This window comes from Nansenia antarctica (genome assembly GCF_963989245.1).
Source record: "Nansenia antarctica genome assembly, chromosome: 4".
In the NCBI taxonomy this organism is placed as follows: domain Eukaryota; kingdom Metazoa; phylum Chordata; class Actinopteri; order Argentiniformes; family Microstomatidae; genus Nansenia; species Nansenia antarctica.
The window spans coordinates 52,306,695-52,378,783 of NC_137689.1; the positions used below are offsets into that span (position 1 = coordinate 52,306,695).

Sequence of the window (72,089 nt, forward strand, 5' to 3'; positions counted from 1 at the left end):
TAGCCATATATTAGATCGTATATACGTATACGTGTTAGATCGTATCCTAGTGTACTTAATAACTGTACTCACTTGTATAGAGATGAAGGCTCCTGCAGTTGTCTTTTGTTCGTTGTGAAGAATAATGCAATATGTTTGTCTTTATAAGAGACAGCAGATGGACACAAAGTCAATGTAAGAGGCCATTTTTGTTTTACGTAAATACACCACGTTGACAGCGTTGTTGTCGTGGAAACCGAGTCTTTTTGAGACGCAAACGTAGTAGGCCTACGTGCAGACTGCAGACTGAATGGGCTACTTTTGATCACACTGGGCTGGAAAAAAAGCATTTGGGCGTTTGGGCTGGATAAATAACATTTTAGGCGGTATCAAAATGTCAGTGCAAAATGCGTTAAGTTAAAACACACACCCTAGTAGCTACAATATTCAGTTTTTATTTATTTATTTATTTTACAAACATCATTGGCAACAGACATACAGTTTATGGGCAGGAGATGGGCATCGTAATTTGCGGACAATATAGGTTTTGGTGGATTTTGCAGTTTTTAGACTGTGGTCAGGCTGGAAATGGTCAATCCCATCTGGCAACCCTGGTCAATCTTCAAGCTGCATGCAAGATAGACATGTAGCCTACTTCTCTGAATGCAAATCGTGTTTGAAGTTGATTTTGCAATCAATGTATTTGATACGGATTAACAATTGAAAATCAGATAAAAGTTATTGATTAATTATAAATCATGACATTTACTCATTTACTATCCTTGGAACATCCCTGATGACAGGGAGATGACGTATGACTGCTCTGATTAATCAACCCCTATTTCATTAACTTTCTCTATATAACGACGTCGATCATTGATCGGCAATGACACTATATAATAGTTTGCCTAACTGGCCATCGGATTTGGGCTCCTAATATCTAAAAAGCACTACGGTTTTCTTATTTTATCGGATTAAAGGAGCAAAGACCAGAAATTCCCATTGACCGCCAGTCAAACTTCTCCGCTTCTATCACCCAAAAAGGGGCGTGGACATTACGGGAGGGGAAAGTACCCGGATGCGTTGCTCTGATGAATTGAACCGGCAATTGTTTTTCTTTCAGTCAGCCAGTCTTCAACAAGCTGGCTGGACCAGAAAACACACCATAGGATACAGATACAGACAGAACACATAATGAAAGATTATTTATTGAAGAGTAATTTCCACCATGATTTTGTACATAAATATTTTGGCTACATCTCAATGAAGACAAGTTAAGCTTTATCCTGTGTTGACACTGTTTTAACACAGCAGGCTGGTCACATCTATTTCAAATCGCAAAAAAAGAAGTGAATACGTGTTCATACAAAGGGGAGTAGGAATCTGGGGGGAATCAGTATGTGGCCCAACACTGGAACATAGGTAAACGTCCTCTCAAGGATCGGTAGCAAATAAGAAAACATGAACAACAACCTGTTGTAAAGATGACAGTCCACGAACCTGTGGACGATAATGTTGCGCCGCCATTTCCCCATGTTTACTTTGTGGAGCGGGCATACAATAACTTATTGCTTCATTGTGTCTCTGCAGAAATATATCTTCCACCTGAGAAGAGGAGTATTCCTTTCACCACGCTGACTTGTTTCACTCTTTGAATTGACTGCAAAATCTTCCCTTCAAAGACTTTTTGGCCAACTGCTTTATTCTGTTCTTGTGCCATTTTAACATAGCGTTAAAGCCCAGCCATTTAGAGGCGATGTCCCAGAAGATTCCCTCTGATAGTGCTCAGAAGGGCTTTGCTGTGGGACGTGGGCTCCTGGCGGCCGCTGAGACCTTGAATTATAGCATGAACGAGCAGCGTTCTGACAGCCTCCATGGCACCTCGTCCAGACAGCTCAACAGCCTTGGCTCGGGTATGGGTGGTGGTGGGGAGGGACAAGATCGTGACACCCAGCTGTCCCGCCGTGGCGGCAGCCACATTGGCAACACTATGAAGCTGTTCGCCAGCTTGGGGCTGCCGCCCACAGACCTTGACGCGATGGCGCAGATCCCCGAAGACAACATCAGTGTGGAAACCTTGCCACATCTTATCATGCAGCTTAAGAACCGCAAGGTGGAGTCTGACCGACGCATGGCAGGCAACCCTAGGGACCTGTCATCGCTGTCCCCAGAGACTTCCTACAGAGCCAACAGAGAAGAAGACTGGGAGGACATGCGTGTCGGAAGGCTGGGTGGTTCCATGGGGCAAACTTCAGCCCGCGCTCAGCAAGGAGACTTTGGTTATAGTTCCATGCAAGACGCTCCAGTTAGAGGCTATGAGTTTGATTATGGCCACGACAATGGCAGCGGTGGCAGAGATCGGCAGTATTCCGAGCTTTCCCGTGATCCCTACAGTGGCCACGGCATGGATGGTTTTGGCCTGACAGCTCCACCGCCGTCAGACAGTATCTTTATGCAGAGACGGATGGGGTCTCCGTCCCAAGGCAAAGTACAGGACTTCTTGGGAGTCATGCCCCACATGTTTCCCCACGTGTGCTCACTTTGTGATTTTGATGTGCATTCCACAATGGTGAGTACTTCTTCTGACTTACCTCCTGTAACATTCATACACTGAACCCAGTTCATTGCTCTCATGCAAGCACGTCCACTTTCAAAAGACAGCTTTGGAGAATTTATGATCCACCAATCTTTGTTTATCATTATCAAAGCCAATTTACATTAAGTAATGGTTCAGCATCAGTCTTTTATTTTGTATTTGCATATCCTCACATATTCAGCTTCTGGAATTCTTTGAGAGCCATAGTTACCATTTGATTTAAAGTTGGTTTGGAATCCAATGAATGTCCTACGTTAGTAGGTAGTAAGTACTAAATAAGTCATTTGGAATGGAATGGAATGGACTTTATTTGTCATTGCTACAGTACAGGTACCAAACAACGAAATTTAGGAGGGGTGGCTCCCCTGGTGTTAGGAAAGGAAAAAGAAAACACATTTTAGAAAAAGCATAGATGCATAAAATCACAAGAAGGTAAGGAGCTGGTTTACATCAATAAAGGCTATGTACACAGTCCACTGTACTATACTGCACAGATAGTCAACTAGGGTTGTCATATTGCACAAAAAGTATTTTTTTCACATTATTTTAAAGTGTCACAGTTTGCAGGCTTGAAAATGTACATGTTTGTGCCTCAGCACTAGCTGCCATACATAGTCATACATACAATGTTTGTTTACGTCTGTAGGAGTGGAATCAACACATCAATGGCTTACGCCATGCAGAAAACCGGAGACTTCTCCTCCAAATGTAAGTAGTCCCACCTTTTGTCATGGTGTGTTTGTTCTGATGTTTGAATGTTCAATAACCACCCAACTGTTTTCCCAAACACTGTAGGTACCCAGACTGGGATCCTCATATGGCCTCAAACAGAAGGTCTGTGTCTCTGGCTTTTTATGGTACACACACACACACACACACACACACACACACACACACACACACACACACACACACACACACACACACACACGCACACACACACACACACACACACACACACACACACACACACACACACACACACACACACACACACACACACACACACACACACACATACGTTTTATGACTGTTATATTGGGACTCCCAAAAACATCAAGAACACAACCATCATTTTAGAATTGTTGGTGTTTTGAAAGTAGATATGTTGAGACACCCGTCTCTCGTCTTATTTATTAATGTTTAATGTTTGTCCCTTGCAGTTCGGGCTCACTTCTACAGGAGACAACCAACCGTTCTGCCGGGCTGCTGGGACCTATCCCAATGGCCACCGGACAGCAGACAGGGGGCATGAGCTCGAGCTGGGGTAATGTGTTTATATGAAAACAAATGCTTTTTTGAACGCAGTTTCTGTTATCTAGGTTGATAATCACTATGATTTGCTTTAGGCGGTGGTGCTGGATCCAATCTTTCAAACAAATCACAGGCTCACTCTGCTCCGCCTAATAAGGTAAATCTACTTGTCATTAGGGCTGCAACTAACGATTATTTTGGTAGTCGACTAATCTGTCGATTATTTTTTCGATTAGTCGTGTGGCTTTTCGCTGCGCGTAAATGGCGACGCAGAAGCATAAATCCGGCTTAACTAGCTATCTAACCTAACGTTACGCCAAGCTACAGCTGCTCACAGAGCTAGTTGATTGGCTAGCTAGCATTGCTGGCTAGACTACAGACAGCTCACGTTAGTAGGCTACGCTTGGCGCTGTTTATCTTACAGACAGCTCGCTGGTGGACTCAACATAATTGAAATAGCATTCACTTATCAAGCATCATTCATGATCATCCACCATGACTACCTGGTATTTTAATAGCGACCACCCCTCACTTCATTTCATCTCGCGTTCTCCTGGCTTCAACATGGAAAACCCCTGCTACGTAACGTTACATACAAGCGCCTCTGTCTGTCACACGCGTGCCACAGGGCAAATAAATTAATAGCACAAACGCTCATAGCATGTACAGCCCTGTCCATGAGACGTTGTTTTCCAACATGTAACAGTAAAGCTAACATAAACATTACGACCCTAACAATATAACGTTAGCCAGTTGGCTAACAACGTTAGCTAAAACTTACCCAGCTGATTCTTGCATGGCTCCCGTAAAAAATAAAAATAAAAAATAAAACGTTTTTTATTTTATTTAAATTATACGATTAGTCGACACTAACATTCCACGTCGACGAGTTTTTATAATCGACGTCGTCGACTAATCGTTGCAGCCCTACTTGTCATTTGTGAGTACCTGCTTGATCTTCTGGATTTATTTCTTGTTAAAAATATCTACTTAATCCAGTGTAGTCATCAAACACTTTCCTGATATCTCTGATGTAATAAATGTATTTTTGCTCCTCAGATAAGAAGCAGAGTTGTGCTGGCCAGATATGAGAGGAGGCCTCTCTCTAACAAAAGCCTGTTTGCCCTGGCTCAACCCTTTGGAACACTCTGTGAACATCTGGTGCTCAAGAAGAAGGTAAAGCTCCTGTCTTTGACAAGAGAGTCAACTGCTCAGGAAGAAAACTGTTAGGATTTCAAATGGGTTGAAACCCCGTCCCAATCAACTGTGCAACAGACTTTGTTTTGCATACACAATCATGTTGCCATGTTTAGTGTTGTTCCGATACCATTTTTTGATCCCGATCCCGATACCGATACCTGACCGTGCAGTACTTGCCGATACCGAGTACCGATCCGATACCACGGCGTTTGAAAAAACAAAACAAAAAAACATGTTTTTTGAGCCGCATACTAACCTCGATGTAAAATTATTGCTAACACTTAGTCTGGCACTGCTCAAAACCTTTGTAAAACTCGTAAAGTTTTTGTAAAACTTAAGTAAAAAAATAAAAAAATAAACTTGTGCGTATTGGTGGCCATGCCGATACTAGTATCGGTATCGGAACAACACTAGCCATGTTAGAACTCATCCTGGGCGATTATGTACTTTTGTACTCATGCACACGCCTACTCCACAGGCCTTTTTGGAAATGGAGACTCACAAGGAAGCTTTGGACATGGTGCATTACTACCAGCAGAAACCAGCAGTGTTGTATGGGAAAGAAATCACCTTTTATTTGTCCAAAGAACTTCTGGTGATCGAGGTACGGTTCAAACTTCTTTCTTTGTGTATGTCACGAGAGCACAGAAAAAAACTAAATAATTAAAGTCATGGAAGTCAGTGGTGAGATTATACGTATCAAGTGATATTTCCTTTTTGAATATAGAAAGACCGAGAGGTGAAAGGCAATGGAAGCCAAGTGGTCTTCTTCTCCAACATGCCACGGGAGACGCCGGAGAGGAAGATGGAACTTCTCACTATTGCACGACGTTTTGGCACCGTAGACAAACACCTGTTTTTAAACGATGAGGTAAAAAAATCGGACATTCTCCAAAAATGCACTTTCTATTTATAATGTAGTCTTTGGGTCGGTATTGAATTTCAAGATGGCGGCAGTACGTGTACACACGAGTGCCTTGCGTCTGACTAGAATCCGCTGTTTAGTGTTTATTTGCCTTCTTATTTCAAGTCTGTTTACTCAGTATAGTGTACATAGCTGCCATAACTGTACATAGCTCAGGGTTCGACAGTAACACCATTTTACTTGCCCGGAGCAAGTAAAACATTCACCGGGTTTGTTCACTGTTGTTCTTCCTGCACACCGGTAAAAATATCCGGGATCTAGCAGCGTCGCCGTGCTCGCGCAAACAAACCCGGTGAATGTTTTACTTGCTCCGGGCAAGTAAAACGGCGTTACTGTCGAACCCTGACATAGCTACTGCTATCCATCTCCTGTCTAACTACCATTACATATCACCATCATGCTTTACATCACTATTTGTACTTCTGGTTGGTTGTTAAACTGCATTTCATTGTCTGGTTGCTTGTACTCTGGATTGACAGCAAAAAAGTATTGCGGGTGCAATAATCATAGATTCGGTGGAATATAAGAAATCAGCACAAACCCGCTGAAAACGTATCCTCTGCTGATGTTTTCAAGGCATTTGTTCAACTGGGGACCCCAGAAGATGCCGCGATGCTGGTGAAGTACTACACTGTAAATCCATTAACCATCCGAGGCAGGAGTATCCGCTTGAACATCTGCACCAAATACAAGACCTTAAAGTAAGCAATCCCCATAGTGAATGAGGTCAGATATAGATCAGTGGAGATGCCCATACTCTTAGAGCTATGTTGAGGAAGATGGTATGCCACTTCCAACAATACTTAGCCCAGGTGCTGGATAGAAGTGACGAAAGTTGAGAAGTGAGAGATCTACACACTGGTTGCTGTTTCCAAAATGTGTTTTAGGTGTGTTAATGTGTTTAGTGTATTAGGGCGACATTTCAACCCCAGCCGGGTCTTCATCAGGAGGAAGGATCAGGAATGATGGGGCTGTTCTATGGGCGGCTGTGCCGCAGGAGGTAGAGCCGCCGTCTAATGATGAATGAATGGTCTTTATTGTCATTGATATAGTACAGGTACCAAACAACGAAATTTGGGAGGGGGGGCTCCCCTGGTGCTAGGAAAAAAAATACTAAAAACAAGAAGGGAAAAGAGCTGGTTTACATAAATAAAGGCTATGTACACTATCCACTATACTATACTGTACAGATAAAACACTGTGCTGTACTCTATGCTATACCTATTCTAACATTTCCTATTCTCTGAACCTTATGTACCCTAGGGTTGTCATATTGCACATAGTCAGGGGTGCACATAACTGGTGCGCCAGTGCGCATGCGTCGCCAAAATGCATGCTGCGCGGCAGATCAGCCGCATGAAGGCGCTTTTGCGCACCAAAAAAATAAATAAAAATTTGATCACAAAAAAAAACATCCTCTACCATGGTTGAAATTGAGGACAGTGATAATTTACAGCAGTCAAGAGAGCAGTGATGATGACGATTAAGCTTGTAGCATAAATAAATGCTTAGGCTGTAACTTTTTGTTGAAAAGTTGATTTCAGTGTTTACAGAACAGAGCAGTGCTTAAAGAGATGTCCGTTTATTTCAGTGTGTTTAAAGAACAGACATTCAGTTAGTGCTTAAAGAGATGTCAGTTGATTTCATTGTGTTTAAAGGAGTCTGACAGACTTTCATGCTTAAAGAGCAGTCATTTGATTTTGCATTTGTTTATTTAGTTTTGCACACAATCATTTGTTCGTTCATCTTTATTTATGAATAAATGTCGTTTTGCTAATATAAGTTATCCATGTATCCCTTTTTCATCCATCCTGTGGGACGGGTCGTGACTCGCGAGCTCGGGGAGCACCAAGCAGCATCCCTAGGTGCTCCTCTGAGCACTGGCCCCAAAAAGTTATGTGCACCCCTGCACATAGTGTTATTGCACATTCATTTAAAGTGTCACAGTTTGCAGGTTTGAAATGTACACAGTTGTGTTTCAGTATTACACTTGATTTCAATCTAGTAGCTGCCATCAATTTGTCTAGATTGTCCAGGGCCTAGAACCTAGGTCTTTGCTGTGTTCAGGGCCTGAATGGCCCTGGGGTAGAAGCTGAGCTTCAGTCTGTTTGTCCTTGCGAACATGGTCCTGAACCGCCTGTTCGAGGGCAGCCGAGCAAAGTGTTCGTACCCAGGGTGGGATGGGTCTCTGGAGATCTTGGAGGCCTTCCTGAGGCAGCGTGTGTTGTACAGCTCTTCCAGACAGGGGAGGGGATTCACACGGTTGGCAGATCAGCGGTTCACACGGTTGGCAGATCAGAGGTTTGAGCCCCAGCTGGCCACATGTCGAAGTGTCCTTGGGTAAGACACTGAACCCCAAAATTGCTCCCAGTGAGCGGGCCAGCGCCTTGCATGGCGCAAAAAAGGTGCTATACAAGTGCAGTCCATTTACCATTTACCATTGCAGTGTGAATCGCAGCCAGGGGCGGCTAGACGGCAGGGTGCGGAAGCAGAGCAGCACCACAGGGACCAAAGCCTCCAAGAGCATCAAGTCTGCCTCCGCCAGCACGAAGAGCAAAGAGGACAAGAAGGAAGAATCAAAGGCTGCGGAAGTTGATGTGGCGGTGGTTGAAGAGTCTGGCGAAGAGGTCGCTGGTGTTATGGATGGAGACGACAACGCTGAGGACTGCGGGATAGACGAGGGGTCATGTGATGTGGTCAAAGCTGAGGTCAAAGCTGAGGTCAAAGCTGCAGCAGCTGCCGAAGAAGTGTTTACAGATGCTCCTCTTGAACCCAAGGTGGAGGAGGCAGCAGCTCTGGACTCGGGTGATGTTTCAGAGGAGAAGGCTCCAAGCAACGATGCTGGTGTCACAGAGCATCCTGATGGAGAAGGAGCAGAGAAGGGGGCTGTGTCAGAGGAGCGGGCGGAGACGGAGGCTGAGACTGCCCCAGCAGAATCTGAAGCCACCCCAGAGGAGACTGAGGCCAAAGACGACGCAGCACCAGCAGAGAGCTCTGAACTGACTGAGGAGGACCTTGCTGAGGGCCAGGTACAGTAGTGAAACCGAAGCTGTTATTTCCTGAGTATTTTTCCTCTTTGAAATGTGTTTTGCCTACTAGTTTGGGCTGTTCTGATCTCCTCTTCGGGTCGCAATGTAGTGCTTAATGCCACATCTACTGTGTGGAAAAAGTAGCCTAAATGTTTTTTGCCCTGTCCATCAGGAGGGAAGTATGGAGCAGGACTTTCCTGAGAACATGGATGACTTTGTGACTTTAGATGAGCTGGCTGAAGACGAAGACTTTGATAGACAGGAATCTCAATCCAAACATTCCGACTCCGTTTCAGGTAAACGTTTAAACTTAATCTCAGGCATCAATGAAATTATGGTGACATTGGCTTTGGAATAGTAAACCACTGGGAGAATGCCACCCTCATGACAGTGCAACCTCTGTGTTGGTTTAGTAAAGTAATGTAATTCCCCCCCCCCCCTCTTTCTGACTCTCTCTCTCTGTAGGATGCTCAAAGAAAAGTGGGGTTGGTGGCCTTTATAATGTTTTAATTCAATGTCTGTCACATACATTTTGAAGTTGCACAGTTTGTGAGATGCACAACATGTTGTATGGTGTGCCAGATATTTACTTTGAGGTACTGCTGAAGGTAACAATCTTGTGATTTTCCTTTGTAGGGATTACGGGTTGTCAATGTTGTTGGATTTAAACGAGGCTATGGTTTTGTCAATGAAATCTTGTCACTTGCCAAGCCCTTTGGGAAAGTTGTCCAAAACCTGGTGCTTTATGTACGGCCTGAGGTAGGTTTCCTGAATTGATTATAGCTTGTTTTATACAGCATGTTGAAGTGTTGAGTATGATTTTTCCTTTTGTTTACAAATCATAGGCTTTTCTGCAACTCTCCTCTGAAGAAGAGGCGAAAGCAATGGTCAATTTCTACAGCGGAAATGTGCAGGCCACTGTTTGTGGGAAAGCTGTGAAAATATACCATTCACAAACATACGCTACCATCCAGGTAAGCTCCAGGTCTGAAGATTGGGCACTATGATTCAACAGAGCTAGATGATTGTGTTGACCCAATCTGGTTTTAATGCTTCCCTTTCAGAGTAGTCGAGTGGTGTATGTAGGCCAGATTCCCCACTGTAATTACTCTGATGCTGCCCTCCTGAAAATCTCAGAGCCATTTGGGAAAGTGAGACGATATTTCCTCAACAGATCTCGCAATGAGGTAATTAATCTAGTAGTGGTCGACTAAGTGGGGTAGTGGTGGTCTAGTGGATAGTGAGTTGGACTTGGGATCGGAAGGTTGTGAGTTCAAATCCCGCCTGAAGCCACACCACTACTAGTGTGCCCTTGGGTAAGGCACTTAGCCCTCAGTTACTCCAGGGGGAATGTCCCTGTAATTCGTAATTGTAAGTCGCTTTGGATAAAAGCGTCTGCTAAATGGCAAAATTATTAAATTATTATAATTAATCTCTTATTTTTTATTTTTTTATATAGTCCTAAAAATATATTAATATCATACATTTCTGATGCAGTAAATACCTGTCTTAATCTAAATGATTCTTAGTTGTTCATACATATGTGATTTGTTAGTGCTTTATTGAAATGGAACGTGGGGAAGAGGCGGAGAGAATGGCAGAAACCTACAAGGACAATCCACCAAAATTCCAAGGCAAACGCTTAACAGTGTATGTTAGCAGAAAGTATAAACAACTGAAGTATAGGTGAGTGAAACAACCCTTTCTCTATTTACATGGAGTATTTGCATTGATGCATGTAACCTGTCGTTGTTGTTTTGTCTGCACTGACACAAGCACACTGGTCTTTCCCATACCAGACACAGACCACCACCTCCTGAGGCAGAGGAAAAACGTCCGTCCAAGAGAGAGCGAGTCGAGGTGGAAGGAAACTCCAACAGTAGTGGCACACCATCCAAAAACGAGCCCTCAGTCAAGAAGACCAGGGAAGAGAAGGCCACAGAGTCTGAGGCTGATGAAAAAGCACAAGAAAAGGAGCCTGTTGAGACGCCCAAAGAGCAGAGTGTGGTGGCGGTGGTCAAGGAGGAACAGACCGCTGACCAACCCCCAGAGAGCTCAGATGTCAAAAAGATGGACACTGATGTGGTAAGCTTGATAGGCCTCAGTATTTTGGCTTGTCTACCAGTAATCTGACCTTTTGTATTGGTAACTGATACTCTAAAACTGTACTCTGCAGGAGCTCAAACATGAAGAAGTAGAAACCACCAACTCTACCAGTGTGGAGGATGTGCAGACAGCAGTTTCACAGTCCCAGGCTGAGACAAAGTCATCAAGTAGTCCCACTCCTCTTGGTCCCTACGAGCCCAACAAACCTACTGGTGAGGACATCTGTTGTTGTTGTTGTTGTTTTTTACATTTTTCCACACTAACCGATTTCAAGACCAACTTTTATGCTAGCCTAAACTTTTTTAGACATCAGACTGACATGGTTGATGCCCATCTCAGATGTATGATCACATGGATGATTGGAAGTTTTATATTAATTCTGAGATTCAAATGTAAGGTAACATGTTGTTGGTTCTTCACGGTTGGGCCTGAAATCCTCTGTTGTGATTGCAGGTGTCGAGTATGTGAAGATGGGATACTACTGCAGAGTCTGCTTCCTGTTCCATTCCAGTGAGGAGGTGGCCAAAAAGGTTCACTGCAGCAGTCAAACTCATTACGAAAAACTGAAGGTATGTATAGAATTCAAACCTCACTGTTATGGTCGACTCTGAGATAGGACACAGAGAAGCTTCCATCAAAGATTTTGTAGTGAACTAGAGCTCATTCGTTTCACTGCTCACCGACATGAGATGACAGAGTGCATGCACCACTTGTGTTCAATCACAACACACTCTATTCAGACTCTTCTAGTCTGTTGCATCTCTGTTTTTAGTTTTTTTATGTCTCTGGTAGCGTCACCCCCTGCTCGTTTGGCTATGATGTCATATCCCAAAGTCTGCCATGGCCTATATTTGCAAACCGTTGCTGTTCAATAGTGTTTTTGAATTAAGAAAATGTCAAACTAACTTGTCCTGTTCTCTGTTCTAGAAACACCTGGAGAAAGAGAAGGCAAACAGAAGTAACACGGGGAAGAAGTCTCTGTGACTCCAGTCTGATCAAGTGTGCATGCATTTGAGTTTATAGTTGTGCAGAGGTGGTCACACTTTTATTTGTTTCAGCTTTGTTTGTTTGGTCGAACGCTTAGTTGCCATTACTTTAAAACTGATACTGTGCAAGGATCAAACATTGAATGTGTGTGTGTGTGTGTTTTGTATGTAAGTACCTAGTGCGGTATTGCCTCTTGTGTTCAGATTCAATATTGTTCATTTTTATTAAAGATCCCGTAACTACCATAAAGGACACTGAGGACGTGACCTGTAGTTATGAGCCATAATTCAACTGGTCCGGTTGCGTCAGTTTGTCAGTTTGTGATAAATGATAAATTCTGCAGTTTGTGCTGTCTGTTTTCAATTTCTGATAGATCTGCTCTTATGATACGGAGTAACATTTTTTGCAATTAAACAGTGCCCATATGACAGCATATATTGACTCGTTTGAGTATTTGCTACTCTACATTTACTGCTGTGCCTAGAATAGTTTTTTTTTTTCGATATAAACAAATATGGGTGACACAGTCTGGTTATTTGGGCCGCAAGTCGGCAACCAATCAAAAGGTTTGCTTTTTTATTTTGAAACACGGAAATACATTTCAACTTTGTTGAAAATCACAACACAAACTCGCTAGTCAAGCCAAAATACTGCAATGCAATGGATTGGGTGAGTAATCCCCACTGCTACCTAGTTAACTATAACACTACTTTACATTGTTCGCAGGTACACAAAACAAGCTGTGTTAGTTAATTAGCGAGTGTGTCAATGATCTTCAACAAAGCTGAAATGCGTTTGAATTTTTTAAAAGAAAAGACTGGATGCCATAAAGTAAATCAGATGCTGTCTTGCGGACCGATTGACCAGACTGCATCACATACAGTGGGTTCGGAAAGTATTCAGACCCCCTTAAATCTTTCACTCTGTCATATTGCAGCCATTTGCTAAAATCAATTAATTTCATTTTTTTCCTCGTTCATGCACACACAGGACCCAATATTGTCAGAAAAACACAGATTTGTAGACATTTTTGCAGATTTATTACAAAATAAACACTGAAATATCACATGGCCATAAGTATTCAGACCCTTTGCTGTGACAGTGTTATATTTAACTCAGGTGCTGTCCAATTCTTCTGATCATCCTTGAGATGGGCCTACACCTTCCTTGGAGTCCAGCCGTGCTTAATTATATTGATTGGACTTGATTGGGAAAAGCACACACCTGTCAATAGAAGACCTTACAGCTCACAGTGTAAAGTCAGAGCAAATGAGAATCATGAGGTCGAAGGAACTGACTGAAGAGCTGAGAGACAGAATTGTGGCAAGGCACAGATCTGGCCATGGCTACAAAAAAATGTCTGTTGCACTTAAGGTTCCTAAGAGCACAGTGGCCTCCATAATCCTTAAATGGAAGAAGTTTGGGACGACCAGGACTCTTCCTCGAACTGGCCGTCCGGCCAAACTGAGCATCCGGGGGAGAAGAGCCTTGGTGAGAGGTAAAGAAGAACCCAAAGATCACTCTGGCTGAGCTCCAGAGATGCAGCGGGGAGATGGGACAAAGTTCTAGAAAGACAACCATCACTGCAGCCCTCCACCAGTCGGGGCTTTATGGCAGAGTGGCCCGACGGAAGCCTCTCCTCAGTGCAAAACACATGAAAGCCCACATCGAGTTTGCCAAAAAACACCTGAAGGACTCCCAGACTCTGAGAAATAAAATTCTCTGGTCTGATGAGACCAAAATCGAACTTTTCGGTCTTAATTCTAAGCGGTATGTGTGGAGAACACCTGGCACTGCTCATCACCTGCCTAATACCATGCCTACAGTGAAGCGTGGTGGTGGCAGCATCAGTCTGTGGGGGTGTTTTTCAGCTGCAGGGACAGGACGACTGGTTGCAATTGAAGGAAAGATGAATGCAGCCAAGTACATTGATATCCTGGACAAAAACCTTTTCCAGAGTGTTCACGACCTCAGAATGGGCCGAAGGTTCACCTTCCAACAAGACAATGATCCCAAGCACACAGCTAAAATAACGAAGGAGTGGTTTCAGAACAACTCTGAGGGCCGGTTTCACAGGCAAGGCTTCTGCAATCTCCTAAAAGTGTACATGATCGGATTTCTTGATTGCCAACGTGACATCTACCAGGAGGGTGATGTGATGAGAAAGACAGAGTATTTCCGCTGACGATGACCAAAACCTGCAGCGTCGTGTGTGCAGGCCTCAACCCCTAGCGTGGTTAGCTACGATGTGATGTTATTTTAATTTGGAACATTGTTCTCCTGGGCTGGCTTAATGAAGATTAACCTAATTTGCTCCACCTTTTTCTTCTGGGCATGACTCGTAGTTCATTATTATGTATCTTCCTCTGCTTTTGTATGAGGTAAATTCAAGTCTGAATCTTTGTACTAGGCTACATTTCCAAGCTTTTCTATCAGTTAACTCTCTTCAATGCTTTATAAATGACTCTTCCTGTTTTCTTTAATATTAGCGTAACATCTAAACACAATTCATTTGACTGTTTGAGTTGGGTCATTTCCCTCACTTGCTATACTCCACGCACTCCCTCGAAAAACGTCAAGGCATTTTTCAGTACCTTTCTCTGCTCATGCTAAAGGATTGGTAATGATGGCTCTCAGAAAACCTCGACTGTGACTTCAAAGAGGGTATGTGACATTTAATTACATTTTACAATAACACATGTCTAACAAATTGTTTGTGCAATGACTATTTTGCCAGTTAGAAGCAATGGTAGCATTGTTAGTTGGCTAAGTAACCCGTTGTTAGTTTCTAAAGGCATTGCTAAGAGTTAGCTCGGCAGCTTTAGCTTGAACTAGCTCGCTTGCTAGAGAGATCCCTGCATTTTGGAAAGAAATTTACATTTTAGACTTGTGTTATGTTCTAAGCTAGAGGAAACAGGAAGATAGGAAGGGAGAGACAAATGTTGAATACAATCTCACACTCTTTTCTCCTCTGATCAGTGCAAGTAGAACAAACCAGTGTATTGCCATTTTAAGATGAGAGTATGTCCCAAATATGACAGCAGCTGGTGAAAGCGGGAAAAAAGTCGGCAACCAACCAAATGTTCAGATTTGATTCCGAAAAATTGCAATGCAATGGAGTCGGTGAGTAATCCTCACTACTCTACATTAACTAGGTAGTAGTGGGGATTACTCACCGAATTCATTGCATTGCAATGTCTTGGCTTGACTAGCGAGTGTGTCATTGATTTTCAACAATGTTGAAATGTATTTACATTTTTCTGAATAAATGTCTGAACATTCGGTTGGTGACTTGTTCTCACTTTCACCAGCTTCTGTCAAAAGAAGGCTTTCTAAAATATATAATGTCAGTATAACAGAGTCCAGGGTGGGGAGGTCTAGACAGTGAAGAGCAGGTGGCCTGAGAAGAAGCTGTCAGCAGTTAGGCCGTTGCCACCATAGTTAGCTGACAGCCAGAGCTTGTCCCCCGCGTTGAGCTGCAGCAGTGTGCCCCCAGTGGCCGTGACGTAGCCCTGCTGCCTTGTAGTGAAAGAGTGCAGCACCAGCTCTCCATTGCGCCTGAGGTCAACATTTCCCACATTCTGGTACAGAGTGCAATGGAATTCAAACTCGTAGACACCAGGCTCTACACAGGTAAAGACCCCTGTCTTGGTGTTGTAGTGGTTCTGTCCATTATAGACAACCTCACGGAAGATGATGGGCTGGCCGGGTTTAGGGAAGTTGTAACCCAGGCGCACGGCGAAGGCAGATTTCGGAGAGGCGGAGCCAGGGGGGCCAGGGGGACCAGTCAGGCCACGAGGTCCTGTGGGTCCTGTGTGATAGGAGACATGGTTAAAAATCACCCCAACACTACTGTTATTATAGTCTTTAATGGTTATATCACCTACCATCAAGAGCAAGCCTCCAACATTCAAGATCTACTAGTGGAATATAAATAATATCTAATAATATCTGTGAGTATCCATGGGGCAGGACAGGGAGGGCATGGCTAGACATGGTGCTTCTTTGGGAGGAACAGAAATGTTGTAATAAGGTATTGTACAGTAGACCACTGCACTGATTGTCTACTGTGCACAAAATTAGCTTTAGACAACATAGTCTGCCCTTGAAACACACACACACACGCTACCTCACCCCACATGGCCTCATTAAAGTTGCTCTGCCAGTGTAAGGTTACGTACATATTGCATACTATCCCAGGCAAATACTTTACTGTGCAAATTGCCATTACCAATCGATTAAGAGGGGGATGCATGGGCATAGGAGTCAGGGGGGCGGGGGGACATGTCCCCCATTCTTAGAAGCAGGTAAATTGTTCCCATTGCTACTACTAATAATATTAGGATTATTTTGCTGCAGGACTTTTATCCAAAAACAAGTCGCTGGTTTAATTGCAAGGCTTTTATTTGGATGAGTTATGCCTAAGCCTTTTACTTGGTGATAAATAAGAGATGACCAGTATTTATTCAGTGGTGTTGAAGAAAATGGGAGGGTACAGGAAGTTATGTATGTTGAGTATGTTATCTTGATATTGCGTTTTTATTGTTCCCTATGCTTGGTCTTCCCTGTTTGCACTTTTCTCTCCGGTTTATTACGCTGTTAGCTTCTCAGTGTTATAACTTCTGTTCAGACTGTACTTAATTACATTGTTGTTGTTCTTTATTATATTGTTGTTTGTGCCTTTATGTCTTATGTACCAACCACACCAAGTCAATTTCCTGTATATGCGAATATACTTGGCCATAAAAATAATACAGATTCTGATTGTGTCCTCTGCGTTGTAGACTGAAGACCCATCTCTTCAAGCTACACCTTAACTGTCCCTCCTGAGACATCTACTACCCCCCTGTACTGTTTCCCCAGTGTCAGTGAATTCACTTACTTAGTCAAATGTATTTGTCGCTTTGGATAAAGGCGTCTGCTAAATGCCAACAATGTAAATGTAAATTGAGGAAAGGAATGGTAGAGGAGGGGATCATGGTACCTGCTGGCCCTGCTGGTCCTCGTGGTCCTTGCTCTCCATCATCTGATGTAGAACCTTTTTAATGAGAAATCACAATTAGCGTGAGTATCTTCTCTCAAATGTTGACCCAATATGTCTGTCCTGAGAGCACACTACTTCACACCAACATGCCACACATGGAAAATATTACAGACAGAACTGCATGTCACGTGTTGATAATATCAGAAGCTTTAGAACACCCACTAACCATTGTCCTCCCAGGGGCTGAGGTCGAAGGCAGGGATGTCCTCACAGCTGTCATAACCAGACCCACGGGGGCGGTACTGGAAGGGTCTCTTAGGGACGTCTGTGATACCAGTGTTGTCACAGATGATTCGAGCCAGAGATGTCTTCCTCAGAGACTCTCTCTGATCCTCTGTGAAGACCGTATCTTTCTCCCACCACAATCTGAAACAAAAATAAAATGTGTTAATTCTCAGATATTGACACGGCTGAACCTTCCCTGAAAATTCCTAGTGAAAATACATATGGATATTGTACCTGTCTCCAAATGGACCCAACCCTGGCCACAACTCTCCCCCTGCTCACCTGTCTCCCTGACGGATCTTTTGGAACTGAGTGGCAATGATACAGGCGAAGAGGGGCCCCACTCTGCCATTGGGGACGAAGGGCTCAGCTACACCACCAAGCCACACGTCAATGTTGTCTGGAGTTCCATAGAGGTTCAACAGGTTCTCTGCCAGTTCTGTGTTGTTCATCACCTCGGCCAACTGGTCCAGGGTTTGGGGCTGGGAGAGCCCACAGAACTCACGCCATTTGTTGTAACCTAAGAGGTGAGGGAGTGGTGGAGGATACAATTATTGGAAAGGTGGTTCACCAATAGGTTGCTGTATCAGGCTAATTCATTTGGGAATACTGTAGAGAGAGACTGAGACAGAGGGTCCTACCAGGGAGTCCGTGGTCGCGGCCACGTTGCAGGTTGAGAGCGGCCAGGTCCAGAGCCAAGTCGGCGGAAAACTCAAACAGACGCTGTCTCAGCTCATCGGTCATCATTTTCTCCTGTACGTTTAACTTGGCTTGGTGACCGACCAGCCCCCTCAAAACTGGGTCCAAACCACCTGCAGATATAGGCAGACACAAGTTGTCATGGTGTTTATATCCATATAGTTCTTCATATTCACTACATATTTTGGATCTACACTTTGAGTTTGCCATGTACATTCACATTTACATTTTGGGCATTCAGCAGATGCCTTTATCCAAAGTGACTTGAACTGAACTGAAGGTGAGTGGCACTGAGAGTTGTACCTTCAAAGACAAGCCTCCAGTTGGCGAAGAAGGCCTTGTGCAGCAGTACACTGGGGTACTTGGTGCTCTCTTTGTAATTCTCATCCAGTCGGAAAATGAATGGCTGAATAGCCAGGTGAGCAAAACGGTAAGCAGCAGTAGCAAACATATTGGACATGCTGGGGTCCACCTTCTCATCATAGCCAGGGTAGGTTGACAGCTTCCTGGCAATGAAGTCTGGGCCCACAATGTGATACAGGTAGTCTCTGAATGTGATGACCTATGAGAGAGGGGGAGGGCGACACTTCAATTACCCAATCACCCAAAGGGGTGCCATGTGTGTAAATGTGGCTCACAACACCATAATGGTGTGATTGTGGTGACCATATTCATTATATTACCATCTCATAGAGCTCACCTGGAAGTAGCCTCCCATGATCTTGCGGGACTCCTGGTAGAGTCTCTCTCCAGACCACTGGGGGTTGAGCTTGGCAAGGGCCCGTGCCAGGCGGTTGTGCTCACGCAACATTAGTGTGTGGATGGAGGACAGTGCAATATTCTCATTTACACGCTCATCACCTGGGACACAACAAGACAATATTTGATCTTTATTTAAGAGTTTTGAATGATGTTTAATCCAACTTGAAATCACCATTGAATCTACACCATGTGGATCTGTGTGTATGGGAATGCTAGCTACTGTATAACACATGTGAGGAATGGCCTGAGTGGCTTGCTAACAGAAATAATGTTTTCACTCACCTGCAACAAAGCAGGGCACCTCCTCTGCGGTGCTGTCGTTGGTGATGCGGGCGCGGTTGGCACACATGTTGGTTTCCATGGTGGAGAAGGGCAGGAGCTCACGTCCATTGTCATTGTAGAGGGTGTTGACCCTCAGCAGGCCCTTGTCATTGGTGAGGTCGCGCAGGCTATTGGCCAGAACCTCCTCGGAGCCGTACACCTGGCCCGCGTCGAGGAAAGCTGTCAGAGTGTTCATCTGCTGACGCACGTTGCTCCTGCCAAAGAAAAAGCCAGTGGTGCCGGTGCCACAGGCTGGTGCCGAGCGGAAGAAGGGCATACACTCAGCCTCTTCCTTGCGGAAACGGGAGTCATTGTCCGGGATCTGTTTCAGAGGAGATGGGGAGCAGACAGGACATTGGTTTCTCAAAAAGGTAGTGCCATTTTGTTTTCAGGAGGAAAGTAAATACAATACATTGGTACTAAGCCATTTCAAATGAGCATGTCATTGGACTGTTCTGTAGAGTCCTGTGTAATGAGTGTGTGTGTGTGTGTGTGTGTGTGTGTGTGTGTATGCGAGCGAGCATGCGTGTGTGTGTGTGTGTGTGTGTGTGTGTGTGCGAGCGAGCATGCGTGTGTGTTGGAGAAGAAACTGACGTCGATGGGGAAGCAGGGCTCAGTGCGATCACAGCTCTCATCACAGTTGATGCCGTTGTTGAAGGAGCGGATACTGGGGGAGTGGGGGGTGAAGGTCAGGTCATGGTCAGTCCACTGGCCAAAGATGGTCACCAGGTGGGTGTACAGGTTATCATTTTCCACATCAGCGTTGGCTACGGCCATGATACGGTTGGACACTTCCCTCACCTGGAGCGATGAGGAAAGGGATCATGCTGGTGAGAGTTCTGAAAATATTACATGCACCACTAAGACTTATCACTTCACCAGAACAAGTATAAAGTGGATACTTAAACTACCACTTCTAAAGACAACAAGCATGATCGTAATAATCATGTGATAGTTGGTAGTTCATGATGACACTGTTGTCCTACCAGAGGAAGCATGTTCCCATTGACTTGCAGTTTAGGGTCCCAGCCCTTGGCCAGTGAGATGTCATCCTGGTACTCAGCAGGTAGCCAGCGGACAAAAGGGGTGTTGGCGGAGCCCATGCGAGTATTTTCCCTAGGTAGGGGTGAAGGGAAACCAGATGTTGCCATTTAGCAGAGGCCTTATTCCAAAGTGACTTACAATACAAATACAATACATTTGACGAAGTAAGTGAATCATCTATCCACTAGTCATAGCAGGAAAGGTAATCTATGCTCAGGCCTGGGGCCATTGGCAGTCGTCATGCTAGAAGAAGATTTTTAGTTTTTTGAGAAACAGGGATGTCCTGAGATGTCTCAGGAGAAACAGTATAGGGGGGAAGTAGGTGTCTCAGGAGAAACAGTGCAGGGGGGTAGTAGATGTCTCAGGGGGGACAGTTAAGGTGTAGCCTAAAGAGATGGGTCTTCAGTCTCCAACGGAAGATGGGGAGTGACTCTGCATTTCTGACAGCCGTGGGAAGCTCAGCTCCCCATCTTCCATCTTCCAAAGCCTGTTCTATTACGAATATTAACTAAACATCGGTGTAGTGTGTGGCTGTAGCTTGACTGGCTCACCTATTGTTGCAGACACTGGTGGCGGTGCGGAAGTTGTTCAGATTGGCAATATTGCTGCATGAAACGGGGCGCGCCCTGCCAGTGCAGCCAGTCAGATCAGAGATAATCTCCAGATCCTCAGCAGAGATCAGATCTGTGAGGGAGGTCAATAGCAAGTGAGCTGTGTGAGGAGATGTAACGGATGCAGCTGAGGATGCAGCTAAGATGTGACTGGGTGTGTGGGATAACAACAGACCTGTGGCGTTGACGGAGCGCTTGTGAATGCGGTGGTTGTGGAGAGACCTCTCCTGGATCAGTCTAATGGCGTTCTCCATGTAGTCAGCGGAACGCACCGCTGTACGGCTGTCCCCCCTTGGCTGCTTCAGCAACCGGAGGGTGTTTGCAGGGTTGGCCGCATTCCTCTTTACTCGCTCTAAGCTCCTACAGCAGATTGGAAATGAGGATACAGTACCACACCCTTCTACTCTCTCCACTAATGAGACGCACGGCTGTTATGACGCACATCGAGACAACTGGGTCTGGTACAGTATGTGTAAATACACACTCAAATATTCGGACATCTTTGGTATAGGATTGCCATGTACTATATCACAGGCTACTATTGACTGAAAGGTTTGCACACTTACACTTTCCTAGAGTACTCATAGTCGTTGTCCACTCTTAATTTGGCTTCATTCACAACATTCAGGATGAAATCCCTGCTCAAGTGCGATTCTGGGGAGAAAATAAACAACCTTCTCTCAATTTCTGACTGAAGGTCAACGTGCTGTCAGTACATTTTGTCAAAAGTAATAGACTATGTTCCAAAATGCACGATGGCACAATGCACACACAATGTGAACAAAGACATGATCTGAATAACCTTGATCTGAATAACCTTAACAAAAGCGCTTACTTAACCAGTTTATCTGTTACATCTGTTCTCTATCATATCTATTTATAGTGTACATCCCTGCAGTCACAGTTCACGATCATTTACGATCTTAAGCGATGTGAAAAATGTCACTCACCAGCATTGACCTGGCTCAGCAGGCACAGGTACAGGCCCATGGCCGGAAGGCACAGAAGAGGCTTCATCTCTGAAAACACACACACAGAATGTTTTTTGTCACAAGTTGTTCAAACATGCAATACTTGTACTAGCATTATGAAAACAACACACTGCTGACATATTCATCCCCATTATTTATTTCCGAGATTTATTTCTGAAGTTAACCCTAATACTACTGACAGGGATCTGGCCAGACGCCAAGTGATACACTGAGGGTAAAAAAAAAAAAAAGGAACGCTTCTGAACTTGTTAAAAAACATGTTCCCAACGACTCCAAACAATTTGATGTGGCGTAAAATTACAAATGTTATGGGTGAGAAGGAAAAATGTCATCAAAATATTTTCCTAGTGATTTTACAGATTTGGGACATGTGAAATCCATATTCAGGACCATTGGATCCCATTAAGGGCCAATGGGTGAAAATGATTTGCTGTCAACACAAATCGGTAATACACCCTTTGCATACATGTAGGATACACCGTCACTCAGACTCAGTCCAGTCCAATCCAGACTTCTAAGAAGCTCAGATTTGTCCAATATCTATCTTTTAACTCACTAACATAAACCAAATATCTATCTTTTAACTCACTCTAACATAAACCAAAATCTATCTTTTAACTCAATCTAACATAAACCAAATAGATGCCGGGTAAGACTGTCCAATCTCCAGTCACATCACAATTTGCAAGATCAGCGAAATCAAAATGATAATAAAAAATATTATAAATATAATATTAATATTATATTATAGCTTACAAGAAGAAAGATACTCAACTACAGCCGAAACAGCAGAACATTAAAAGGTACATCCAACAAAAGCACGACACAAACAGGTGACGAGCGTGCGTTTACCTGCAAGCTCCAAATCTGCTTTACCAAGAGTGGCTTGATCTCAGGGTGCCTCTCTATGGTTTTTCAACCCTTATGTACCAGAGCTGTCACCTTCTCAGATGCACTTGATGATGAGAGGTGTTTCCTTGTTCCTGGTTCCTCCTCCTCATCTGAATCATCTTTGCCTAACAGGTTGTCCTTAGCACATTCCAAGTTCTAGATGATGATATCTTTAGGTCAACAACATTTAGCAGAAATGATCTGCACTCTGCTATCACAAATATGTTGTCTGTCATGTTTGGTAGGCGATCATGGGTTTAGGTCCTATGGAGACCTCTAAACATTTTGAGAATACCAAGCATTTCCCATCACATAAATCAATATTGAGTCAACTGAAATTGTATGTTTAATAATTAATCCTCTATCAGTAGTTACTTTTATATTCAAATAGTATTCTATGATGTTAAACAACAAGTCTGTTAAAATGTGACTTTACTTTTCCCCTTTGATTTCAGTAACTTTCAATTTTATTAATTGTGGTTACTCTGGTAAGTCTTAGCTTAGTTTAGTACTTTGACAAATTGGTTTGCTGTGTTCATTAACAGTATTCTGTTTCAAAAGATTCTCGATGCATCAATTCTATCTGTCTTTTATCTTTTATTTTATAATCTGTCATTGATAAGATCTCTTATCTTTTTCATCTTCGCCAATGACAACGTTTTTAGAAACATTGCTTTTTTATTGCTTTGTTATGCATTTGTACAAGGAAGACAAGGCAACATGTATTGTGTTCCAGACTTCCTCATAATTCGATTCAAAGACAAGGTTGTGCCCTGAGAGCTTTGAGTGACTAGAAGACAAAAACAAGCACCTGGAAACTAAAATCCAGTACAAAGTACAATTGCCCAGAGGGTCAAAGACTGTTTTTCTTTAAGTGACTCTAACCCACCCTGGGGCGGCTGTGATTCAGGAGGTAGAGCTGGCGTCTAATGATCGCATGGTCGGCGACTCTGTGGTTCGATCCCCGGCTGGCCATGTGTCGGGGTGTCCATGGGCAAGACACTGAACCACAAATTGTTCCCAATGCGCGGGCCAGTGCCTTGCATGGTAGCTTGCCGCCATTGGTGTGTGAATGTGTGTGTGAATGGATGAATGAGAGGTTGTTGTAAATCACTTTGAAATAAGGTGCAGGTGCAGGTGAAGGTGAAATATAAGTGCAGTCCATTTACCATCTACCCTAACATTTCATTACTTCTTTTCACTCAACCAATACCTAGGTCTTCATAGGATAATGTTTATGACGCTGCTTCTTCAGTTTTGTTCATTTTACATGGTATTGAATCCAGCCTTGGGCATGACTGATCGTGACTGTAGGACTACATTGGTTCTTGTATTACATTTTATTATGGAGTCTTGGGGCTTTGAGCACCCTTCAAACATATGGGTCTTTTTGAGGGGGGAGGAATAGGCCTATGGGTTGAGTGCGTTCCATATCCACTCTTGCATTGCACTCTTGCACTCTTGCATAGGCTACTGAAAAATTCACTTACCAGTGCCGTTGAATTAGGTCTTAAACTCAACAGCTACATGATTCACTATGTGTAATGTGGCATGTGTGATGAGATAGTTCAACTGATTATCAATAATCATTTTGAACATGAGATGAGACCTCCCAACAATAGAATACAGCCTATATAAAATGCATGTTCATTATAATGATGCAGTTATGAGCAGGCTTACTAATCAGTAAAAATTATTTGTAAAAAGGGATATATAAAAATAAATATGGCTATTCTTAAAATATAAAAAAGAGCATGTTCAAAAGAAACCACTTTTTGGATAATGTTATTTTAAAGAAAACAAAAGCATGGTCTTTAGTTAAATAAACAAGTTTTAATAAACATAGATAACTTTTATAAAAAGAGAGAAATTGAACTTGTTTTACTTACAAAATGTTATCTTTTCTCCTAAAAATAGTTTTGAATAAATTATTAGATAGATTAGAATAGACTATTTGAATGCTTTTTTCTTTAAAAAAGAAAGCGCTTTAAAAAAAAAAAAATCATCTCCTTTTCAAAACAAGTGAGCAAATGTTAAGTATGATCAGCTTGTTGTTATGTTTGTTTAAGATCCATTGCATGGATTACAGTAATCATGCTTTCCTCTAAAAGCATTAGAGGAAACAAATTACACTGGCATGTCGTCTCTCCACCTTTTCCTGGCTGTGTAAGCATAAGCAACAATGCAATGAGGAAGGCATCAATCATTTACAATGGCCGATGGCCATCCTGTCACCACCGCAGAGCTTTGGATGGGTTACAGTATCATACTGCACCAACAACCATAATGTTACGTTAAAAAAACTACTTTTATATTTGGTGTTACAGGTAGGTAAAACATAATGTACAAAAAAGAAAAGTTCCCGCTCACGGTATATCAATGTTCCCCTTTAATTCTGCACCAAACAAAACAACAACTTTTCGACTTCAAACTGAAGTCTTAGTGTTAACGGGCATCACAAACTATACATATGTATATACTATGTTATAGCTTCAGGACCCAATGGGAAAACTTTGAACATGTCCATGTGCCTATATGGCGCCCAGGATCTAAAGATAGAAATAACCATTTTAAAACTCAACAGCTGTATTATGTATTATACATATTATACAACTGTTCAACAACACTGAAATGTTTACCAAACCCAGAGCATAGAGTATTCTTCAGTATATAGATCTACAGTATATTATTGTCTGAAGTCAACCCGTGTAGGAACATCCTATAGTAACATGCTCAGGTTTGTCTGTGAATAAAGGTTACCCGACATTGTAATTGCATTGCAGAGGCACCCACAGTCTACAAACAGTAAATGAATCCCCTATCATCATCACTCAGGAACGTTGCCACGCAGAAACTGTCGCTCCAGGAAGCAAAGTAGAAAAGAAGTAGATAGTAGATAGAAGTAGACAAAGAAGTAAATAGTACGGTAGATAGAAGTAGATAAAAAGCACACGCTATATTTTAACTTAATGTTCATCCAGGTTGATCCAGTGCAGTTGGAAGGGTGTCAGTCTCTGCTGTGGCGGGGTGCTGCTTGGCATACTGTACATAGCTGCCATTTTTACATCTGGGCAGGTCTGATGCATGTGAATTGTCCTTAATATGCTGTTAAGGTTATGACAATATCTTTTTGGGGTGAAATATGTTGCTTGCACCTTTCCAGAGTTGTATGGTAGTTTGGTTAACCCTCGTCGTAAACAATTGTAACATCACAATGTCTTGAAACTGAATAAGCCAGTGCTGCACGTGTGTGGAGGGGAAGGCAAGGCTTATCAACATCTAAGATACAGTTCCACACCTGAAAAATACAAATTTCCCTAGTTGACAAAATTTATACATGTTAGAGGAAAGGTGTTTGGAGAGATTGAGGAAGAATGAAATCAGGAGTTTCCCTGGCTATGCTGAATCATTAGAATGAAGGAAACTCCCTACCCTCTTTCCCCTATTTTCTGCCAACAAAATGGTATGCGATGTGTGCCTATATGCTTATAACATCATGCTTTCAGTTGTATAGCTACATTCAACATCTTAAGATTGTATAAAATATAAGACTCCGGTCCAAGAAATCTCATTCTACACTGTACCGTCTTGGCACATTTTAGACAGCTAGAATTTTAACCTTTTAGTTTTGTTCATACTGTATCATTACTTCTGTATATTGTATATTGTATACTGTATATTATTTATATACGTAACTGACCTCAGCAAGTTGTTTTATGGCCTCCTTTTAGGGTGTGTTCTCACTAGAACATTTGCTTCACTTGGAATCAGAGTTTAGGATAAAATTCGCTTTGCTCTGCGTTGTTTGGAGCTGTGAGAAGGTACATTCGAAGTCACTCCCGGAGCAAACAACCGATGCATGCTCCGCCTGAAAAGGGTGGTTTCGCTCCGACGCATGCATCACTTCGCTTTTGGTGAGAACGCTGCTCGAGGCTGTCCATAGGAAAACAACAGCGCATGTGTGTTGATCTGGATAAGAGCGGGACGAACGGGCAGATCTGCCTAGCAAGCCAAGTAATTTGCAGGTGGTGAAGATCTATTTCCCGCTCATGCTCGTATTGATCTTGATTTGCCATTATCTGGCACCAAAAGCGCAAAAAGAAGCGCCAGTAGGGCGAACGCCATAGGTTGTTGTGGGTCCATCATTCGTGTCTCTGTTGAATTCCCTCTCAATTTTTCGGACCAATCAACTACCACGTCTGTTGCTTCGATTGCGTGCTTTGATTGCTTCGAGGACGTATGTTACTTTGTTTACATAAAGGGCTGTGAGAACGCAAATCAGAGAATTAATTTATGCAACAATGGCCGAATCCCGATTTCCTTTTCTACCCCTATGGCTCGTTTCCGTGTGCCACTCGCTTTTGAGCCAAGGCCTCGGAACAGAGCCACAAGCCATAGTGGTTGAAATCTTTCCCTATGAAATGGGACAACCTTTCAAGACCCTGATATGTCATCAGTAGTATCATAGAAAAGCATTGACGCTCGCGATTCATTCACAACTTAAGTTTTACGCTATCAATCGATCAAACAAGTCATCAAATAAAAAATAACCATGCTTCATTATCAGACCATGACAGAAATACGGCGCTCTAACCTGTATGACACCTGTGCTCCTATCCTGCCAGTCTGCACTGATATAGGACCACAGTGCAACAACTTTGCGGCTGAACTTTAGTTAAACTTACGGCGTCATATGCCATCAAAGGGAAACATGGAAAAATGCATGACTTACAGGGAGTGCAGATTTATCTTTATGGCGTTCCGAAATCCAATGTGACAGGAACGCTGGAGAAACAGCCGCTGTCCACTGCATTAGTCAACTACATTCTCCTTGATGAGTCTCCCGCTCACTGCTCTCCATCAAAAATGGCACATCCATCAATAATATTACATAATAACAACTGCTCGGATTAGATTGCGGGTCGTTTTGGTTTAATAAGTGCCGCTATACAGCTATATCATCATATACCATCAAGGGGGGTAAATGTTACATGGAACTAGGTCAAAGCGTGACTATCATGCACAAATTAGCCTAATGTTAGATAGATATCTTTACATTAAATATGTCTACCATCATCCGCTGTCAAACGCCACAGGTAATAATTTATTTCTAAATAAATAGGATGTGAATCGCGCTTGGACTGGGACGCCGGGGCGCTTATACAATCAATTGTTGCAGAGGAACAGGGTGACTGTCACCCTGTGATAAACGTGCAGATATGAGTGCTTCGGTGTCTTGCTTTGGTAGTCTAATGGAAGTGCCCAGGTAATAGTTTTTCTATTATTGTCTTCTACTGCTGAGCACCAAAACCCTCTGATCTTAAACTTGGCTGAAGCGTGCTGGACTATGGAACAGTGGAACGGTTTATTTCTATGTTAAGCATAGGCACAATAGTGGCATATTAGTGATTTTTTTGGTTATGCTTGTCATAAAGAAAAGGTCTATAATGCATTGAAATTACATTAAACTAAGATAATAAGATGGTTATCATAATTTTTCAAATCTTTATTAATAAGTAATTACAGAAAAAGTAAATGACATTTGTGGCTGGCTTCCGCATTTACGAGAGCGAAATCAGATGTCTGTAGATGATTCGCAATGCATGCTGGGGGGTAGGCCCATGGCTCAGAATCGAACGTGGGTCCCGAAATTCTCCAAATGAAGCCGTAGATAGCCCTCCCCCTGACCCCTAGCCCTCTATGAAAAATTTATTGGGACACCACTACCAACGTGAATGCGCAAAACAGAGCTGAAGGGGTGAGAACGGAGCCGAAGGGGTGAATTGGGATCGGGTTGCAATCTCATCCACTTGCTCCGGGTCATGATTCAGATTTTCATGTGAGAACATGACCTTAATGTATGGTTAAAATCTTATTTTGAAACCAGAACCTTTACAATTAGTAATGTGATCTGTCTAGGGTGCTTATTGTCTCACCAGCAGAAAACAAAACACTCCCCTATAACACAATGATAGGTTAAGTGGACTGTCTCTTAAACAATCTATTCTTTCAGAAATTAGACCTACCTACCATGACAACTTGCAGGTACAATTACACTAATGTGCATTGCTATTGATCTAATATCTATAGTGCCACTCCAACTTTCATTCTTTCAAATTCTGCTGGTACAGTACAGAATCCATTAGTCTTGTCCACCTAGATGGGAACAAGTCAAATCTAGCGTCTCTCGAGATGCAGTTAATTAAGTTAATTGCCACAAATCCGTGACCATTCAAATCAGTGAGATCAAAAATGAATTGCGATATTTGTTTCGGACAATGCAAGGAATATGGACGTTGCAGTGAGAGAGGCCTGGCTAGAACCACATAATATCACCATATTATATTGTTTTGTCCACACGTTAAACTTGGCCACCCAAGTGGTTGAGTGTAGCCTACCCCGTGTCTGCTGGGTCAGGTGAGACGGGGTGCAGCCTTCTTCCACCGAGGCTCCACAGCAACCGCTGTGTTCGTAACTTATCCTAGAATGCTTTTAGTGCATGTCTTGTAGCTAATAGCGTTGTGCAATTTAAAACATGCAGAGCTACATTTTTGGTGTTTTGAGCCCATGACACTTGACTGCAGATTACATGCAAGCATAGGTGAAAGTGGGCCGGAACGGTCCGGTGCTGCGTTCCGGCAAGACTTTCTGTGCCGGAACGCCGTTGGGGGAAGAGATGCAGCTGCCTGTCAATCAAAATCCGATTGCTGCAGAGTGCAGAAGCAATCACGATTCACGATCCATAATTTCCAACAAGGAAACACATGGCTGACGTTATGTTTCCTTGCGTCTATTTTAATACCTTTGAAAAGGACATGTTAACTTAACCCGCTTTACAGTAGACCCGACGCGACGTGGTTGGGTGGACAGCACTGGGCACTGAGACAGTCCGACCGGGATTACAGTCGCGCCGTATGGAAGCTTATAGTGGACTATATTCAAATGTTAATGCAATTTGAGATTGCATTTGCATGTTCCACTTTTGCATGCATTCTTTCAGACAATATTCAAATTCAAATGCAATTCTAATGATTTGCATTTTCATTTTCATGTACCTGATGTGCACATTCGCTGTCAATATTAAAATGATAATGCAAAGCCATTTGACATTTAATTTTCAAAGTCATGCACTGCTTTGTAGCTGACAAAATTCAAAAGTTCATTCTAATGTGAAATTACTATGCAATCCCAAAATAGTATATTCATTTGCCACTTTTGCCTGCGTTATTTTAGTCAATATTCAAATTGTAATGCAATAATGTGATACGCAATTACATTTACATGTTCTAGTAAACACATCCGCTTTGTAGCTGACAAAATTCAAATTTTCATTCTAATGTGAAAATGACTATGCAATCCCAAAATAGCATATTCATTTGCCACTTTTGCCTGCGTTATTTGAGTCAATATTCAAATTGTAATGCAATAATGTGATTAGCAATTGCATTTATATGTTCTAGGAAACACATACGCTCATTAGAATTGCATTTTAATTTGAATATTGTCTGAAAGAATGCATGCAAAAGTGGAACATGCAAATGCAATCTCAAATTGCATTAACATTTGAATTTAGTCCACTATATGCTTCCATAAGCAAGCTGTGTTGCCAGATTGGGCTACTTTTGGTCACACTGGACGGGTGGATTCGACAGCTTTTAGACTGGTTGGGCTGGAAATTGTCAATTCCATCTGGCAACCCTGGTAGCAAAACTATGTGCATACGTATCTGGTAGCCTACTGGTACTTTCAAATCGCATCGTATTATTATTATTATTATTATTATTATTATTATTAATAATAATAATTACAATTTACAATACAAATACAACAATTGGGGGTCCCTCAAAGAAAAATTGGGCGCACTGCGCGCGCACAACATCAACCTCCAAGGCTTGATTCTGACCCAGGAAAAACCCTGGTATGTACTGTATAACATGATAGCCATCTATGAGCAATGCACTGACTGTATATAAGATGATGACCAAGGGTCTTTCTGCTGCTGACCAAGGGGTTGAGTTCACTTGATGAGGCCCAATTTTGTTTTAGACTCTGTAGGCTACTGTATTTAAGATATATTATCTGAATTTCTCTTGTTTTATCAAATGTTCCAATTATTTTCATTTCTTGTGCTGGTTTAAAATTGCAGGAAACTAGCACAAATAATTGTGTGGGTCGCTCCACCACCAAAAACTCTCACTCCAAACTCTTGGTGAAACTTGGCAGCCCTAAAGTGTTTCTAATTTCGACACCAACACCACGATGTGTGTGTTCAGGGATGCATGAAGCTGGGGGCCGGAGGAGAACAATATGAAACGATGAAGGTTGGGGTAGTAGCCTATAGTTCCTGTAAGAAACTCAAACCACTTTCACCCCTGCTGATGCAAGACTAGCTAGCTCACTCAAATAAAGTTTGATGTGTCCTTCGTAGAGACAGGTGGAGGCCACAAAGCTGTCATGCTTGTGTTAACATGGAGTGAAAGTCATGTAAGCTAGGCTAACTAGCTACATCCCATTATGTTACAGTTTTTTACGATTGCTAACTCACCATGTTCAATACTGAAACCACAGTTTCACAACTCTTCATACAGTCAGCAGAGCAGAAACCCATGTGAACAAAACTGTGACTCTTTCTCTGTGATTTGTGCATTGCTTTCATACAGAATGCATTCAATGACTACATTCTCCAAATGCCATAACACTTCTCTCATTCAAACTCCCCCACTTGCAAAATACTATGTATTTGCAACACATTTTTTCATTGCTAACATACTGTGTTCAAAACTCTGAAGAACACGTTCAAAACTGAATTATTTGGTGCAATTTTGCAGTAATCATATTCCTATCATATATGACAGAAAGCTTGCAATAAACTGTTTTTTTGCACAGTGTTTGAGTGTGCAGATGCTGTTATTTTTCACTCTATTGATACTCTTCAGTTCCAGAACCTCAGCAAAGTCTGATAACGGATGAGCGGTGGTATTTTCACTATTTGCAGAATTGCAGTAATCATATTGAAATGTCTAGAAAATATTAGCAGAATATATACAATGAAATGAAATAGACTAGATGCATTGCCAGGGAAGACATTAGATGTGACCAGATGCAGACCAGAGGGTGGACCAAAACCCTCAGGAGTGAGACATTTTTGGTGTGATTGCTATTGTATTGTAGCCCTGGAATTTCTGTTTTTATTTTTTTACAGTATTTGAACTTTGCATCTTCCACTTTATTTTTCACTTTTCATTTTACACAAGTAATTGTAGTGTAATTTGAAGTAAATGTACCGTAACTTACTTTCTGCAAAGATACTGAAAAAAAAGGATAAAACATAAAGGATAGAAGCAAAAGATAGAATACTGTAAAGGATAGAAGCAAATTGTGGCATTTCTGATTCATTCTTGTTGCCTAATACTTTACAGTTGTACAGTCAACTATTCTGTCTATGATTCAGCCTGTGGTGGGCCAACCTCGGCAGAGGGTGTCTTGTGATAACTGGCCGAAACACCCAATGAGGTCGGGGACCACAACTGAAGATGTGTCGTACTGGTGGCACCACGTGATCATTGCCAAATTCCACTCCACCCAAGAGGACATCTCCAACTCCACTCAATTGTTGTGCTGAATATTTAGGGATTTTAACAACCAGTCCTATTAAGAATCCTTACAGTTGTACAGTCAACTATTCTGTCTATGATTACTATAAATCAAACCATTTTTATAATGAAATATTCATTCTTGTGAAAATCATTCAAACTATGTAATGCTCCCTGTTGTTAGTATTTTGGAAGTCAGAATGTTATGAATGTATGCTTCTGAGTGAACATTGTTGCCAGTGTGTGGTTGAACGAGCTTCTTTTGAGACATGAATGAAGTCATTGGCCAACATGAGTGTTACGAATGCAGACTGTATGAAGAGTTGTGAAACTGTGGTTTCAGTATTGAACATGGTGAGTTAGCAATCGTAAAGAACTGTAACAGAAAAACGATATAATATAATAACTCCTCATTTCGTTTGTTATGAAGGGGTACAAATAAGAGATCCTTTAAGAAAATACAGTATTTTGTAGTTTTAGTCTGAAAAATAAATGAAATAATGTGAAGGAAAAAAAGAAACTCATGATTTTGAACATCAACTACCTACATTTGGCTGCTCTATAACAATTAAACACACAAACATTGCCTCATGAGTGGATCCCTAATGAACAACGAACACAATCAATAATAGTGAACATTTGGTCCCATTTCTGATGTAGGGTCTTATCTCAATGTCACAGTGCGTTTATGGTAGTAGTAATAGTAGCAAATGATAATAGTAAAATATCATTGCTATTGTTGCGTGATGTTTAATGTTATCACTAGCTACTGCCACACCTATAGGCATAAGAAAAAAATCACTGATCCTCAGTGAGCCGAACACTGGAATGTTGTTGGGTGAGACCTGTCTTCTATTATCGTGTGAAAAAGCCCAGTGATGATGAGTGACACAATGACTAATGGACAGAGACACAAGGAAGACTCACTATAATATACGTAGGCCCCTGGGCGTACTGTGATTGTTAGGTCAGAGCTAAGGGCATGACCTAAGTGCAGGACACAGAGACAGGACACATATATACAGACAAGTAGGCAGGGCAGGAAGGCAGACACCAGGAAGTGGTCCTATTTCAAGTTTTCAAGTTTCAAGTTTATTGAAATTAAAGTGAGAGAGTAAAATTCTTAGGCTTCAATTCCTGACATTGCAGCACAAGACAATAAGGCAATAGGCATAATTCAGGATAAAAAAGTGACAATAGTACAGGACACAAGTGACAGTAGTAAAGTGACTGTGAGCTTAAGGTTTAGGTAGTCTGTATGCATGGGATGTGCTTGTGGATGATAGCACAGAGAGAATGCTATGAGACAGATACTTAGACACAGAGAATCTACAGGAAACTGAACGCTGCTAAGCAGCGAGACTGACTTCTGACTTGATGTTGGCGGTTCGCCTGGTTCTGAGACCGGGGGGATGCGCGGAGCAGGGCAGTGTGTGCCCGCCTCCAGGTCCTCCGGCAGCGGTGCACGTGGGCCTGGACCGACGGAACCACAATGTCCTCCTCCTGCCCAAGAAACAAAGTGGGCTGGAAACCGAGAGAACAGAGGAAGGGGGACAAACCAGAAGAGGCATTGATTCGGGAGTTATGGGCATACTTGACCCAGGACAGCTGAGAACTCCAGGTGGACGGGTTGGCAGATAAAACAAGAGAGCCTCCATCTACCCACACTACCTTTGCGATCGACCGGTCAACATATTGGGCACCCCTGGGTTAGAGGTTGCTGATCAAAAACTAAGGAGCACTGAACTAAAAAAGCATGACAAGATCGACCCAAATCGCCATCATAATGCTTAGGCGGGGGGACAAAAAGTTCACGAAAAAAAGGATGTGAGCTAGGGGCTGGCCTAGGGGCTAGTGGAGGTGCCTGAGAGGGAGAAGGGTTGCGGAGGCTACTGAGAACAGCGAAAACTCTTTCAAACTATCTGAAACGTCTTTGAGGACCTTTTCACGCAAGCAGGTAGACAGGGCATGCAGGGCAAGTAGACAGGTCAGGCTGGCAGGTAGATAGGCAGAAACCGGGAAGTGGTCCTGTAGCACAGAGAGAATGCTGTGAGACAATATGATGAAAATAATTGCTGGAGCGTGCGCCAAGACCACACACACACACACACACACACACACACACACACACACACACACACACACACAGACACAGACACAGACACAGACACAGACACAGACACAGACACAGACACACACACACACACACACACACACACACACACACACACACACACACACACAGACAGACAGACAGACAGAGACAGACAGGCAAGAGAGAGATACTGGCACAGGCTAGACGGAAGTGGAGTCTGTGACAGTGATTATGTAACAGAATAATCAAGGCCATATTTACTTAGAAGGTTTGCATCTGCTTTTCACCAGAAATAATTAACAAAATAAGCGGAAGAAAAGAGTAAAATAAGGTGTAAGAAGGTGTACAACATGAAGGATCAGTGTATTGGTTTGGTAAAAAAAAAGCCCTTTTACCATTTAAAAATGTTAAACACAGAGCACATGAATAAATAATAACGCTAATTTAACATGGATAATCAGAATAGGTGCAACATTTTTATCAATGTAGCATAAAGCACTTAGTCATAGAGCACAGTCATTAAAGTAAGATATAAAAGGCTGCGTTCATACCAGTGTAACCGGAATCATCAGCGTCATCAACGTTGGGTGACGAAGGTCCGGGATAAACACAAATGTCACAACAAGATGGCAGCTAGTTTACTGGAAATTAGGATAATATCTTCCACTACAGTATCTGAAATAAACACTTTTTTCTATAAAAGATCAAATAAAATAAAAACTCTTTCTAAACTCTTACTAGCCAGCTGCTCCGTTACTGAAATAGAAATGGCTTACGAAGTTCATGTGAGTTGGATAGAGAGAATGATGAAACTTTAGATTTTTTTTAAAAAAACACTAATGATTAGATTTAGATTAGATTACATTTTGTCTCCTTCCTTCTTCACAGCCTAGAAAATGACACACCCACCGAAGACGGTTCTAGTTTTTGGTTCGCGCTGAGAACCACTATTTTCTGGTTCCAGCTGCGAACCAACTTTTCAGGCTCCAAACCAATTTATTTTCAGTCTGAGCGCGCCGGCCGGTTCCAGATTAGGTTCAGGAACGGGAACCGGCACGGTTCCTTGGCGTTGTGAAAGCCCTATGAGAGTAAACTTGAGGTTTTAGTGTTGAGGTTTTAGTGTAACAGGTGTAGCACTAGGACCTAGCGGTGATAGGAAGGAGATATGGGGGAGCGCATTAGCCAGCATTCCAAAGTAGCTAGGAAGGGGCAAGGTTGTATTGTTATATCAATAACTTGAGATATATTTCAAACACAAAGCCAACCAAAGTTATCCACCTGGTTTTAGGAAAGTTTATCTTATTTCCAATAAATAATAATATGCTCTGTGTGAAAAGGCCTCTGGGGATATTCTCAATACATATTCTTATATACAAATATTACGCCTGTGGCCCCATGAAGCCACAAGGAAGAGACCACAGAGAACATGGTGGAGCAGAAGAATGTCCCTTCCCAGAACTGACGCCTGAGGTCAATGTTTTTTAGAAAACAAAACTTGTTTTTAGAAAACAAACTTACGATGTCGGGAACGCACTATAGAATATTAAAATAAAACAGTGAAGAATAGATGACGTGTCAAACATAAGACATACATTATTCGCAATGATTATTCCTAACAGTTATGGACATGATCAAACATACTCAGCACAAGTGGTCACACTTACTCAACTTAACATGACATTTTATCTGACTCCAAAAGACATTTCATGGTTAATAATGATTGACAATGCTTTGCTCATCCCTGTGTCTGACAGACAATCGGATCATATCGGATGCTAGATTCCATTACGAATACCCAAACTGGTATTTCATCAGCTTGCGAGGAGTTTACGCTCCGACCAATAGCAGAAGCTACTGATTCTCTCCCTCTCATTAACAATGCATGTGAACATTAGACATTGATGGTAGACTCTATGATAACCTGGTCACGATTATGTCATGCTGTTTTAACAGAAAATGAGAATAGAGTATCAACAAAATAACCAACTTAACAGTTTTGAAGCAACATATGAACCTACATTTTAACCATACGTTTTAACGTGTCATGGACAACACGGGAGAATGGTGCACGCGATGGGCCTAACCCAAAATTCCAAGAATATCTCGCAGTCCCTCTCGTTAAATGACATTCCCAGCAAAGGACACAATGTGAGACAGTTCATTACAATCGCAAATAAATGGCCAGGGTTCAATTTCCTCAGGCACATTACAATCGCAAAGGAATTGACATGGTCACACGCCTCTACACACCCCACGCACGAGAGGTGAGGAGACACACACACACACACGAGAGGTGAGGAGGCATACACACACACACACACACGAGAGGTGAGGAGGCATACACACACACACAAGAGGTGAGGAGACGCACACACACACGAGAGGTGAGGAGGCATACACACACACACACGAGAGGTGAGGAGGCATACACACACACACACGAGAGGTGAGGAGGCATACACACACACACACGAGAGGTGAGGAGGCATACACACACACAAGAGGTGAGGAGACGCACACACACACACGAGAGGTGAGGAGGCATACACACACACACACACACACAAGAGGTGAGGGGGCATACACACACACACACACACAAGAGGTGAGGAGGCATACACACACACACAAGAGGTGAGGAGGCATACACACACACAAGAGGTGAGGAGGCATACACACACACACAAGAGGTGAGGAGGCATACACACACACACACAAGAGGTGAGGAGGCATACACACACACACACACACACACGAGAGGTGAGGAGGCATACACACACACACGAGAGGTGAGGAGGCATACACACACACACACACACGAGAGGTGAGGAGGCATACACACACACACACACACGAGAGGTGAGGAGGCATACACACACACACACACACACACACACGAGAGGTGAGGAGGCATACACACACACACACACACACACGAGAGGTGAGGAGGCATACACACACACACACACACACACGAGAGGTGAGGAGGCATACACACACACACACACACGAGAGGTGAGGAGGCATACACACACACACACGAGAGGTGAGGAGACACACACACACACACACACACACACACACACACACACACATATTACAATCCCACCCCAAAATGTTATGCTCTTCCTCATCATTTTACTCCCTGACTTCACATTAACCAATTATGATTAATCCAATGCCATAATGTGTTTGTTTCTCATTAGTTTTGTTTTGTTCTTGTTTTATTTGTTTAGCTCCTACTATGTATCCATTTCTCCCCTTGTTAATCCATGTTATGCATATAATGTTTATTCACTGTTTTGTCTCTTTGTTATTTCCCTCCCTCAAAGAGGTGACATTATATTTTTTTTGTTTGTTTATCATAATTGTTGTTGGTGGTAGGCCAATAAAATAAAAAATAAAAATGCTTGTGTGTGTCAACAACATATGATAATTGGCGTTAGCGGCTGTTCAGGCCAGATCCACAGCATTACAATGATACCATGAATATTGTTCCATACATACTTGTGGCATGTCACATACATGACAAGAATAGCATACAGTATGTTCTCTCTGGTCATGTTCACATTAATCTTTCCACTTCCTTATACTGTAGCGAACAACGGGTTGAGTCGGTTGAACAGGAGTCAAACTCACAACGTTCTGCTTGTCAAGCTTAATAGAGTGACCTCACTTGGCAGGGACGGAGTGCTCTCTTCTCTATCTCTTGTTTTCAGGAGAGCATGCATGCCCTCAGGCTTCACTATCCACGGGTGTGTTGTGGATAAACACCATCTGTTTTTGCCCCAACTCAACTCAACCCATGTTTTTGTGTTGGCTTGTAATCAATATAGAGGCCAGGGTTGCCAAATGGGATTGACAATTTCCAGCCTAACCACAGTCAAAAAAAAGCTAAATCCACCAAAAACCACCAGCCCAAAACCCATATTGTTAGAGAACCGCTAATTACTATTGGGCAGGTGTCCATCTCCTGCCCCTAAACTGTATGTCTGTTGCCAATGATGTTTGTAAAATAAAAAAAACCTGCACATTGTATGTAGCTACTAGGGTGTGTGTTTTAACTTCACGCTTTTGGTAACTTTCAGGCACTGATACTGCCTAAATGCTATTTATCTAGCCCAACCACCCAAATGCTTTTTTTCCGGCCCAGTGTGATCAAAAGTAGCCCATTCGGCGGGAAGCCGCCCCATCTGGCAATCCTGGTTGTGTTGGCTTATAATCAATACAGTAGAGGCAGTGCAGTCTTCGCCGAAGATGAATCACCACACGGGGTCGCTGTTGTTGTAGAAATATGTTATGTCCATGTCATTATGTCAGTTTTCCATGGCATCATATTGTTATCTAGTAGTCGAACTGTAGGTCTAGTTGGTATCCCTTGATATGATTGTGTTTCATTGTCATTCTGCCATTGCATGGGCAATGTCCTAAATACATAAATGAGCTGACATTGACAAAGTTGAACTTTCATTACCTCTGGGCCACTGGCTTTACCATTATCATTCAAAGCAACAAAGGGTTATGCATAAACGTTCATGTCATACGTATAGTTGTGTTTTCAGCCTCGTGTCATTGTTTTTTATAGCCGTGCTTTGGTTTGATGCTCCTCTGTCTGGATTGAACAGACACTCCTTCAGACACTCTTCAGTGAGTCTGTCTATTCAGAGTCTCCTCTCTCTCTCTCTCTCTCTCTCTCTCTCTCTCTCTCTCTCTCTCTCTCTCTCTCTCTCTCTCTCTCTCTCTCTCGCTCCGGACGCTGAGGCTAACTGAGTGACGAGGTCTCTGCATCTCTTTATGGAAATAACATCATCATGCTCATTTCCACAGACAGTACAGACAGTCCAGTCCACTGGCCATCTCCACAAATACCCTCTGGATTCAGATGCTCTGTGTGTGTCTTAATTAGATCATGTCCTAGCCTGTGGATGTGCAGAGCCGGACCCAGTCGTGACGAGCCCACTGTCATGAATGTCAGAAGTACGTTGCCTAAGATTCATCCTCTCACACCTCAGGTCTAGTGTGGTTGGGGAAACTGTAGGTTTTATATTTAGGCTAGGCTGGGGGTGGGTTTGAATCCTGTTTTGTTTTTATTCTGCTTCCTCCGTCTCTCTCTCTCTCTTGGCCTAGATAAGTCACTTTTTTGGAGCCCTTTTGGCAAGTGTGTGTGTGTGTGTGTGTGTGTGTGTGTGTGTGTGTGTGTGCGCGCGCGCGCCTGCCTGTGTGTGCATGCGTGTCTGTCTGTGTGTGTGTGGTGTGGGTGTCGTGTATGTTTGTGTGTTTTATATTTGTGTGTATTTGTGTGCGTGTGTGTGCTCACATGCTGTTGTTTTATGTTCTGTGTGAGTATGGGAGGGAGTGTGTATGTGCTTGGCGTCTGTATTTGTGTAATGTTTCCAGACTGTTTTTTTTTTAATGATGACTGTTTGTCTTTAATGATGACTTTTGGAAGCGCATATACAGTGGTAGGTGTGTTGGGCCTGCAAGGAGTCATCTTCTGCTCTTCATTGTTAACATAATTACTACACATGAGGTTTGACTACACCAGAAACCAGACTCAGCACATTATATCTCAAAAGGGACGAAAAGGGACTTTCTTTTACGACATGATTTATTCAGTTGAGATTTAAATCAATTGTTCAGATCTCCAGATGATGCCACCTGTCCTGCCGTGTGCTAAAGCTAACCTAGAGAGAAAGAGAGAGAGAGAGAGAGAGAGAGAGAGAGAGAGAGGTTTACTGTTTGTGAGTGAGCATCCCTACCCTGTCACGCTCAACCATGTCGATCACGGGGAGACCAGACTGGAGAAGAGAATCATATCAGAGGACTCTCTCTCTCTCTCTCTCTCTCTCTCTCTCTCTCTCTCTCTCTCTCTCTCTCTCTCGTCTCTCTCTCTCTCTCATCTCTCTCTCTCTCGCCTCTCTCTCTCTCGTCTCTCTCTCTCGTCTCTCTCTCTCTCTCTCTCTCTCTCTCTCTCTCGTCTCTCTCTCTCATCTCTCTCGTCTCTCGTCTCTCTCATCTCTCTCATCTCTCTCTCATCTCTCTCTCTCTCTCTCTCTCTCTCTCTCGTCTCTGTCTGTCTCAGTTATCTATGTGGTTGTATGTCTGTCTCAATGGGGGCTAGTGGAGGTACAGGGAGGACGGGCTCTGGTATTGATACCATTCCTCATTCCATTCCATGCATTAGAATGAGCCTATCGTTCCGATTTCCACGTCTACCAGCCTCCACTGGTCCAAAAGCTCTGTGAATTCACCCCTCTCCGCACTGACTCTCCCTATTGTTCTAGACCTCACTCCGTCACTCAATTACCCCATCACTCCATCAATCCATCACTTCAACTCTCCGTCACTCTCAATGCTTTTGTTCGGCATCTGTTCAGTGCTGGCATGCCTCTTGAGAGGGTCAGGTACTGGTCATGTGTGTGTGTCTGTAGAACGTATGGGAGGCAGAGACTCATGTCATCATCCACTGCGGTTTCCTAGTGCAGGATTTCTTGTTTGACAATCATCTTGACATTGGTGACATCATCCATCGTCCTATCCGTCCTTATCTAATTCTGTTCGCAGTCATTGACATCTGAGATGAGCTGAGATGGTTGTTGGGATATCCTGTCTCTCTCTCTCTCTATCTGTATCTCTCTGTGTGTGTTTGCGTGTGTGCGCGTGTGCCTGTGTGTGTGTGTGTGTGTGTGTTTGCCTGCTCAGCCAGACTCAGGGGGATGTCTGGGTCAATTCCCAGAAGTAGCCTAGACGCTGGCTGTCCTGTCCTTATCTCTGCTAGCTTCCCCCTCTGGCACACAGGGAGTGTTCTAGGAGCTTCAAAGTGCTGCTTTGTTTTTTTGTATAAATAGTGGAATGGAATGGAATGGAATGGAATGGAATGGACTTTATTTGTCATTGCTACAGTACAGGTACCAAACAACGAAATTTAGGAGGGGAGGCTCCCCTGGTGTTTAGGAAAGGAAAAAGAAAACACATTTTAGAAAAAGCATAGATGCATAAAATCACAAGAAGGTAAGGAGCTGGTTTACATCAATAAAGGCTATGTATAAATCAGAGCCTATTGTACAGACAAGGATTGTAAAAGATGTATTTGACAACAACAAAATATAGGAATTTCTTAACGAATAATGCAAATATCAAGATGAAGAATGTCTGGTAGCGAGGAGGGGGGAGAGGGAGGAGAGAGGAGCGAGTGAGGGGGATGAAGCTGGCATTAAGTGTTCTTTATGGCTTACAGCCATGGGCTTTGTTATTTATCCAAATTAAATGACACATTCAGGTTGTGCTATATTACTAAGGGGGGTGGTGACGGTGGTGGGGTGGAAGGCATTGTGAGTGGATTTTTTTTTAAGCCTCTCACTGTGGGTTAAAGCTGTTCATCTGTACCAAAAGAAGCGCTCTATTTGGTATACCTTCTGGGTGAAATCAGGATTAAGGGGGGTCTGCTAGCACAGCCTGGCCAGTAGAAAGTGGGCAGGTCATCTCTGGGTTACTGGATTAGTCTTACTTGGGCCATCAGGGAGAAATAACAACAATAGCCAAAACCAACTGTCAACAGTTTCATTTGACACTTCACCTATGAGGTGTTAAGCTGTATAGAAACTATAATCTTTTAATCACCGAATCCCAGAAAGAGTCTGATTTAATCAGACTACACCCTCCCATGAGTAAGCTGTGGCTAGCGAGTACAACATTGAAAAAAATCTGAATTGATGCCAAAGTATGACATGCTGTGAAGCCATTTGAATAGTTATTTGGATGATCTCTTGTGTTCTACAGTAGGTGGTGGCTTCTGTCCAACATAGCAAGGGAGGCTACTGGAGGTATGGACGACCTTGTTGTAATGCTTCCATGCCTTACAATGAACCCGCCCTCCAATGTCTACCTCCGCCAACCTCCATTGTCTTCTGAAGTAACTTTTTGTCACTTATGTCCTGTACTACTGACACTTTTTATCTTGAATTATGCTTGATTTATTATGCCCTATGTCTTGTGCTGCAATGCAATGTCAGGGTCCGAAGCCTAAGCATTTTACTTCCTTACACTTGTGTAATGTGATGTAACAATAAACTTGAAACTTTAAGTCCTCTTCAGCAAGTAGATTCCAGTTGGTTTAAGATGTACCTGGAGCACAAACGATTTCATTATGACTTTCTTGTTGGCATGCAGCCAAATATACACAAACAAGAGTGCCCACAGTCCCCCCCCCTCTGGCAAATCCATCATGGTGAGTTTGCTATTAAGTGACACTTCTAACTTTGTTTGGGAAGCCTAGCTCGTTCCACTGTCACCCGTAGCAACTGACTAGACCCTGCCTCTTTTTATCTTTTATTTTTTATTTTTTAGAACCACCCTCACCCCCTGATATCCTCAATCAAATTCTTTCCTGACCAATCACAAGTATCCATCATGCATATCATTGAATCAGAGTGATATGCATCACTCTGATAGTGATATGCAGGTTGGGTGTCCAAAGGGCATTGCCTTTCCCTTTACTAGTCATGTGCCCGCAGCACCATAATACTACAAGTCCCAAGATGCACTGCGAGTGCATTGGCGCGTACCGAGTGCCCGCGAGCGAGCGCGACCCCGCGTCTTCTCTTCACTTCAGTACTAGTCATGAGCAGCAGCAGCACAGTCACAGTGGAGGCCTAAACATCGCCGTTCATCTCCCTCTCCCCCAAAATGGCAAAAAGAAAGGTAGACGCTGAAAACAGGGGGTTTCAAGACAAGTGGGAGGCAAAAAGTAAGAAAATAAGTAAAAGGAAAGCCTATGTGTCTTGTGTGTGGAGACAGCGTGTCTGTTATGAAATAATATAACTTAAGAAGGCACTATGAAACATCAACGAAACACACAGACGCACAGAAAGACAAATACAAGAATATGAACACAGAACAAAGGCTACAGAAGGTAGAAGAGTTGTATGCATGCACTGCGCATGAGAGTAGTTCAGTATTTTAGTCCACTGGTGCTATTGAATGTATTTCCAAGTCGCACAGAAATATTCACTCGCAAATGCGACCAAAACAGTCACAATGTCGAGCCCTGCCTTTTGCTCTAATGAAACGCCGAGTATGTCAGCAAGTTTGCACTAACTTTTCTAATTTTATTATAAAAGACAGTCATTGGTGAGGATCAGAGCAGCACACTGATTTGTTTTTAATGCTTGCTGTTTCATTTTTGCATTTATCTGGCCATTGAGTTTTGAAGGAAAATTTGATTTTGCTGTTTACATGTTAAAAAAAAGAAGGCAAAAAAAACCGTTTTCAATTTATTACTGAAAGAGCCTTGAGAAAATATTGCAACTGATTTTATTTATGTTTTACTTAGGCTAATTTAATGATTAATGTTAATGTGCAATATAGGCTGTGTTATTGGTATTGGTTCAATATGTGCAATAATTGCGAGTTTTAATAAACATTGAACCAGCCCGGCCCTCCACTTTTTTTTATTTTGGCCCCCTGTGTATTTGACTTTGACATGACAAGCTGAAAGGATTAAAGTAGACATGACATGCTTATTTCTCTATATGTACTGTATATGTGTTGTATATATTATATTTATATTTCACTCTTTTCTTATCCCGCAGTCTCTTCTTCTCTTTCTCTTCCACTATCCCAGTCTCCCTTTCCCCCCCCTCTCAGTCGGCTCTCTCTCACTTTCTACTCACTACTCTTTCACCCCCATTTCTCTCCCACTCTTCTTGCTCCCCCTCTCCTTCTCTAGCGTCAGGTTTCGGTCCTCTCCCCAGATCCTCTGACCCCTCTCTCTCTCTCTGTAGAGTCACTCAGGGATGGACTCTCCTGGTGTACACAGAGTGTCCCTGGGCAACCCCCCTGACAACGCCACAGAGTCCTCTTTCCTTCTCAAAACTTTCGGTGAGTAATGTGCTGCGTTTCTCTTTGTCTTCCGACCAAGGGAGAGTTTACCATCTTTTCAAAATTGCTTCTTGTTTGTGTTATGAAGGGTTTGTGTGTGTGTGTGTGTGTGTTAATTTTGTGCACCCCGTAGCATAGCACCAGCCAATCAGCTGTGTCCGTTCAGTCAAAGTCCTGGTCAGAGCTCCAGCTCCAGAGTTTGGGTCACATGGGGGATGAAGCTCCCTTTCTATTTCATACATTTCTCTCTCTCTCTCTCTTTCTCTCTAAGTACAGTAATATGTACATTCCTGAGCGACAAGTGAAACTTCTCTTTTCTCTTCCGGGTGTTACCTCATATTTCTGCCTAGTGCAACTTTAGAAGTAACCAAGACATCATCCCTGCTCCTCATCCGTTTGCAGCCAACGTACCACTACATTTGATATTGCCACTGCAGGAATGTGATCATACAAGCATGACAGCCTCATCAGATCCAGCAGCAGCAGCAGCCCACCTGGGCGGTGAACCTGAGACGGATGTGCCCGGGCTGGGCTAACTGTGGCGCTCCACTGGGCTCAGGTGTACCATACCGTCATTAGGGGGTGTAATTAGGGTCCCCCTTGTTAGCGATACGCTAAATCATTCATAAAGGCTATCAGACAGACAGGAGGATGCACCTGCGTCCAAAAGGCTACGCTCGTTAATAATGCAGTGTTTACCTTAGCCCCGGACCAGAGCCATGTCTACCTGCCCCGCTCCATAAATATGTGAGGAGCTTTAAGAGACCGGGGGGGGCGGGACTGGAGGTGGAGGAGGAGGGGTAACGGTTTCAGGGGTGGGGGGGGGTTGTTGGGGGTCATAGACTTGTTTCATGAGAGACTGAGAGACAGTACAGTGGAGATGTCATGTATTCCACTTGAGACCATGATCTTATGAAAAGGTTCTAGAGAAGCAACATGACAGAGAGATGATCGATATTTCAGCAGTGAGCTGAACACAGAGTATTTGATCTATTCAAGCATCTAGTAGAAGTAGAATCTATTAAAGACCCTGTCTCTCCTCTTCATGAAGTCTTTTACTGACCCCTTAAAACACAGGTTATGGGTTCTACACATCAGTCGTGGGTGTAGTTTATGGGTGCTACACATCGATAGTGGGAGTACGTTACATCCTGTACAAGGTGCTATGAAACCATTTGAACAGTGCTACCGTACGACAGTTCAATTCATCGTCCCTTCACCTTTAGCGATGATTATGACAACAACGATTACTGTTATCATTTTAGGATGATCTCGATTTCATGAGATGGAAAACCTCTATATTCCTAGTATTCCTGGTAAACGTTCAAGCTAACCAGCTGTACGTCCTGTTCGAGGGTCTATTTGGTGTGAAGAAGCTGTGCACCAGCAGCGTGAGATTGACAGGGATTATAGCAGTACATATCTGAGAGTCCTTACTCTGCTGCAGCAGCTGCTTTCCTCTCACTTGTAGATACGACACACAAAGGAATGCTCAAACGACCGAATCCTCCACAAAGCTGCTGGCCCTGTGCACTCTACAACCGGTCTAAACCGTCCGTGTCTGCACGCTGCCTCCAGTAATGCATTCTCCTGTGCATGCGCACGCACGCACACATGCACACATATGAACGCACCCACCTACACACACACACACACACACACAATCTGCCTCAGTGCTGAGTATAAGTTTCTTTCGGGTGAAATCCTAATCACCGTTGTTGTTCATTCTAGCAGATGGGGTGCAAGTCATGCAAGACAAGACCATATGAACCTAGCTAGACCTGAAACAAGGTCATAGCCTGTTGTACCGCCCACGCCGGCAAACTGTCACACACACTCTGTTATTTGCTGACTTTACCCAACAGGACCACATTGACTGCCTGGTCCAGTCTCAAGAGGATGCCATCAATAACCGTAGCTTTAATGTGTTCTCACTACGCCTATAAACAATACACACACACACACTCACTCACTCACTCACACACACACACCCTCTTGTACCAGCCGGGAGACACACACATACATTTCTTTTTTTTTCCCAACCCAATCATAACAGGAAGTCAGTATGTGCTGGGAACAGCGATTGAATTTGACAGATCTTGAACGGCCTTCTGGATTAAGTGCCTGTTAAGCTTCCTTTCTCTGGCTCCCTGTTAGAGCTGCCTGTTAGGATATGCACTCAAAACAGTTCGACTGACACTCTCCCCTGTCTATGGGCTTCCTGGAGAGGTCTAAACCCTTACCTCTCTGTCCTCCTCAACTTCACCTCCTCTGCATCAGCTGCTAAAGCTTCCTACTACCATTCCAAAATCCAATCCTCTGCCTCTAACCCAAGAAAATTGTTTTCCACGTTTTTCCACACTCCTCATCCCTCCTCCCTCGTCCCTGTCTGCGGATAACTTTGTCACCTACTTCGAAAAAGAAAGTTGATGACATTAGCAGTTCCATCTCTCCACCTCGCGCCAACACTGCTAACACCTCTCCCCAACCCACAGTGCTACACATTCAGCTCTTTCCCCCCTCTCCCCAGATGATATTCTAAAACTCATCACTTCTAAGCGGGCAACCACCTGTTGATCCTACCCCCTCCCTTCTTCTCCGATCCATTTCCAAAGACCTCCTTCCCCTCGTTACCACAGCAATCAACCACTCCCTATACACAGGATCTGCCCCAGCTGCGTTTACCACTAGAACAGCCATGGGTGGGATAATTTATTTTACACCCTGTGAGTAAAATAAAATGTTATATCTTTGCACTCAATAACATTTCAGGACCCTCCTTTCAAGACTTTTCCTAGATATGTGCTTCCTACCACCCAGTATCCTTACATTTTCAAAATCACATCAGGATAAGCTAGTATAAAGATATTTTTTAGTTTTTCTGGGTAGGAGACAATTTACAAGCCGGCCAACTAGTGGCCATTGTGTGTAAAATAGCAGCTTTCCATTGTAAAGACTATGGTCATTTTATCTTAAGACTATGGTCATCTTATAGTAGGTAAAAAAGGCACAACTGTTCTAGTGTTAAGACAGCCAGAGTCAAGCACCCGTCTTCTGTACACAACTACAGACCGGTATCCCTTCTCTCCTTCTTATCGAAAACCCTTGATTGTGCTGTATCTAATTAACTATCTCACTATCTCAACAACCTCCTTGACCCGTACCAATCCGGTTTTAAGGCTGGGCATTCTACTGAAACTGCTCTCCTTGCTGTCACAGAGGCCCTCCACTCTGCTCAAGCTTCATCCCTCTCCTTTGTGACCTGTCTGCCACCTTCGACACAGTAAACCACCTGATACTTCTCTCCAGTCTCTCAGATCTGGGCATCTCTAGCTCTGCACTCTCTTGGTTTGCATCCTATCAGGCTGATCACTCTTACCAGGTGATGTGGAGAGGATCTCTGTCCGCTCCATGAGCCCTCACCACCGGGGTCCCCCAGGGCTCCGTCCTAGGGCCCTTACTGTTCTCCCTCCACACAAAATCTCTTTGCTCAGTAATTTCCTCACATGGTTTCTCCTAACAATGCTATGCAGATGACATACAACTCTTCCTGTATCCCCCCCTCTGACTCACAGGTAGCAACACGTGTCTAGGCGTGTCTTGCAGACATTTCTTCTTGGATGTCACCCCACCACCTCAAGCTCAACCTTAACAAGACTGAGCTACTCATCCTCCCTGGGAAAGCCTGTCCTCTCTAAGACTCCATCACAGTAGAGAACTCGACAGTGACCTTCTCCCAGACAGCAAAGAACATTGGGGTAGTCCTCGACAACCACTTATCTTGTGCGACAAACATCACAGCGACAGCACGCTCCTGCAGATTCGTCCTCTACAACATCAGAAGGATACACCCATTCCTCACCAGAGAAGCAGCTCAACTCCTGGTCCAGACACTGGTCATCTCCCACCTTGACTACTGCAACGCACTCCTGGCCGGACTCCCCACCTCCACCATCAGACCTCTGCAGCTCATCCAGAATGCTGCCGCCCGTCTGGTGTTCAACCTCCCCAAATTCTCCCATGTCACCGCTCTCCTCTGCACCCTTCACTGGCTCCTGATAGCAGCTTGCATTAGATTCAAGACCTCCTACATGCAAGCAATGGTCAGCCCCCCACACACTTGCCCGTTACTCGGCTCCTCCACCTCTGCTGGCCGACTGACACCACCACCACCTACAGGGTTGCAGCCAGTTGCACTACCTGGTCACGGCTCTTCACCGTGTGTTACCGTCTAATTACTTTTCCTGTGATGACTGGTGGATAGAGGATTCACTTACTTAGACAAATGTATTTGCTGTAAGTCGCGTTGGATAAAGGCAGCTGCTAAATGCCAAAAATGTCAATGTAAGAGGCACTTTAGAACTGACTGTTGCAGTGCTGTCAGACTACTCAGACTATGTGTGCTGAAGCTTCGTATCTGAGACAGGTGGAGAAAGAAGGAAAGAAGTCATGAAGGATACAATGGAGGGAGTAATGAAGGGGGGGGAGGGAGGGAGAGCTAGCAAGGAATGGGTGATGTCAAAACAGCCAAAAAGAAGCAGACACACTAAGACAGTGTTTCTAAAGTTACAAAGGCCGAAGTTGTATAATTGGAGTTTGCAGAAGAGTTCAGCAAGTTTGTGTGAAAAAGAGTAATGCGGGTATGGATGAAAGGGCATTTCAACATTCTTCATCATCTCCCTTGGTTGAATTTTGTTGCGATTGAAATAAATAGATTATTAATGCATCCTTATTCATGCATCCTTCCCACTCATTATTAAACAATCTCTTTCTTCCCCCCTTTCCCTTCCTCTCTTAGCACCCTCCTCCCTGCCTACTCATCTCTCCCTCTCATCTCTCCCTCCTCTCTACCCTCTCTCCATCTCTCCATCTCTCCCTCTCTCCCACACACACACCCACACTGTTCTGGCCTGCTATAGTTGATTTCCACTAATTGAGAGTTGTTGATTTGATTCTCTCTAAGCTTCATGAATATTTTACTGTGGAGACTCTAGAGGAATATTTCATCATCTGTGGGTTGTGATCAGCCTTTTACATGGTTTTATGAATGCATATTTAGCTCACCAGCGGAGGATTTGTCTCCAATCTTCAGTCCCAGCTGTAATCTCTGATCTTGTCTCATCACTGGCTACAGGAAAAAGTCGCTGAGTCATCGAGGGCCTATGTCGTGTCATGTTTATGCCTTGAGAGAGAGAGAGATGGACGAGGGGGGAGGGAGAGAGTCGAGAGAGAGAGAGAGAGAGAGAGAGAGAGAGAGAGAGAGAGGGAGAGAGGGGACAGCGAGGAGCTTCTTTTATGCCTCCTAATCAATAGTCGTTTTTATCCACCTTTCTGTTCCATTTGAAATAAGTGATAGTGTCTCAAATCGCTGGCAAGGGAGCTACAGCCTGGCGGCATCGTGTGAGTCAGAGGGAAAAGATGATTGTGTTGTGGGGCTATCCTCAGTTCACCTAGCCCTTCTATTGAAGCTATCTATCTCCTAATGAAAATCTCTTCTCTCTGTGATTGTATTTCATTGAGAAGCCCATTGTGGTGTGTTTTGGCAGGCAAATCGCTGGATTAGAAAATTAGTTTGGGGGTTATAGTATATACCAGTAATTTACAAATAAAAGGGTCTCTGAGTTTCTCCAAAGAGGCACATAACCTCCCCTCTCTCTCACTCTCTCTCTCTTTCTCTCTTATCAAATCTGTTCTTTGTTCCTTCAGATACAATGGAGAGAGTTGGCCTCCTTCCAGAATAAAACAAGCCTTGTTATGCCCTTCTCAGCAATTGTAAGTTGAAGTTTCCAAATGTTTCAAAATGGCTGAACAACTCTAAGTCCCGATCCACTCGTTGCCTCCTTTCTCTTCTACATACAATGGCCACCAGCAGTTTACACATCAACGATTCATTTGATCAGGAATAGCATTTAACTGCTGGTTTGGCACACACTTTAGAATGTAAACAGAGACCTAGGCAACAGAGCGATTCAGAGCAGAGAGAGAGAGAGACAGCGTGTGAGCGAGCACATTTTGTGTGTTTTGACAGGGTTGAGATGATGATGAAATAGCATTGGGTTGTACACGGATGCCACCATTGGTTACCAGGGTTCGAGGTCTTGTGAAGTAGCACACTGTGCTACTAAAGGCATACGTGAAACCAGTGGATGGCTACTTGAGGTAGAAATCGGAGGACGGTACCACACTTTTACAGTACAGTCGGCACCTTGAGTTCCATTGTTTGCATCAACAAGCTTGGCCTAATATGTGTTTTCCACAGCCATATTCCTTACTATCATGAATGAATCATTCTCACTAACCCATAACTTCCCAGTGTGTTCCTATTACGAATGGCGCCCATCTCTGTGTGTGTGTGTGTGTGTGTGTCTGTGACCCGACTGTGCCCTCTTACAGTCGGCTGGGCTCAGCAGTGTGTGAGACTGGCACCAGCGCTCCCAGTCCTAATACGGCCTGGCACACAAGCTAACACTGGGGGCCAGGCACTGGGTTACCAAGGAGACGTTACCAGAGACATGCGCATGTCTGCCTGTCTGTCTGTCTGTCTGTCTGTCTGTCTGTCTTCTCTCTGTTTGTCTGTCTGTCTGTCTTCTCTCTGTTTGTCGCCAGTCTCTCGGTCTCTCTCTCCCTGTCTTATGCCTATGACCTTCTAGGACTCTGTTGGTCTATCTATATCCCTATCTCTCTCTCCCAGTTTCACCACACTCACTTCTTCCACTTTGAATGTGCGGAAGGAGCAGCCACCGCTTCCCCCCTCTGTGCCCATGGAGCAGTGCTCCTCTTTGGGCTGGTTAGCTCCAGACAGTGGGCTCTTTCCTCCTGACCTCCTGTCACCCTGACCATTAAAGACGCTCCAGTTGCGCCAAAGACAACAGTCACAGACAAAGCCTGGGCAGGATATGGCATCACAACCTCCTAGGGCAGAGTGCACAGAGTAGGCAAGGGGGAGGGAGGAATGGAACGAGAGAGGGGAGGGAGGATGGAGGAAGAGAGGCAAATAGGGAGGGATGGAGGGAGGGAAGGGGAAGGGTGGAGGGAGGGAGCATGGGAGGCTGGATGTTACATATGTAACCACGAGCTAAAGTGCAGGGCTTAAAGTACTCCGGCACAGTGCCGGATTTCCGGCGCGGGAGAATAAAATAAAAAATAAAAAATGCCAGCCTGCTGCAAGTCTCCAAATGTTAACCATCTTTAATTCATGCATAAAGGCTTTCCAAACGTATTTCCTATGATTATGAAGTACATATGCATATTTTCTACAGAAGCATGTCCCAACTGTGGCCCACTTGAAAACATCAAAAGTGTTTGCAAGGCCCACTTGAAAATCTCACACACCCCCGACCGCGGGTAACGATAAGCCAAATGTCACATTCTCACAGGGACTTCTATTTAAATGATCTAAGGAGCTGTACATCAGCCACGGCACGCACTCACAGGGGATTTCATCTTTCATATCACTCACCTAATGAGAGGTACAAAGAGTTAAGTTAAGTCAAGATAAGTTCACCTCAGGTGCATGTTGTCACAGTTTCCTATCTACCGTAATAGTCCATTAAACCACCCTATCAGTGAACAGTCCATACTGGAGCTATAGCCGTTCAGATTAAGAAACGTTTCAAATATTTGCACAAGCTGGTTGGCTTAGCCAAGTTTCCCTGGAGAAACAACAGCCCAACATGTTGGAGAGTTAGGTAGAAACTGGAGGTTTTGGAGGTGCCATGGTATGATCTTGGTAAAAACAGGATTTCTTCAGTCACTTCTTTAGCAACTGTGTTATCCATAATCTAAAGTGGTTGGATGAACTGGCACATTAAAGGAAACATTGCTTCCCCCCCCATCTCTCTCTCTCTCTCTCTCTCTCTCTCTCTCTCTCTCTCTCTCTCTCTCTCTCTCTCTCTCTCTCTCTCTCTTTGGAGGGCCCCTCCCCTCCTGCTCTCAGTAGTTTATGACGATACTCCAGATATTGGTGAAATATCTGTAAGCTTATCTATTTAATTAATCTCATCCATGCACATAAAACATCAAGATTTTTCACTTTAATTAAAACATTTATGTTTTGCAATAATTTGGCATCCCACCTGCAGTAACCAATGAGCTATGGGGACAACAGGTTGGGAACTGTTGATCTAAACTATACAATGTTTAAGATATTCTCTTTTAATTTTATACCCTATCGACCTATTAGACATGTACGGTTACAATATTTAATTAGTAATTGGCACAGACAACGGAGGCATGTCGCAAACATCGATCATTCTATGTTTTTGGGAATATAGTTTAAAGGATCTAGTAATGCAAAAATATACACTAGGCCTACTTCCACTTCCTCTTCACTTACTGGTAACTGTTGAACCTGGAACGTCACAGATGTTTGACATTTCCACTAGCACTCCCATTCTCTGCCCCGCCTACATGGGTGATAAGTTTGTGTTGGTCGGAGCAGACATATTTTGTGGTGACACCAAATTAACTAAATGCTCTTTGCACATGGTTTTAGTGCTGCACGCCACTGTTTTGGGGCACTATGTCTTAAATCTCCCTCTCCAGTAATGGCTAGCAGGTGTTTTCTCTATTGTATCCAATCCTCGCAATGTTCTTTTGGCTGAAACTTCACATTCCAGCATGAACAGTAACTAGCTAACTCGGTTGTTTAGCAAAGCTAATGCATACTGCATTACTGATTTCACACTTTTAGCAAACATTGTTCAAGCTATCTAATTTGTTGCTCATCCTTAAGTGGTTAAAGCATGCACTGTTCGGAAATAGAACAAATGTGAGGGCATGGACAGCCAAAGTAGGTTTTTGATTCAAATTCAATTTGTTATGGGATTAACCAAGTGTCTGTGTGTGTGTGTGTGTGTGTGTCTGTGTGTGCCCTCTCCATGTTAAGCTCTCAGATTCAGATTCAGATTCATTTATTTATTCAAGGGACAGTGCATATTAATAAAACAAAAATAAATTGTAAATACGCCAGAGTTAGCCCGAAAGCTAGTTTTCATCCGCAGTCCCTATGCCATGATGTTGTATACGGCTCCCTGGAGGAAAAAAGTACATTTAAAAGATAAAATATAGGTAGACCTAGGCACAAAAAAGTAGACAGGACAAGCATTTAGCTTAAGGGCATAACATAGGGGGTTAAAAGAGCATACATTAATCATAGGCGCTTAAAAGGAGGGTACATATAAGCAGAGGGTTAAAAGAGCATACATTAATCATAGGCGGTTAAAAGGAGGGTACATATTCGGTAAGCAGACTAAAAGCAAGCAACATATACGCACGGTAAGCAGACTAAAAACAAGCACACAGACTGTACAGGTAAGACATGTTAGGCGGTACACAGACAGGCGGTACACATGACATACAGGTATAGGACAGGACATTTCAATGTTGGCAGGTGTGTGTGTTGATCATCCACTGTTTTAGGTGCTTTCGAAATGATTTAAAGGTGCCTAATTCTTTAAGGTGCCCTGGAATCAGGTTCCATTCACGTGCCCCTCTAACTGACCAGGCAGACTGACTAAAGGCACTCCTCCTAAATGGGATGGTGCAGTCCCCTCTGGTGACACCCCTTGTGGTGCGTGCTGTACTTCCTGGTCGTGAGATGAAGGTGTTAAGTGGTGGTGGGGCTAAATTGTGGATAGTTTTATAGACAAGGCAGAGGTTTGTGTAGGTTTTCAGATTGTCCCAGCTTAGAATGTTGTGTTTCTTCAGTATTGTGCAGTGGTGAAAGTGTCTTGGCTTCTTGTCTAGTGTTTTGATTGTTTGTTTGTATAGTGACTCGAGTGCTTTGCAGGTTGTGGGATTTGCTTGTGACCAGCTTGTTATGCAGTAGTTGATGTGTGTGAAGATCATGGCGTGGACATACATGGTAGCTGCCTCTGTTGACATGTAGTCCCTTATAAAGCGGAAGTTGGACAGATTGAACTTGACAATTTTACAGACCTTTTTGATATGTGCCTTAAAAGTGAGGTTGGAATCTAACAGCACCCCAAGATATTTGAACTCGTTCACAACTTGTAGTTGTTCCCCTGAGATAATGACATATGCTTCTTCAGCAGAACGGTTTGTTTTGGTAAAAAACATGCTGACCGTCTTGGAAACATTAAGTTGGAGACGACAGTGGTTCAACCATGTAGTCACCTGAGCCATAGATTTGGTAAGTACAGCAGCTACCTCCGTCTTGGTCTGACCATGTACAAATAGTACAGTGTCGTCAGCATACATTAGTGTATCAACCTCAGGACACACTGATGGCAGATCGTTAATAAACATGCTGAATAAGACTGGCCCCAGTATGGATCCTTGCGGAACACCGGTAGATAGATTCAGTGGCTCAGATAGGCGACCGTTTACACAGACTGATTGAGAGCGGCCAGAGAGATACGTTTTCATCCATTTCAAAGCACCCTCAGAGAAGTTAAAAGTGGCTAGCTTGGAGAGGAGGACTTTGTGATCGACAGTGTCAAATGCTTTTCTAAGGTCGAGGGCACTCTGTAGCAGCAGGTTCTGTGGTTGGAGAGCGCAGAACCAAACCGTGTATGTGTGTGCGTGCGTGCTTGTGTGTGTCTGTGTGCGCGTGTTTGTGTGTGCGCGTGCTTGCGTGTCTGTCCGTGCATGTCCGTGTGTGTGTGTGTGTGCTTGCGTGTGTCTGTCTGTGTGTGTGTGCGTGTGTGTGTCTGTGTGTGTGTGTGTATGCGCGTGCTTGTGCTTGTGTGTGTGTGTAGCAAGGCCTGTGGTGTTTAGGACACACTGCTCCCTCATCTGCCACGCTCTATTAATTCACTCCCACTCTCTCAGGTTATTCCCTCCGCTTCCAGAAAGCTGCGCTCCCCCTCATGAGCTGTGTGTGTGCGTGTGTGTTTGTTTGTTTGTGTGTGCGCACGCGTGTGTGCGTGCGTGTGCGTGCGCATGAGCTCTGTGTGCCTCTCTCTGTCCAAAAAACTGCTCTCCTTCCATCCTTCTCTCCTTCTCTCCTTCTCTCCTTCTCTCCTCCTCTTCTCATCTTGTCCTCTCCCCTATCTCTGTCAGACACCCAAACCAGGCCTGGACCAATTGTTAAGGGCATAAAGTACCATAGTCAGCTACAGTCTCTATCATTATAGCAACTACAGAACCATGCCAATTTCACTGTGGGAAAAACAAACAGTACCATGCCATAGTAGCATACAATGCAAGCTGCTCTCACCCATCTTTAGCTAATGCAGGGGATTTCATTAGAAACTCTCCATGCCAAAATCAACAGTTCCCAGGGTAAATAGCAGCATGGCCGGAACGCGCACGCGCGCGCGCACACACGCACACACACACACACACACACACACACACACACACTGCAGCACAGCAACAGTAGACTGTAGACTATATACTGTAGCGTGTCTCCCAGTGGTATAGTCTGTGGGTGTGTGTGTGTATAACCCTGTCAGAGATGTCTGCTTTTGGTATACACAAATGTATGTCTGATCACTAGGCAATCTCTCCATCCCCTGCCCCCCCACCCCCCCCACATACACACACACACACAAACAAAAGCAAAAGAGAAACATTATCAATCCCCATCTGTCTTTCTCTCCCTATACTGTAGGTCAGCTGAAGCTGTCAATCAACCCTGATGATGGACTCCTTGTCGTTCAGGGTGAGTACCAGGATGTCATCTTCCAATCAGCTTGTTTGATGATGTCATCCCCAGCTCAGTGGCCTTGCGGGTTAGAGTGTCAGCCCTGAGGTTGGGAGGTTGTGAGTTCGATACCCGGCCATACTGACCCGAGTCATACCAAAGACTATAAAAATGGTACCTGATGCCTCCCTGCTTGGCACTCAGCATTAAGGGTTGGATTGGGGCTAAGACCCTGCAACATACCAGCGTCATGCCCAAGGGGTGTACTTGTACATCAAGCCGCCTCACGCTACGGAAACAGGAGATAAGGGCCATGGCTATGTACCTATCCCCCAGCGCTGAACATGTTAACAATCGCCCTGTTTGACCTCATCTCTAAGTGGGTTGATAACATCGTGTTTATGCACGCAAAAAAGGTTCTACAATGTTAAGTGATCCGTCAAGAGAATGTAATTATGGGTCATTTGTGGTCTCGTTGGCGGTGAGCGTTGTGTTGGTGCCAGTGCTTCGCTCAGCATACTATAGGGCAGACTGCTGTCTGTTTTATGTCGGTGCCTCGTTGTCCTCTCATGTCTCTGTGTCTGGTCTGGTTTTCTCCTCATATATATGTTATATTATATTATATGTTATGTTATATATATATGTGTCGCGCTGAGGTGGAGAGGGGGGGGGGGGGCGAGTCAAAGCGAGCAAATGTCAAAACAGTTCAAGTTAAAAACCAGACTGTGTGTGGGTGGGTGGGTGGGTGGGTGGTATGTGTGTGGGTGGTGTGGGTGCGTATTGTGGGTGTTGTGTGTGTTCTGTATTATTTGTATTTGCAAAGTGTGAAGCCTCAGGTATGTATCAGGTATACTGTATATCAGGTGTCAGAGGGTTTCTAGAATGTGTCCCCAGCTCAGTGACACTCCCCACTGGGGAGGTAAGGAGGGACACATCCCCTAGTGGCCTCACACACACGCACACACACACGCACACACACACACACACACACACACACACACACACACACACACACACACACACACACACACACACACACACACACACATACCCTTCCTCTCTCACTGCCAATGTAAGAGGATCTGAGGCTGAGTATAGTGGAAGCCACTGTACATAATGGTAGAAGTCATAGTGATGATTACATACTGTATGTATGAGGCCCTACACTGTAACGGGTGGGGTTCGAACCTGGTTCTCCCACATGGAAGACACAAGTGACTACCATCCGGCCTAGCGGACATCCTCAAGGTCTCAGGGCAACACTTATGTTTCCCTGTCTCAGACAGGGCTACGGCTACGTCATCTGATTCTAAATCACCTCTGCTACACACAGTATATACATGTGGTCTATGGTTCAATATGAGGATCTCATCTCATAGAGACATTCTGAGTCATTGCCTGACCTGCTGGTATGTTCATGTTAAAGAAGCACAGAGCAACCTGATCAGGAAGATTGTCAGGTCATGTGGGAAAATCATTGGGCAGCAACAACAACAGTTGTCATCAAGACACGACCACCGCGCAGTGGTTCCCAAAAGGTGTGGCGTGACACACTGGTGAGGCAAGTCCATGTGTGCCGTGCGATTTTGTGACAACCATATATTATTCTTGCAATATACAACTACACAAAAAGTTATATCAATACGTTGTATGCACTCATTTCCCACTACAAAGGGATATTCTGTCCAAATAAAGTGTCCTTAGTTGTGCCAACCGCTGTCTGCTGTCGTCACTTTGTCCCGCACCACACCTGGGTCCCTTCGAATGTAGTGGATGGATGAACACAGCGGTGGAAATGTTCAACACAGCGCCCGATGAGGCCCAATTGGCGACGTAGCAAAGACACGGAAAACCACAGAAAACTGCAGCTGGCAGCCCACAAAAAGTGTCTGTGTTAGTAGGGTCATCAGAGACCCAAATGTATAGCATAGGCACTGAAGAAATTAGTTTTTCATAATATGGGACCTTTAAAAACGTTCCATCAAAGCAGACCCCATTTCACGCAGTCGATGTTGGAAATGATTAAAGCGTGACACATCAGAGGCCTGTGTGACAGCCAGGGTGATGTTAAAAAAGAGAAATCTGAGGGGGAAAATGAATTGCTTTCTTGTGAGATGAAGATTTAGTGAAGCTTTTTGGTGCTATAATTGCTCTGTGGATTTTATGTGGAGTGACAAACTCAAAGTTTTGGTTTCCGATATATAAAAACCTATTTGACAGAGTATTTATGGAAATATCCTTACAATTGATTGGCTGATTGGCAAAAGTATTTGTACTGTAGCAGTGCTGACAATCTAGTGATGTGTTCTTCTCAGGTCATTGTAAAACCAAAGCCAAGGAATTGTTTACTTTTGTATATTTGCACAGTAAGATGTAATGATTCTGATTCTGTAGTTGACTTTAATTGAAGAGATAATTTGGTATGAGATCTAGCTTGTGACTCAGTGCCCATATGAGCTCTCACTAGCTCACTATTACTGATTTAATAGGCAAAACATATTTACAATATCAAAATGTGTGACGGCTGTTGTTAGTATGGTATGTGTGTGTGTGTGTGTGTGTGTGTGTCTCTTGATTGTCACTGATTTACAGTACATGAAGGCACTGACACGCAAAGCACCTTGCTGGCCCAGCACGCCCGGAACCTGCGTGTGAGGACGAGTAACATCCGCTTGCTGGTCCTCCCCATGTGGAGCCTTGTGGACAGTTGGTCTATCCTCCCCATGTGGAGCCAGGTGGACAGTCGGTCCACCCCCGCCCGTGTGGAGTCTGGTGGACAGTCGGTCCACCCCCGCCCATGTGGAGCCTGGTGGACAGTCGCTCCATCCTCCCCATGTGGAGCCTGGTGGACAGTCGGTCCACCCCCGCCCATGTGGAGCCTGGTGGACAGTCGGTCCATCCTCCCCATGTGGAGCCTGGTGGACAGTCGGTCCACCCCCGCCCATGTGGAGCCTGGTGGACAGTCGGTCCATCCTCCCCATGTGGAGCCTGGTGGACAGTCGCTCCACCCCCGCCTGGGCAGCCGGTGGGGTGGAAGGGGCAGCAGCGGCATCTTCCTGTTTCTCCGGAGAGGAGCGGACCTGGGTGCCCCGATGGACTGTACTGGACCCGGGGCTTATTACAGACTTCCGTCGGCCCATCCGGAGGCACCCGGGTGAACGGCTGGTGCCGTTCGTTGGGGGAGGGCACTGTTACGGTTGGAGTCGCCATCGGAGGCCCCTGGTGGCCTGGGACATTACTACTCTCCCTGTTCCTTGCCTCGTTATGGACTTAAGGCCTGTCACCTGTGTGTGTTTGGCACCTGTGTATTTATGTCCTCACTGCCCAGCATTCCCTGCTGTCTGTCTGTCTGTCTGTTCAGTGTCAGTGTAAGTGTAAGTGTGTGTAAGTGTGTGTTCCTGTTTTGTTATTTTGCCTGCCGCACAGGGAGTAGGGAGCTGCTCCAGCTGGTGGTTCTGGGTAGACCTTGGTACAGGAGTAGAGAGGTATCTCACCTGTTGGTTCAGGTCTACAGAATTCGCACTGGTTTTGAGCAGCGTTCTCCCTGTGGGGGGTTCTGTCTTATTTGAGCACAGCAAGAGGGTTTCTTCCTGTAGCTTTTTGTTATAGTTTAGTGTCCAAATAAAGTGTCCTTAGTTGTGCCAACCGCTACCTGCTGTCGTCACCTTGTCCTGCACCACATCGGGGACCACTGCACACACCAGCCTTGTTAAGGCCAATGCACACGGCGTGCGATATTGTCGCACCGCCGAATTCGATTCCATTGTTTTGAATGAGACAATGCACACGGCGTGCGATGCGATATTGTCGCACGACAACATTCGATTCTCAATTCACACCAATTGAAAGAATTCAAAGAATTGAGAATCGAATGTTGTCGTGCGACAAAATCGCACGCCGTGTGCATTGGCCTTTACAGCCAGGCACTCTGCCTTCAGCATGTTACCAGGCACTCCCTGCATTTTGCACAGACTCTACAGCCCACTATGGATAGGCTGTTGATGCTGTCTTTTATTTTGTCTGTCTGGATTTCTTTATGAACTGATGTTGTGCAGCAAATTGCCTCTCTGAGGGCATTCATGTTCCCTGACTCTCAGAGGGCATTGCCCTGCTTGTCGGAGTAATTCCCTTTTCTTGTACTTCTTGTTATTTGTGTATTTTTTATCCCAACCTCTCATGGCACATGTTTATTCAGTGCTGGCTGAACCGAGGGTATTTCATTATTTGATGTGAATTATTCATTTCCATGTGTTCAACCTTGTGTCCACAGTTGTGGAGGCAAAGGGCCTCCTGGGAAAAGAACAGAGGACATGTGACTCCTATGTCAAGGTACCGTATGTGGCTCATTGCTTTCATGCTCATATAATCCTCTTATTTCATTACGTTTCTCTCAACAACATCATTGTTATCTATATATGTTATGTTCTTCAGGAAAAGATTGAAACCATCATGGAGCAAATTGCCATAGACACATCTTAGATTAGATGAAATGCTTATTCCCCACCAACACACACACACACACACACACACACACACACACACACACACACACACACACACACACACACACACACACACACACACACACACACACACACATATATATATATATATATATATAAAACATAATTGGGAAAAGCCCCATTGGGATTAAACATCTTTTTGTCCTTGCCAAGACAGGCAGCAGCACAATTAAGGGTTTCAGACATAAAAAACACAACAATTTACAATTAAAATAGAGAATCCATTTTCATATACTGATGGAACACCCTTCACACTCACATAGGCAAGGCAAGGCAAGTTTATTTGTATAGCACATTTCATACAACAGGGGCAATTCAAAGTGCTTTACATGCATTATTTAAAAATACAGCAAGAGGAGCATAAGAAAATAAAAATTACAATGAATAAAAGCAAATATAAGAAGTAAATAGATAAAACATTTAAAAAGACAATAGTTCATGGAAAAAAGACATTGATAGAAGTGTTTGTGTTTAATCATAACTGGTGCAAAACATGAAGGTTTTTAGCTTAGATTTAAATATTTTAAGGGTTTGGGCCTGTTTGATTTCTTCAGGGAGTTTGTTCCAGGAGCATGCAGCAGCGTGACTGAAAGCTGCTGCACCGTGTTTTGTTTTTACTCTTGGAATTATTAGCTGATTTGTCTCAGCTGACCTTAGGGACCTTGCGGGAATATAGGGTGGGAGGAGATCTGATATGTATTTTGGTCCAAGACCATTTTGTGATTTGTATGTAATGAGGAGGATTTTGAATTCAATTCTCTGAGAGACTGGTAGCCAGTGCAGGGATCTCAGGATTGGTGTAATGTGTTCAAATGACATTCGCGTAAACACAGACTCCGGAAAAATCTCAGTTTTGGTACTACTAGATCTTAGTGCTGCCTTTGACACTGTAGACCATGACATTCTAATAGATAAACTAAAAACCTGGGTAGGACTTTCGGGCACTGCCCTAAACTGGTTTAGATCCTACCTACAGGACAGAAGCTACTATGTCTCCATTGGCAACTTTGTATCTGACCAAATTAAAATGACATGTGGGGTTCCCCAAGGGTCAATCCTTGGCCCCCTTCTATTCAATCTCTACATGCTTCCATTGGGACACATCATAAAAAAGAACAAAATTGCCTACCACAACTATGCGGATGACACTCAAATCTACATAGCCCTCTCACCGAACGACTATAGTCCCATTGACAATCTCTGTAATTGCATTGAGCAAATAAACGCCTGGATGACACAAAACTTCCTCCAACTAAACAAGGACAAAACAGAGATAATTGTATTCGGTGCACCTGACAAAAGATCGAAAATCAGTGCAAAACTTGATTCTCTCTCTCTTCACACAAAAAAACTGGTCAGAAATCTTGGTGTAATTCTAAACTCTGATCTAAACTTCAACAGCCACGTAAACTCGATAACTAAATCAGCCTACTATCACCTGAAAAACATAACAAGAATGAGAGGTTTCATGTTCAAGCAAGACCTTGAAAAACTCATCCATGCATTTGTTTCGAGTAGACTTGATTATTGTAATGGTCTACTAACAGGCCTATCTAAAGGAGCTGTTAGTAAATTGCAGCTCATCCAAAACGCCGCTGCTAGGGTCCTAACAAAAACAAAGACATTTGAACACATTACACCAATCCTGAGATCCCTGCACTGGCTCGCAATGCTATATATGGAGAGGAGATTGATTGAGACTGCGGGAGCTTTACTAATGAATGAAAGTTGATTATCATTATTAAAAAAGAATCAACTATCCAAATATGAATCTGCGTATATTATTATACAAAAATAATAGTAATAAATATTGCAATATTGTGTTATCATAGTTATGAGCTTCACAGTGATAAAGTATGTTTATTTGTCGTGAACTTCACGCCGGCCGTGCCCGTAACATCAGCAGACAATCGACTGCTGTAAGCGTGTAAGCGTTGAAACCTGCTTGGCAGCTTTGAAACCCGCTTGGCTCGCTCATGAATTGGCAGCTATTGTTTGCTAATGGGAAACGATCAATAAGATTACCCTCCCCCGTGCATCAAGTGATTGTATGAAGTCAAGTGATACTCACTTTAGAAACTAGTTCTTAGCCTACACGTTTCTTTGTCAAATACATGCTCTGCATGTTTCTCTAAAATGCATAAAGTTCCTATAAGCAGAGAAGTGGGGAAATTATTAGAGAAATCTGAAATGAAGCTTGAGTCAGCTGAGAACGAACTATGGAACAGATTAAATGCTATATATGGAGAGGAGATTGATTGAGACTGCGGGAGCTTTACTAATGAATGAAAGTTGATTATCATTATTAAAAAAGAATCAACTATCCAAATATGAATCTGCGTATATCTATGTACAACCTTGTTGTAGCCTATTATTATCATGGTCGACATGAGAATTGTTGGCTACTTCATATCACAACTGAACATTCATATATATAGCCTATTGCATTATTTAAAAATTGACAGTGCCGTACATAGTGTCATTCAATATAGGCTACTACTACAACATGGTCTACAGTGATATACAAAAAAGACATTAGGCATTCGTGTCATCATGTTCTTTACACATTACATAACCAATATTTATTTTGCAATCACAACAATGTCAACACAATCACAACAGAATCTTATTTAATCCAATCAGGTTGTATATATAATCTATATATATAATCTATATATTGGTTTCAATATACCTCCATAGCAGTCTACAGTCTAATTTAGCTATATCTATAATTACATTATGAGAACATCAGTATTTTTACGCCTTTGGTTGTATTGTCTGAACGAACATTGATTGGGAGACATACTGTACAGTTTATCATTTTCATAACTGTCTGCACATATACATATCTTATTTGGATTGTTATTGTAGCCTATATATAAACACAAATATCAGTCTTATGCACTGTGTCTCATTCAGCACTGAAGCCTGAATTTGAGCACAGTGTGTGCCCCCTTGCTACCTCTGCTGATATAAAAGAGAATTGCAGGCTTGGAGAAAAAGATTGCAGCCACAAATACACAGACACACACAGAAATACTGCTAAAACGCTTTATACTAACTCGATTTTGAAAATGTAAAAATGCTGGGTGGTAGAACGCACATATCTAGGAAAAGTCATGAAAGGAGGGTCCTGAAATGTGATCGAGTGCAAAGGTAGAATTTTTTTTGTACTCACTGGTGCTGTTTAACACCTCACAGCTGTTCTAGTGTTAAGGACCTTAATAAGGGCCGTTTCAGTGCTATGTAGGGGGCGAAAGCCTGATTGAAAGTCATCAAAGAGATCATTTAGGGTCAAATAATTGCTAAGTTGTTCGTGGGCAACCATTTCAATAATTTTTCCTGTACAGGGAAGGTTTGATATGGGTCTGTAGTTGTTTAGTACAAATGGGTCTAGGCCGTTCTTTTTTAGTAGAGGCTTAATAACTGCAGTTTTCAGGGCTTCAGGGAAGATTCCTGATGAAAGGGAGGTGTTAATTATTTGTATTAGTTCGCCTGCCATGCAGCTAAATATGTTTTTAAAAAAGCTTGTTGGCAGGACATCAAGGGCACAGGTGGATGGTTTAAGACGTGACATGATTTTATCTAGGGTCTTGTAATCAATGGTGTTAAGTTGTGACATGGTTGTTATGTCCGCCCTATTTGGGGTTGTTAATGGGGACATGTTTTTCATGCCTGACACAGAATACCTTATGCCTTGTCTAATGGTTTCTATTTTATTGTTAAAAAAGGATGCAAGCTCATTGCATTTACTAGTTGAGTGAAATTCCTGAGCAATGGGTGTTGGGGGATTTGTTAGTCTGTCAACAGTTCTGAAAAGGATGCGGGCATTATTGATGTTATTGTTTATGATGTTAGAGAAAAATGATTGCCTGGCACTTCTTATTTCTACGTTATAGTTTTGAAGATTCTCTTTATAGATATCATAGTGGACTTGAAGGTTTGTTTTTCTCCATCTGCGCTCTGCTTTACGACATTCTCTTTTTTGGGTCTTTACGGATGGGGCAGTTCTCCAGGGAGCTTTTTGCTTACCAGAGATGCATTTGGATCTAATGGGTGCAATATCATCAATGGTTTTTGTGATTTTTAAGTTGAAATCGTGTAGAAGGTCATTTACTGAGGTTGGAATAGAAGTTTGGGGGGGGGGCTAGGGAAAAGGCCTGTGTGAACAGTGCACTGGTCTTTTCATTGATATATCGTTTGGAAATAGTTTTAGACATAGTTTGAATAACAGGAAAGATAGATACGTCAAAGAATATGCAACAGTGGTCAGACAGGGCAATGTCAGTTACAACAACATTTGAAATATCTAGGCCTTTGGTGATGATAAGGTCCAGAGTGTGACCTCGATTATGAGTAGGGAGGTTCACATGTCGTTGAAGTTCAAAAACATCTAACAGAACAGAGAGTTCTTTGGCTTTGTTGTCCTCTGAGTTATCTACATGAATATTGAAATCACCATACTCTGACAGCACAGGATTCTGAGGAAGCTCAATGTATTGCAACCCTCCAATCATGTTTGCTTATACCCCTTTCTGTCTTGACTACGTACAATGGTTACAGTATGTCCTCTAAGACTTCAAGCTTAGTTGATCAAGGCACTCTTTGAAAATAAAAAATCTTGAACCTGAAACCCTAACTCTTTTTTTTAAATACACAAGCACTTATTTGCCAACACATTGTACAGACTCATTCTGCGGTGGTACCACAGCACAGGTGTGGGTGTGGGAACTGAGCAACACAGTGACCCAGCAATCTGCAATCAGTGGTTTAAAACCTTGTATTTGTAAGCTACTTTTGTATTACCTGTACAATCCTTTGAGTAAAATGCACTCTAAATTCAAATAAACGTTCACTTCAGTGTAAAAAGCAAGAACATGTTATAAGACTGGTTTTCCAGCCATACCATACATTAAGACAGTGGACTAACACTTACACTTTCAATGAAGAGGTCTTATAGTCTAAGATTAGGGTTGATCTGTGTCAGGTAAACCAGCCCAGAGTTAATCAAGACTACGGTTTAATCAACTCAAAAGCCTTCATAAACACACACACACACACACACACACACACACACACACACACGCGCACACACACACACACACACACACACACACACACACACACACACACACACACACACACACACACACACACACACACACACACAAACAACATCCAGATGCATGTGTCTTTGTCAGTAGGACTGATAGCAGTTATCATGACTCCCTACTGTAAGATGTTTTTTCATTTCCTGTTTGTAACGATTTAATCTCCTAGCAGACCTTAAGAACATATCTTATCCCAGTGCAGTGATGTTATCAACTGTGTGCTGTGGAATTCTCTTCCATGTCATGTCTTCTCCCACCCTCCCTGTGTGTGTGTGTGTGTGTGTGTGTGTGTGTGTGTGTGTGTGCGTGTTCTCTCTCAGGTGGGTATGGTCCCAGACAGTGATCCTGGGGGTCGACAGAAGACTAAGATGGTCCCAGACTGCAGGAACCCCATCTTCCTGGAAACCTTTTACTTGTGAGCCCTTCATAATGGTTTATATAATGGTTATGATCCATGCCAGTCAGAGCTACAGCAAAAGTAAAATTTTTATTTTTATTTTTTTATGACCCTTTGTATTACCTTGTGCTTGTCTCAGATGCTTGACTTTCTCTCTCTCTCGTTCTTTACGTGTGTGTTTGTGTGTGTGTGTGTGTGTGTGTGTGTGTGTGTTTGTCTGTCACTGTGTGTATGACTCTGGGCTTTTCTGTTATCACTCATGCCTCAGTTCATACGTTTATTCATCAACCCATGACATGATTATGTCAACTTGTGGGTCTGTGTCTGCCCTGGGTTCATTAAGCCGTTCACTGAGAGCTGTCTCTAAGCCATAGGAGCAAAGAATCAGGACTAACACACACACACGCGTACTGAATTGTATTACTGTGTCCCAGTGCTGGCATGGACTACTGTTGCCTTACCCATTATAGTAAGGTTGATCAGGATGCAGTGATGGTTCTGACTCGTGTTTCTGTTGTTATCAGCGTCATCACTGAGGAGGAGCTTCCCAAGAGACTGCTGTTCACCATGTGGAGCTGTGACCCTACGTCAAGGTATCACACTGACGATGATGATGAGTGGTACCACTGCTTCCTGAGTAGTCATGCAGAAACTGTACAACACGCACACACACACAACCCCGTAGCAGCAGGCTGCATCTCTGCATCAATTGCCCCTTCAACTGGTAGCTGTGTGTGTGTGTGTGTGTGTGTGTGTGTGTTGTACAGTTTCTGCCTGGCTACAGAGGAAGCAGAGGGGCATGCATTTGCATACATGCGTGTGTGTGTGTGTTATTGTGTTATTGACGTGCCGTGAGCATCTGGGCTTCCTCTCGCCTCCTTGCCTCTGTTAGGGTCAGAGGGAATGTCAGGGGGTTGAATCTTACATTCCACAAGTCCCACCGCGGTTGAGTGGGTGTTACGTGGGTGTTAAATGGGAAGCCCACTATTTAACTGCCATCGTGTTATGCACTCATTATGGTCTTTACACATGGTTATTCATTATGGTCTTTACACATGGTTATTCATTATGGTCTTTATACATTGTTATTCATTATGGTCTTTATACATTGGTATTCATTAGGCACTTTGCCAAATACAGTAGAGCATGACCTACAGACACGTGAAAAAGATCGGACACTCACTGAAAATAATGGACATTTGATCTTCCTTTGAACAATTTTGAGAGATGGAGGTAATATATCTAAACAAGTAAAACTGAAAAGATTTATTTTAAAAATTGATTTGTAATTAATAGAAGTTTCTTGTGAGGAAACATTTATTACTAAAAATGCCTGAAATAAGAATCAAGTGCACCACATTAGGTACACATTATTAGAACATTGTTAGAGAGGATTTTGGAGCAGCCTGTTTTATTTGAACCTCAGACATTTAGTTTTGGTTTGCTCTTGATTGGTGAAGTGAATGTTATCACAATGTCTGGAACTATGTGCTTTGGACAAATGACTCCAAAATTTAATTATTTGGCCACAGTAACAGAAGACATGTTTGGCACAAAGCAAAGACAGCATTTGAGCACAATAATCTCATACCAACTGTGAGAAGCATGGGGGTGGGAATGTCATGGTTTGGGACTGCTTTACTGCAGCAGGGCCTGGCCAGCTCACCATCATAGATTCCAGATTCCACTATGAATTCTTAATTGTCAGAGGGTGCTTGAGGAAAATGTGAGACAAAACATTTCAGTAAATCCAACAAGGAATGGCTCAAAAGAAAGACATGGAGAGTTCTGGAATGGCCTAGTCAAAGCCTGGGTCTTAATCCTAATGAGATGATATGGGGTGATTTGAAACTGTGCATGCAAGACACCCCTCAAACATCATACAGTTGAAAGAATTCTGCATGTATGAGTATGTATGAGTCTGCATGTATGAGTATGTATGAGTCTGCATGTATGAGTGGGAAAAACATTCTCCCAGTCGATGTCAGAGACTGGTAGACAGTTATAAGAATTGAGGTTATGTCAGCAAAGGAGGAATTGGCATCTATGCAAAAAAATATTTATTTTGTTAAATAAATGATAAAGTGATTTTCAATTGCATCACCTCCATCTAAAGATATTGTTTGAAAGAGGATCAAACATTGATATGCCCTTATTTCTTTAAGGAACTACATATTTCATTCTAATTTTTTCACATGACTGCATATTTTGGAAAGAATGATAACTTTGTATTGATTTTCACAGAGGGTCATGGCCAAGAAAGTCAAAGATCTTTGTCGAGTTTTGTTGAATCTCATGAAAAAGTATATTTTCACAGATAGTCTGACCCTATGCATTAGAGACAGGACACACACTACTATTCTGTACAACCCCCCTACCCCTCCATTCCACCATCCCTTCATTTGTAGGCCAGTATGTCAGTTCAGGTCTTCCCTCTCATCACCTGAGATGGTGCCTCTCTGCCCCGCCATCTCCTTACTTTACCCTCCATCCCTGTAGGTTAGTACCGGTATGTCAGTTGTTCCCATGTCTCCCAAGGGCTCCTGAATAAACCATCAGGGGCAATGCCACTTCAGTATTACTCTCAACTCACAGCACATTTAGTAGTGCTATAACCTTTTCAATGAAGACCAATCTCTAGCTAGCACCCTTCACAAATGGGGGGTACAAATGTGACACAACATGTAGCATTTCCACAGCACCTTTTAGTAAACCACTGCTATAACACCTAGAGCCTCAACAATGTAGCTAGCTAGCACACATTATACTGGGTGGCGACCACATTTGACACAACAGGTAATATCTGCCCATAATTTCCCCTGTGGGAAACACGATGAGGACATGATGATGTTAATGGTAAAGGAATGTCAGCCGGTGGTACGATAGATATTGTATCCTGTTGTTTTATGTGTGGTCCTCTCTGCATGAGGTTGAGGGGTCATTGTAACCCATGAAATGGAACGAGGAATGGTATCAAACACATCACACGTGTTTGATGCCATTCCTTATACCATTCCATGCGTTACAATGAGCCTGCGATCTGATGTCTAGCTCCACCAGCTTCCCCTGGTATGTTGCTATGCCTGAGTGGGGATGTTTTATTACACACCAGAATATGATGTGTCATCCAGTTTTGTCTTGCTGGGGTGTGACACAGCAGGGGGCAGGAATCCGATGGGTGGAGGGCCAGAAATGTAGATGAGACGGACCATGGTTCTCTCTCTCACTTTCTCTCTTGTTCTCTTGTGCTCTTTCTCTCTCTCTCTCTCTCTGTCTTCAGGAGCAGTGAGCTGTTGGGGTGTATGAGTTTCGGAGTGCGCTCCCTCATGGACAAGGTGAGTCTGGACAAGACTGCTCTACTCCCACAACACAGAGCCGTGTGTGTGTGTGTGTGTGTGTGTGTGTGTGTGTGAGAGTGTGTGAGTGTCTGTGAGTGTGTGTGTGTGTGTGTCTGTGTGTGTGTCTGTGTGTGTGTCTGTGTGTGTGTCTGTGTGTGTCTGTCTGTGTCTGTGTCTGTGTCTGTGTCTGTGTCTGTGTCTGTGTCTCTGTCTCTGTCTCTGTCTCTGTCTCTGTCTCTGTGTCTGTGTCTGTGGTGTCAGCAGACCATGAAAAGTTGTCCTGTTTAGCCCAGAGTCAGTGAGCGACCCTAATCTACCGGAAACACGTCTGGGTCCTCTGGGGTCACTACTGCCCCCAGATACTGTTATTGTAAGTCAGCCTACAGTAGTCCTGACAGAGAAGGCTGGTGGAGGCCAAAATCAGAGCATGGGCTTCACATTATAATGCATGGAACGGAATGAGAAATGGTATTGAACACATTCTTTCTTTGATACCATTCCTTATTCCATCCCATGCATTACAATGAGCCCCAGAAACCCGGCTCTTGAGTCCGGTTCACCACTAGGTCCACAGCCTCATATAAAATCCAGGTTCTCGTCAGATACACAGGTACATTTTTTCCCCACATTGGCTCGCTTTACAATGTCATTGACAACCACCAGTCTGCCTACCCACGTTTCCCCCCCCACTGCCTCCCATTACAATGGCTTTGTGAGAGGCACTTGCAAATGTTTTTACTCACAGGTGCCTGCTTGAGAGCCTACTGTCCTCCTAACCCACTGAGCTGCCCACAGACACCAACATTTGTAAGAACAAGAGTCTTACCTTATTTCACCGGCGCTGATACAGTGGGCCCCTCAGCTGATGGGGAAGGTTTCGGGTCCACTTGAGGCATCCGGGTCAAAGCGACGTCTTCGTACTTAATGACACAAGTCCAGGGGTTCGCTTTGTCAGAAAAAAACTCTGGAATTTTATCCGTTTTCAGATTTGCAGGAGGGAGTAAACCAAACCAACCACAGTCAAATGTGCATAGTCTGTCTCTAAGCCAGGAACACTCAGAGGTTTTATATCATGAGTTCTTTGTACGCCTGGTGCATGCATGCAAAGCGGGTCTGGCGCCAGCAGGCCTGGAGAAAGACCTTCCACTCACAGGGTCACCTGCTATCTTGAGTTCATTTGGTATTTTTCAAAGATTGGGTACATTACTTCATGGAACAGAAATGACATACACACGTTCATATTCATTGATATCCAATCCTTCAGTTACGACAGGTAGATGCATCTAGTTCTTACAGTCATGGACAAAAATATTGGCACCCCTGCACTTCACTTCTGTCAGATAATGCCCCATTCTCCCAGATTCTCTTTTTTTTTGCATTGGAATAACAAATAAGCCAAATCTGATATCATTCCACGCAGTTCCAATGCAAACAAAATAAACAAACATGTGAATACCAAAGTATTTGTAATTGCAACAATTTTCTGGGAGAAAGACAGAAGTTTTTTGGCCTTGATGTATTTTTCTGTTTGTGTAAGGTGACTCGAGGCTCGTGTCAGCTTGTGTGATTTGTCTCTGTTCTCTGTGTGTCACACACCTTGTCAAGCTTGATTCTCAATCTCCTTCACATTCTCACGTCCCCAGACATATAAACTCTCTCTCTCTCTCTCTCCCTCTCTCTCTCTCTCTCTCTCTTCACCCTCCACAAACCTTGTCAGGCTTGATCATTCTTCTTCACATTCTCTCATCTCCAAATATATAAACTCTCTCTCTTTCCGTCTCACCCTGTGTCTCCCTCGCTCTCTGTCTCCCTCAGGTGAGAGCTGATATGTTCGCTGTAGAAGTTCAATGTCTCCCCTAGCAGAGTTATAAGTAGTTACAACTGGGTCTTCTTTAGGTCTAGTTAGCTCCAGTAGAGCTTTTCCTCAGCTCTTCCCCTTTCTACTCCCTGTTTTAAGTGTTCACCTCATAAACCGTCTCTTTTCCCTATGACCAGACAGAGCTGCCTCTATGTTATACACTGAACCGCATTCTAACCCCAAGGTGAAGAGGGTCTGTGCATTTAGTCAAGGCAAGATTTTATCTGGGCTGAGTGTGTTTGATACCATCCCTCATTCCATTCCACACGGTTGATACCGTTCCTCATTCCATTCCATGCATCACAATGAGCCCATCCTCCGATTTCTGCCTCCACCAGCCTCCGCTGATCTCCACAGTCAAATATTCATGAAGCTACTCTCAGTGAGAATCAAAGCCACGATGCTCATTTAGTAGAGAACAACTACAGTAGGCCAGAACAGTGTGGGGGTGTGTGTGGGGGAGAGAAGAGAGGGGAGAGTGCTGGAGAGAAGGAGAGACAAGAGAGAGGAGAGGAGGGAGAGATGGAGATACAGAGGGTGATAGGAGAGTAGGCAGGGATGAGAGCACTAAGAGAGGAATAGGAGGAAAAAAGAGAGGGGTGAGTGAGACATTTAATAATGCGTGTTCCCTTCCATGCATTGTAATGAGCCCATCCTCCGGTTTCTACCTCCACCAGCCTCCCCTGATGGAGATACCTAAAGGGAAGTAGACCAGGTAGACCTTCAGTTGTTTTTATTAGGAAGCAGGCATGTCTTCTCCATCTCCGTCTCTTATGTAGCTTCTACACCAGCGTGTGTAATCAGTTACACCGCTTGGATTCAGAAGGAATAGCCCTCCAAGTCTGTTTCTGCATGGAACTAGAAATGTATCTCTCCGACATTTGACTTGTTTTCTGTTGAGAAGCTTGTCATATATGAATATCTTCGAATTGTGCTGTCCTTTACCTCCAAATATAAACCCAGGACTCTATTTCGGTTTATCACCATATCATCTTTCATTCAGGTAACACTATCGTATA

The 72,089-nt window shown here is 43.5% G+C and overlaps 2 protein-coding genes across 2 annotated transcripts; one reads left to right on the top strand and one right to left on the bottom strand.

Moving 5' to 3' along the window:
* Positions 1-1,735: 1,735 nt before the first annotated feature.
* LOC308156080 (uncharacterized protein) lies at positions 1,736-12,307 on the top strand (the record flags this gene model as incomplete). The annotated part of the gene is made up of 18 exons (XM_080529441.1): positions 1,736-2,548; positions 3,222-3,283; positions 3,371-3,409; positions 3,739-3,842; positions 4,884-5,005; positions 5,508-5,633; positions 5,757-5,900; positions 6,531-6,655; positions 8,401-8,983; positions 9,156-9,320; positions 9,620-9,742; positions 9,829-9,957; positions 10,048-10,170; positions 10,539-10,669; positions 10,783-11,068; positions 11,160-11,301; positions 11,543-11,658; positions 12,017-12,307. The coding sequence occupies 18 exons, from the start codon at positions 1,736-1,738 to the stop codon at positions 12,071-12,073; spliced, it is 3,390 nt and encodes a 1,129-aa protein (XP_080385567.1). The 3' UTR covers positions 12,074-12,307.
* A 3,146-nt stretch (positions 12,308-15,453) lies between these two features.
* On the bottom strand, positions 15,454-58,751 carry LOC308156081 (eosinophil peroxidase-like; the record flags this gene model as incomplete). The annotated part of the gene is made up of 15 exons (XM_080529442.1): positions 15,454-15,862; positions 17,283-17,486; positions 17,628-17,865; positions 17,987-18,157; positions 18,348-18,606; positions 18,745-18,905; positions 19,089-19,449; positions 19,722-19,928; positions 20,114-20,243; positions 20,723-20,855; positions 20,958-21,142; positions 21,349-21,436; positions 21,733-21,801; positions 33,626-33,782; positions 58,464-58,751. The coding sequence occupies 15 exons, from the start codon at positions 58,749-58,751 to the stop codon at positions 15,454-15,456; spliced, it is 3,060 nt and encodes a 1,019-aa protein (XP_080385568.1).
* Positions 58,752-72,089: the final 13,338 nt, after the last annotated feature.